Raw genomic sequence first — 72,089 nt, 5'->3', positions numbered from 1 at the left:
AAATTTAAATTTTGAAAGTTATTCAAAATTCAAAATTCAAAAATTTAAAATTTAAAATTTAAATTTTAAAATTTGAAATTTGAAATTCAAAATTCAAAAATTTGAAATTCAAAATTTAAAATTTAAAATTTAAAATTTGATTGAAATTTAAAATTTAAAATTTAAAATTTAAAATTTAAAATTTGAAATTTGAAATTCAAAATTTGAAATTCAAAAATTTGAAATTTAAAATTTGAAATTTGTTTGAAATTTAAAATTTAAAATGTAAAATTTGAAATTTAAAATTTAAAATTTAAATTTTGAAATTGGTATATTTAGATATACTTGATCCAAGTAGCAAGTAATCGAATTGGGTTGGTTGCCATGGCCATCCGGTCATAGGAGAAAAGCAGGGTTTAAAGGCCCTCTCCTCCCATTCGATGGGGTCTCCTATGGCGGTAGGGGTACCGCTGCAATTATATCCCATGCAGATGAAGCAGCGAAAGGAATTAATTGTAAAGGTTCAATTATAAAATTTATCATGAATGTGTTAGATTAGATCTAAAAGAATATTCATGATTTATTTTGATTGAGTTATTTTCTGTTATGTAATTAGCAATAGGATTGCTATTTATGAAATGTGCTGATCTATTTATGAAATGAGTCAACATATTTGGTGAACAGAAAATAAAACCTTTCAAATTTGAAAATTATTTTTGAAATGCCAAACCCTAACCCATCAGCCCAAATACTTAATTAAAAGAATTAAATGTTGTCTAGTAGGTCTAGAATTGTGAATTAAGACCTAAGACAATTGCATAAATTTTTGGGTCAATGGGTTAGATGGATTAGGTCTATAATTGGGTTAGACCTAAAGTTAGCTTAAAGAAATGAACTAAATTAGAGTAATTGATCAAATCTAATCAAAAGTTGAATTAGATTAGGTCAAGGATACTCTAGACTCAACTTCAATAGTTGTAGTTGAATGGGTCCATATCTTTAACTAGACCAAGATGGACTTAATTCATGGCTACACGGTGGAACCCTATTTAATAAGTTGATCAAATTAAAACTAATGAACCGGTTGGTGTCTAAGGTAAGTTTGGCAGTTTGACCAGTGGTTTTTAAGCGGGAGCTACTCGCAGTGATTCAATCTCTGACGACTTAATGGCATATCCCCACCACTGATCTCACTTACCTGGCCAACTTGGTGAATTATATTTTGATTAGATCACTTTGTGATTAGGGCTGACCCATGTCATTAGGTAAATCAGTTTGACTGATTTAGGTGCTCCTAATGCTGGCTTAATTAAATCTTTTTTAATCTAACTTGGTGAAGTCAGTGGGAGGATTGAAATTAGCTAGTAATTTATCTTCTCATCTATCCTTTAATAAAATTCTCAAAAAAAAATTTATTAGGTCCCTAAAAATAATTAAGTTATATTGATAACTAAGTCATAGCCTCTCATTAAGTGAGTGATAATGAATCCATTAGTTTAATAATCATTGGAGGCCCAAAGGCCTGGTGCTTATTGACTAATGAAATTATCATTCATAATATGATAATTTGGTTTGAGTCTTTCTGATGGTGATCAGGTTGGCCGGCCAAAGTCAGGCCTGATCATTTATTGGTCCGATTCACCAAATCAAATCATGTTAATGGTTGGACCTAACCAGATCTTTTCAGTGGAGGCCAAAGCCTACTGATTAGGTTCTGGGGCAAAATCAATTACTAGAAGTTGTTTAGAGAAACAACTGGTTATGAACCTACCCATAGATGCACATGGGTTGACCAACCAAAGTTGGGCTCGTGTGTAGTCTATGTGGATTCTAGTACCCACTAAGGAATTAAAGTAATTCCTCGAATTGGAGATTGAGGCTACCAGTTCGTAAAAATACTGAGAGAAACTTTAGACTAAAGTCCAAGTCTTTAGTATTTATAATTTATGTACTAATTGAGGTTTGATTTTTCTTTATGCAGCTATGGCCACTACCCTATCGCTCTGGTCATTATTAGATAATGACAAGCTCATGGGACCTAATTTCGATAGCTGGTATCGAAAATTAAAAATCATCATTGAGTATGAGCGGATCCTTTATGTAGTAATGGATCCGGCACCTGAGGAGCTAGCTCCGAACGTTAGAGGGACGGTTCGAGATACTTATCAGAAGTGGCTCAACGACCGCACCACCATTCGGTATATTATGCTGGTGACAATGAATGATGAGTTCAGCCGCAGGTTCGAGAACGCCCAGCCACAGGAGATGCTTCAAATGTTGAACAACTCCTTTGGCACGCCTGACGATGTTGAAAGGCACAAAACTAGTTGTGCCATTTTCAATGCTCGGATGAGGGATGGAGCCTCAGTCACTGATCATGTACTATACATGATCAAAATGATTGAGCGCCTAAGTAAACTGGGCTTTTCCTTGCACGAGCAGCTCGGTAAGGATGCGATCCTTAATTCATTGCCCAAGTCCTTCATCCCCTTCCTTACTCATTTTCGGATGACAAAGCCTGCAGTGAACTACCATGACTTGTTAGGGTTGCTACAGAACTTTGAGAAGGATCACCAGCTCCATAAGGAGTTGGTGAATATTGTGGGAGGGTCTTCTTCTGGTCATCGACCCTTTAAGAAAGGGAAGAAGAAGAACAAGAAGAAGAAGAATAAGAAGGTGCAGCTGCATGCTGGGACGTCTGCATAGGGTCAGACTAAGAAGTGCAAGCTCGATCAGAGCCAGACGGAGTGCTTCTTTTGCAAGAAGCAGGGGCACTGGAAGAGGAACTATCCTCTATACATTGCCTCCCTGGACCCGAACAGGCCGAAGAAGAAGCAAGGTACTTATATGATAACACCTTGCAACTTTTTTATTTGTGATACTACTGCCTGGGTATTGGATATCGGAAGCTCTTATCATATTTGCAACTCGATGCAGGGTCTGTAGGTCAGTAGGAGATTTGATGAAGGAGAGAGGTTCCTGAATGTTGGAGATGGAAGCAAAGTTTCAGTTCTAGCATTAGGAATCATGAACCTTGTAATCAATTCTCGAAACGTAATTCTGAGTGAATGTCACTATTGTCCAAGCTTTTTATTAAATATTATTTCTGTAGGTCTTTTGGCCATGAACGGTTATCAATTTTTAATAAAAAAAATGTTTGCAATATCATTTTGAATGGTGTTACAATGTTTGTTGGACAACTTAATAATGGAATTTACTTTCTATCACAACCTGTTAATGTGGTTCAAACCTCTGGTAAACGCCCTAGAATTGATTATGTGTCAGAAGTCTACCTTTGGCACTGTAGGTTAGGTCATATCAATAAAAACAAGATAAACAGGTTGGCTCAAGAAGAAATTCTTGAAGTAGGTGATTGTGAATCACTTCCAATCTGTGAGTCCTGTCTTCTTGGTAAAATGACCAAATCACCTTTTACTGAAAAAGATGAGCGAGCCAGTGAACTCTTGGGTCTGGTACACTCTGATGTATGTGGACCCATGAGCTCAAGTGCAAGAGGTGGATATTTTTACTTCATAACCTTCACAGACGACCTATCGAGGTATGTGTATGTCTATTTAATAAAGCATAAATCAGAGTCATTTGAAATGTTCAAACTATTCCGAAATGAGGTAGAAAAACAAACTGGAAAGTGTATTAAAACTCTTCGATCTGATTGAGGAGGTGAATACCTTTCCAATGAGTTTCTGACATATCTTGGGAAGAATGGGATTCTCTCTCAATGGACACCTCCTGGAACACCACAACATAATGGTGTGTCTGAAAGGAGGAATCGGACCTTGTTGGACATGGTTCGATCCATGATGGAATTTGCTGGTCTGCCGATCTCCCTCTGGGGATATGCACTTGAATCGGCTTGTTACCTTCTAAATAGAGTTTCGAGTAAGTCTGTAACCAAAATACCATATGAGATATGGATAGGACGTAAGCCAGTACTCTCGCACCTTAGGGTTTGGGGGTATCTGGCTTATGTTAAACGTTTAATTATGGACAAGCTTGGACCTAGGTCTGACAAGTATAATTTTATAGGGTACCCAAAAGAGACCAAAGGATATTACTTCTACCTAGTTGATGAGCAAAAAGTGTTTGTCAGCCTTAAGGCAATCTTTTTAGAAAAAAAGTTCCTTAGTGAAGGGACTGTTGCCTCTAAGGTCAAACTTGACGAAATTCAACAGGTGAAAAATCCAACGCAAGTTGCTGAACCTGAACCGGATTTGATTAGATCAGATTCGGAGCCCATTGTTCAAGCACTTTTAAGGCGATCCAGTAGAGTACCACGTCAACCGGATAGATACTATGATTTCTTGATCCGGGACGATGATCCTATCGAACTTGACGAAAACGATGAGGATCCGATCACCTACATGGATGCAATGCAGAGATCCGACTCTGAGAAATGGCTAGAGGCCATGAAATTCGAAATGGAGTCCATGAAGGTCAACGATGTGTGGACATTGATTGATCCACCCGAAGGAGTAAAACCCATAGGGTGTAAGTGGGTCTTCAAGAGGAAGAGGAGCGCAGATGGAAAGGTGGAAACCTATAAAGCCCGTCTGGTTGCCAAGGGATATCGTCAACGTTATGGTATAGACTATGATGAGACATTTTCTCCTATGGCAATGCTCAAATCCATTCAGATTATGCTTGCGATAGCTGCCTATCTGGACTATGAAATCTGGCAGATGGATGTGAAGACAGCTTTCCTAAACGGAGAGCTGGACGAAGAGGTGTATATGATACAATCTGAAGGATTCATATCCACAGATGAGTCTAAGGTGTGCAGACTACAGAGGTCTATTTATGGATTTAAGCAGGCATCCCAGAGTTGGAACATATGTTTTGATAGGACGATCAAGACGTATGGCTTCGTTAAGAATGGAGAAGAGCCCTGCATTTATAAGTGGGCTAATGGTCCAGTAGTAGTATTTCTTGTATTGTATGTGGATGACATTCTCTTAATCGAAAATTATGTCTCTGCATTACAGGGAATAAAGATTTGGCTGTCGTCACAGTTCTCCATGAAGGATCTGGGAGAAGCTTCCTACATCCTAGGGATGAGGATCTATAGGGATAGATCTAAAAGGTTGCTTGGTTTATCACAGTCCACGTACATTGATACTATGCTAAAGAGGTTCAGCATGGAGAATTTCAAGAAAGGCTATCTTCCGATAGGCCATGAAATTTTTCTCTCGAAGAGGGATTGTCCGACAACACCTCAAGAGAGAGAGCGTATGGGTAGGATTCCATATGCTTCGACAGTGAGATCTATCATATACGCCATGACATGTACACGACCAGATGTGGCATACTCACTAGGGGTAGTGAGTAGATACCAATCTGATCCAGGGGAGAATCACTGGAAGGTTGTTAAAACCATCCTGAAGTATTTAAGAAATACTAAGGACCAGTGGCTTGTTTATGGTGAATCGAACTTGAGACTTATAGGATTTACAAACTCTAGTTTTCAGTCTGATCACGATGACAGCAAAAGTGTGTCGGGATTTATTTTTACCCTTAATGGTGGGGCTATCTGCTGGAAAAGTTCCAAGCAGCATACAGTGGCTGATTCAGTTTGCGAGGCGGAGTATGTCGCTGCATCAGATGCTGCTAAAGAAGCAGTGTGGCTGAGGAAATTCATCACCGAGCTTGGAGTAGCACCCTCCCTTGTTGGTCCAGTTCTGCTCTACTGTGACAGCTCTAGAGTCATTACTCAGGCGAAGGAATCAAAGGCACACCAGCGGACGAAGCATATTCTGCACCGCTACCATCTCATCCGAAAAATTATGGATCGAGATGACATCGATCTTCAGAAGATCGATGGGAAGGAGAACCTGGCTGACCCATTCACTAAAGCCATTGCGGTGAAGGAGTTCGACAACTACAAGTCGAAGATGGGTATTAGATACTGCACCGATTGGCTTTAGGCCAAGTGAAAGATTGTTGGGAATAGTGTCCTAAAGTCAATCGTCAGCCTGTTGACGGTTGTGCTTATTTTTTATATTTGTACATGAATTATGAATTAATAAAAATTATTTTAGTATTTTTCATCATAAAATATTTCATCTTCTAATGAACTCCTATGTTGTGGTGAAGTCTTTAGGACTATTTAGACTCGACAAAGGAGGATTTGTCGTTTAGTCCTTAAATCTGTTCGCGACCAAATGATACATTGTTACCAAGGACGATAATGTTTATCAAGCATAGGTCGTTGTGTGCCATATAGGTTGGTTGTCCTCTTAACCAATGAGTGTGGAGACACTGGTATGGCTTACAGGTGAGATGTAAGGGTACATCTGCACTGAACGTGACCGACTCCGGAGCTATTTCTGCTGTCAAGATTTGCTCCGATGGAATATGGGTATAAATATCCCTCCGACCTGAGACCGCCATGGTGACTTGCAAGCAACTCACTGCACTTAGGCACTGGACTATCTAAATTTTTAATTCAGTGACGGAAGGCTGCTGGGTGTAGTCAAGTACTTGACTTGTCGGTGCGTGTGTTAAGATGGGATTGACCACTTCAGTTTAGGAGCTGTGTACAGTCGTATTTCAATTTAGCAAAATCTTGGCCAGGGTAGTCCTTGTGAGGAATCACAAGACTGTTTGAGTTGAGCACGATTCGGATGATCTGATCAGGATTGACAGTTTAACCCTGAGTCGTCCTTAACACAGGGGTCAAAAAGATGAATTATACAGTAACCATATTCATGTAGGTTTTGAGTGTTACGATTGTGACTCTTTGACCTATCCGGATGTCGGGTACTATTGCTAGATGGTCACTTCGATTAGTACAGGAATTGGTTCCTGTGCTACCGGCTTAGGTTCGAACCTGCGGGGTCACACACATTAGAGGTTCCTATCTGATCTTATGGCTGATATAGAATCCTACATGTTTGGAACTCAGTGATCGAGAATCGGGATTCTCTGATCATGAGTTCCACACATTATGGGTACTGGGATCAAGAGTCCCACTGGTTGGGACTTTTCGATCAGGGTTACATATCGATGAATTCTGATGCCCGATTGTCCATCAAATTTAGACTCAGTATTTATGAAAGGTTTAATTAGTGATTTGATCACTAATTAACTCAATTTGATTGAGTAATTATTTTTGAATCAAGTCCAATTGAATTGGATTCAGTTGGGTTTGACCCGATTAGGTTAAGAGTTGACCTAATCGTCAAGATGGTTTGGTCCCTGATTTGATCAGGGGTTGGGCTTAGTCAATTCCTGATTTGATTAGGATTTTATTGAGCCTAATTAAGCCTAATTAAGTTGGGTTTAAATTAGTCTAATTGGACCTAACTTATTTGGTTCAATTAGGTTGGTTTAAATAATTAAACCACCTTGACCCAATCTCCATATGCCACCTCACTTCCATTGCACCCATTTGAATTCATGAGAAGGAACTTCTCATGAATTTTTTCTCATGCCAAGCCCTCTCCATGCCCCACTTTAATGTGCCATATGAATGGATAAGGATGATTAGTTGGCCATTCAAATTCAAAATAAAGTTTGAATTTGAATGGGCAATCAATCTTTGCGCCTTATCACTTTTTTTACGTCCCATTTATTACATGAGAAAAAATTTCTCATGAAATCACTCCATGCACAATTTAAGCCACACCTCACGCCTTTAGTGGATAAGGATGAGTTGGTGTCCATTTGAATTCAAAATTTGATTTGAATTCAAATGTGCAATTACTCATCTTTATCTTTTCTTTTGGATATGACATTTGACGTTGTTATAAAAAGAGGAGAAGAGTGGGTGGGGCGTGCAAGAAGAAGTTTTTTTGGAGAAATATTTTGAGGTGTGAGAAGTTTTGTGCATGAGAAGGAAGTCCATATCCTTCCAAGAGAAAAAGAAAGAAAAGAAAGAAAAGTGGGTGCAAGGTTTCCGTTGAGTTTCCTAGAGTTTTAAGCCTGGGGTTCAGGAAGTGAGAAAGTGAGCTACGAGTGTCGTGAGCCCATAAAATCTCAGAGAGATCTTCAACATCCTCTCAAGCACGTCTGTTGATGATCTGGAGCATCTAAAGAATCGACAGATATCAATCGAAGGAGTTCGATCAATATCGATCGTCAAAAGGGCTCTACAACGAGCTAGCACTCGTAAGGAGTCGATCAGATCGGAAGCTTCGTGTGGACTATCCGCAGAGGTCAGACACGCTGTGTGGCTGTGTTGCGATGATCAGACTCTTCCGACGGTGATCAGATTGCGGCGATCTACTACCCGCACAAAGGTATTGTGTTCTGAACACATTACAATAAAGTATTTATTGTTCAAATTCGAATTTCAAATTTAAATGCATGCATGCTATATATCATATTTAGATCCTAGTGTAGGATAAATTTATGTTAATTAATTAGATTAATTAATATTTTTTTACTGTAAAATCATAATTTTGAAAAAATTTTAAAATTACCATTTTACCCCTGCACTGAATTTTTCCACAATACTTATTCCATATAATTTGCCACCATGGATGTGCATGAAAGACCCTTAATTTATGATGTTTCTATTTGTCCCTGATCCCTAAGGCTCCTAGAAATGATACAAATGTGTTCACTTAGCAACTGAGACTAAAATTGCTTGACCAGTGCAATATCGATGGATATATCTCATTGAAAAGTTAGATTTAAGTTTATCTCTCCATATTATTATTATTTTTTCTCTTTCTTAATCTTGAATACTAGACTAAGCTTATGATCAATAGGTATTTATGAACATTTAAGTCATATATTCAAAACAAAGCACATTCGGAAGGTTTAATAGTCGTAGGCTACATTGCACAATAATTTTTAATTTTTTGTTCGAATTACTTGCATGGTGTGAAGACAAAACTTAATCAAATCAGAAGGAATTATGAAAGTCTACATGAATCATACTCAAGCTTACATATTTTTGTAAAGAATGGTTGTCATTTAAATACACCAATAAAACATGTCTTCCTAAGCCATAAAGAATGGGTGTGAGGTCATATGTATGAACTAAAAAATTATGAAGAAGCTCTACCTTTTATTAATTAAGATCTAATTTATATTTTATAGTTTTAAATGCCATGTGCTCATTTTCTTTTCTTATCTTAAGAACCTTTTAGATTTTACAAATGAGAAAATTTTTCTCCATTGTGAGCATATAGTTGAGATTGAGAAAAAAATACAGTTAATATTACTAGAAGGCATGAAGAATAATGTTCTAAATGGTTTGAAGCACTAGTAAGTATTAGCTATTATTTTGAATAAAAATTAATTTTTTATATCAAAATCTTGTTATCCTATTTGGTTGATGTTGTTTCATAAGTTACAAGATTGTATAATCAAAAAGTGCATGTCTTAGTGATGGACTCTTGCACTTTGCTCAAGGTTCTTAAAAATGGGTCAATTTATACATAGGCTATGTTATCTATGATTTTATCACAAAAAAAGTCATGAAGATCTGTTAAAAACTCAAAATAGTGAAGTATTAGTGAAGGGAGATGAATTTATAGGCTCTAAAGAATTTTGGTGTTTTAAATGACATTATTGAATCATACTATAATAGAGGAAATAAAATTATTTTATTCAAATGTTATTGGTGGGATGTGTATTGTGATAGACGATATAAGGAGGATGAATATGGGTGTATTAATGTTAATACCAAATGTTCCTTAAATGCAAATAAGCCTAATGGACTAGCATGCCAAGCAGAATAAGTATAATATGCAAGAGACAATAAGGATCCTAATTAGTTTATTTTGGTAAAAATAAGGCCTCGTGATTTATACAATATGCCTGAACTATTTGAAAAAGCTATTTATGAAGCTGGTCAAATTGGTGATAAGGAAGCAATCAAAGAGAATGAGATAATTGGCTAGGTGCATCCTATAATGACAATAGGCGATGATGGTGACAATGAAATTATATTGATGAAGAGTGATATTGAACCCGTATATGTTGATTCAAACTTTGTAGATGGTGGTAGAGTGGCTGATGATAGGGATGGTAACATCGATGTCTGAAGCATATTTATCATTCATAATGTTTATGTTAATTAATAATTTAGTAATTTAAATTTTTTATGCTTATTGAAATATGTTATTGATTGTCATGCTAATAACTATTTTTGTGTTTATTTAATCTTGATATTTCTAGCAAAAGTTGTACCTTTCTATTATATCTAATATTTCTAACAAAAATATACTTTTCAAGAAATATGATTAGAGTTGTCAAGGCAATAGATCACATTAGAGGAGAATTTAAGTTAGAGAGGTAAATGCTCCAAGAGAGCTAGATGTACCAACTTGTATTCGAGAGATTGAAACTTCCTCATAAAATGACACAACAACTAATAATGTAGGTAACTAGTGTATATGTTATTTTATCTACATGAAAATCTAGAAAAAAAAATATATGGTACAATATTTGATTTCTTTGTAAAAAAAATAGAATCAATATTTTTATATATTGAAAAATTTTATTAAATATTTAATTATACTTTCTTTTTAGTTATTTCTTTCTTATCCAAAAGAAGAGCTATGCGTGGGCATACTTGTAACCTTCCCCTTGCAAAGAGACTAAAAGAAAATAAAAAATTATATATAACAATTTCTTCAACCCTTAAAGAGCTGTAAAAATAATTGTCAATTTTTTATTATTGATGTAGAGTTATGTGCAGATCACGTGCATCCTTAAAACATCATACTTGGAAGCAAATGCCTCAAATTTTAAGGATGGGATGTGCAACGAGATTAGCATGTGATCTAATAATATATTTGGTTCTTTTTTTATATATTATTTAATTTTAAATAATTTGATAGTAAATTTATCCCAGTATTTAGTTATTATTTTGTATTTTGTAAGTTGATCATTTATGTATGTGTTTTACATTAGAAAAAATTTATTATTCTTGATGAGTGCAAGAAAGAGGTGCTATGCCAATTAATTTTACTTATATGCAATGAAAGTACAACTTATGTAAGGCATACTTAGAGGGTGATGATATTTGTGATGAGAGACTATTAAACAAACTTGATGGCATGATCGAAGATGATCGGCGCATGTTAATGGAATGTTAGGAATCAGATAACTTTAAAGTATAGAAATTACCATATGCTATTGGATCTCTTTTTCTTTTTCATAAACTAATCTTTTTAATTGGTTTTTTCTGTCATTTAATTTTGGTTAGAAGGTCTCCAACAAGAATAAGTAACATAGGGCCAAGCAGAGTGTAGCTTAGGCATAAAATCATTTGTTCGAGTTGAGACTGAAATGGTATGAAATTTACTATGAATAAAAAATTATAATTTCTTATTTTTTCTTATAGCAGTCGTAATGCATTCTACTATTTTATTTTGTAATAATAGATTAAGGATGGGGTGCCACTTGATGCAACAGTTTTTTGGAAGGCAACTCATCAAAAGCCTTATTGGACTTGGCTTGATCTACGGGCTAAAAATGCCATGTAATTACTATTCTTTTAAAATAATTATAAGGAACGTACTAATTTATAAAGAAAATTATTGAATACTAATTTATTTAATTTATTTATCATATAGCATATCATGCAGACCCAATTATAGGAGTTACCAGAAAATCAACAAGAAGAGGGTGGTTCTTCTTTGACTTTGGAGTAGCACTTGGCTCATGCTCTTGGTCCAAAATCTACATACCGGTACGGATGTGTATGGGTCCCAAGCTTATTCACAGTATTTCTAAATAAATTTCATTATACAAAAAATTTTAAATTTTTTTAAATTTTTTAAATTCATCCTAAACTTTCATTTAGTACAATCAGATTATCGAACTTTCTAAGTTCTTCAATTCAGATCCTAGTTGTAATTTACGTTAGCCTACCATGATGGAGCTATGATGTGGTTGTTTATATGGCAAAAAAATGATGAGAAGATAGAATATTGGCTTTTATTTCCCAAATTAGCCCCTCTTCGGGTAAGGTTTTGATCCATTCCAATCCAAAATCCTTCTTACCTTCTTGGTGCCTGAACATCAGTGACAGCTTTAAGAGAGATGGTGTTTGCCTTCGACGATGAGCATTAGTGATTAGTCCTCGATTTTGGTGATAGAGAAAATATTTTTAGCTTACATTAGATTGTGCCCATAAATGTGTTATAATTTTAGATTTTTTTTCTCTATAATCTCTAATCTTTACATCATAAACCCCTTAGTTAATCTGAAAAATGATGTAAGGATTGCTTTAGCATCAAATATTGGTAGTGATTTTGAACAAAAAATGACCCAAACTATTAATGAGAGGTGAATGGAATGATGAAGTTAGGATGAAAAGGGTTAGAAGAGATAGAGTTGCATTACCTTTGATCTCCACCGATACCTAAAAATGAAATCTCTTCTTTCTATTCTAAGGAGGTGGAAAAGATAGAGGATAGAGATCTAGAGGAAGAGGATTTTTTTTTATCTTTCCATTGATAGCAACCCTAGATGGAACAAGATAGGAGAAAGGGGAGAGGACTTCAAGAATTTTTTTTTAGATCAACAAAAGAAGGCTATGTAAATAGGTCACATGTATCATGTGACAATCTAATCATGACAAGCAAATGAAAATTAAAGCCGGGTCCGAATTGAAGAAATTTAAAAGTTCAATGTTCTGATTGCACTGAATAAAAATTTAGGATGAAATTGAAAATCTTTAAAAAGTTTAAGATTTTTTGCATAATTAAGCCTTCTAAATAAGAAAGAAACTTTAGAAAGTGAAGAAACATGCAGTGGAGTTAGAGTGACAAAATTAGAAGTACTAGTAGAGCACAAAAAATTGAGGCATAAAAGAGAGGCACACATTTGGCAACTAATAAATGATGCGTAAATTATCAAGTTAATATTAAGATACCTATCTTTTTCAAGCAATTGCAATTTATAGGCCATTCTTCACTATCCACAACCAATGCATGTTTTGTGCTTATAAGTTTCAAGTAACAAATAAATTTTTTTACTGTTGGGTTTGTGATTCTTTTAAAAACTTTTTGATAGATAATTTTTTTATCTTTTTATTCAATCTTTGATGTAGGATTATGATATGTGATCAAACTACATGGAGTATTCAATGATATTTCTTCTTAATTATATTTATTCTGGAATTTTTTTTAATTTTTGGTCATGGACATATGGAGCATTTCTTGTAGATTTTTTGTTATGGACGGATGTAATATTTTCTTCTTGAAACCTTGACAATTTAATATGGATAATTCTATTTTAATTATATTTTATTTGTTTGTTATGATATTAAGTTGATATTTGTAATTAGTTTTATTATGGATGTGTAGATGAAATTTTTATATTTTATCTTTATATTATAAAGCAGGTTTAAATTTTAGTTATATAAAAAGAAATAAAAAATAATAATGATGAATTATAGTCATCACGAATAGTCTTCTTGTACCCATCTTTAAAAAAGAAAGTAGATTTTTAGTGACCATTAATAGTTTATCAAAAAAAATTAAGTGGCAAAGGTGAATTATCATAAAAAAAATAATTATTAATTTCTTATCAAATCATTCATTAAAGATCATTGGTCGATCATTTGTTAATCTTTTGTCATTAAAAAGGTTGTCATTAAAGTTTGCCTCTAATTACTATTTATCCTTGTTGCTAACTGTATAAGTTTTTTGTGATGAGCAAAAACTCATCACAAAAGAATATTTTTAGTGATAAAAATCAATCCTCATAAAAGTTCATTTTTGCTTACAATACTTTATCACCTTGTCATTTTTGGATTATTTACCAACAAATTGTCACACTTTTGTTATCAAAAAAGTCATCGTAATGTTTTTGATCACTAATTATTAACCTTTTTATGATCAATAAAAATTTATCATAAAAAAAATTTTAGTAATGACTTTTACTCTTCATTAAATTTTATTTTTGATCATTAATTTTTTTTTATATCATCATTTTTGGGCTCTTTAATGATGATTTTTAAATCTTTTACCACAAACAAAATGACTACCAATATTTTTCTGTAATGACCATTTATGTTTTATCACTCAATATAATAGTTTTTTTTGACAAATTCACATTTTGCTCATTAAAATTTTTAGCTACTAAGATTTTAGTGGCCACTTGGTGATGAAATATGATTGGTTACTAAATATGTTTAGTAACGAAAGAAAATATTTTGTGACCAAACTTTTCATCAATGAAAAAACTAGATTCTTGTAGTCTCCTATATTCCTTGGATGAATAAGATTAGTACAGAAATATTCATCTATTATCCATCTTTCATTGTCACCTTTTATAATGTTCGTGTTGCCAGCAGCATAAATAGCAAAATAAATACAATAATATTATGTTAACTGGCTATTTGATTCCCAAAATTTAAACTATTGGAGAAGAATATGTAGCTTGTCTAATAACTTCTCCGTGTTCCAATGCTAATGTCCTTTAACGTTATTCACATAGTATAGGCTGGACTTAAGTAAGCATGTATTTTCATTAAAATAATGATTGGATATATATCCATGGCTTCAAATCTGGTGCACTAGATTGTGTCCAAAATTTGAATCAAGGTCTTGCTTGATTTTTATTTTTATTTTGAGATCTAACATATGGAAGAATTCCTAGCAAAATGGATGAAGGCAGGACTCAAAACGATGTTCCAGATACCAACTCCTAAAGACTTCAGTAAGCACACTAATTGGCACCTGGCCCTCATTGGAACAAGTATTAATAGACCTATATTAGAATTGAGCCAAATAAAAGCCATAAATTTAAAAAAATATATTTTTGATGAGTTCTAAGTAGTACGTTATTGTGTGCACACATGCAAACAAACACAAACATAGAACAAAGATGAAAAAAAGGAAAAAAGATCACTCAAAATATATGTGGGGTTGAAAAGTAATACAAAGATGAGAGATATATCCCTTGGATTGATTGCCATCTTACATGTAGTCCTTGTTGACTGTTTTTTTTAATTTGAGAATTTAATTTCGATGGGTATTTTATGTTCCTCTTTATTAGTGTATCAAAAAAATAAAATTGCTGTACAATCATGTACAAAAACAAATTAACTTTGTGTGAAACCACATACAATTGTGTGAAAAGGACTAAAAATATAAAGCCAAATAAACAACTTAGTGTTACTTATCCAAAGTTTTTTTTTTTTTTTTGCATAGTTGGATTGTAGTTTATCAAGCATTCTTCAAATTTCATTTAACATTTCGTTCTTGCTATACAATTAAAAGCACTTATTAAACATGTAAGATGTCTCGATGCATCTGTTTTGGTGAGATATGTTGTCTTGGAGACGTGAATGTTTTTTTGAAATTTTTTTTTTTCTTGCACTCAGTAATCTCACTATTTAAGATAATGAAAATCTTCATCCTTCTCCACCTATGGTTTTTTTCTTGATTTAAAAATTTTCACGTAAATCCTATGTATTTGCATGGTTTTTTGTCTCTTCAATTTTTTGTTTACTGACGTCTTGGTACAACAAAACACTTTATACCTCGTTTGTTTTGCAGTATCATGCCTATTTTCTATAATTTGTTTTTGTTTTATATGCATTTATACCTTTATTTTGTAGATAGGACAAGGATTAAAAGATAAACCATTATTATCAAAGTAAATTTTTGGTCAACCGTGATTTCAAACTAGTAAAACGAAGGATGAAGTAACTTCCTCATCTCCTCTATGAATAAAGAGAACTTAAGAGCCAAGACATTTTGAAGCTAGACCCTCAGAGATATTGAAGCCTCTAAATATGATATTTAATGCAGAGAACCTTTTTAATGAAGAAAACCCACATGAATGGTTGCCCTATTTTGATTCTTTTTTCGAAGGGGCATATATCACACATATCCAATAATAGTGTACATAATAGTGATGATGATCATAATAATAATAGCTACAATGATTAAAAAAATAATGAAATTTAAACATTAATCTAGCCCATTTAATTTCATCTAGAAAGGACTTAACTGAAGCGCCTACTAGATAATTGAAGTAAAATGTTGCGAGACCAACCACACTTCCAGAAAAACAGATCCATCATTGTTGTTTGATGTCACAAGTGCATCATTATTGCATGTTCCTATGAATTGTACAATCCCGATTCTAAGGCACTGTGACTGACGAATGAATTGTTCAAATCTAAGACCGTATCTTAACCAAATCTCATAGATAAAATTTATCTCATCCAGATCTAGGTGACTAATAAGATTGAGACAATCCCTCTGACTTTTCCTTCCTACATCCAATTACTGTTCTCCATCCCTAATCAAAACCATCTGCTAAGTTGTAGGATTTATAATGTTCCAAACTAAGGAATCACATACTCCTAGGAGATTTTGAGAGCATTTGATCATCAAATCCCAAATTCTGTCCCCCATTTTATTATCTACAATCTTTTAAAGAATTTCTTTATTAGTTACTTGTTCAATTTCACACTGTAAAATTTGCCTCTTGACTCCATGTTCTTATCCCACAAGGTTCCATCATGTCTCCCTATGGACGCACCACAAAGAGAGAACCCAAGCCAGTCCGACCCTCCTTATATGCACCTATGCAAGCAGCCTGTTGAGCCAACCAGCCTCAGAAGGACGAGAGGATGAGCTACCAGCAGGTCCCTCCCAAGGACTCCTACCCTCCACCAGGCAAAAACTGCTCTCTATTTTATCTAATTATCAATGAATTTTGTTATGCTTTCTTGGATTTCACTGTATGGTGGTGAGATGAAGATGGTATGAAGATGATTGGGATCTGTTGGTTGGTTTGGTTGCAGGATACTCACAACCATACCCACCTCCACCTCCACCAGGCAAAGACTACTCTCCTTTTTATCTAATTATCAATGAATCTTATTATGCTTTCTTGAATTTTCTTGGATTTCACCAAAATCGTGGTGAGATGAAGATGGTATGAAGATGATTGGGATCCATTGTTTGGTTTGGTTGTAGGATACTCACAACCATACCCACCTCCACCACCATATGGATCTCAACCTTATCCACGACCTCCACCACCCCAAGGAGTCTACCCTCCCCCACCGCAAGGGCCCTATCCCCCACCGGGGTACCAGGGCTACTTCCATGATGGGTATCCTCCTCCGCCTCCACCTCCGCCTCCTCCATCTCGACCCTACTACCACAGCCATGACGATGATGCTTCCTGCTTCTCCTTCATACGTGGATGGTATGCATCTCATCTTGCGGTTGTCCCCTTGGCCTCTTGTTTTGTTTTCTTTTTGATTTCTAATGATTCAGTCACTGGCTTTTATATGTGGATTTATTTAGTTTATGTTCTTATTCTTATCTGTTATCTTTTGCGTCCTTGGCGCTTTAGTTATTGTGGATCGACGGAGAAGTGGGATCTATTTAGTTGACTCCATCTATGTACTTACTTTGTTATGTTTATAAATGATTTATTTATTTTCCCCCTTTGTTGCTGCTGGTTGTATATAAATTATGATCTTTGATTTGGCATCGTCAGTTAGATCTGGTATGACCACTACTTTTTTTTTTTTTTTTTGAGAAATGGAATATTTGATTATGTTAGTTGATTACTTTTGTTCTAGATGTGGATGATGTTCGTTTTCTTGCCCCTGTGATGCTCTATGCATAAGGTTCTGTTCTTATTCTCTGATAACTGTTAGGTCACAGATGTTGCATAAAAGAATGGCGGAATTGTGTTTGATGATTGTCAAATAAATATTTTCATTGGTTATCATATACTGATTTGAGAAATTTTGATTTCTGTATCTCCCAGACTGGACCATGCCATATTTTGATGCCAAAATTGTGATTTCTCCCTTGAATCAATTGGATTGTTTTGTCATCTATGATCAATTAAATCAGTGTCGAGATAACCAAAACAACATAGTTCATGTTTTAATTTAGGGTGTCCCTCATTGATGATGTGTTCATTCTACTGTCACTTACGGCTTGATAATAAGTAAACTCAGACTGATTGAAAGTTTGAATTTTTTGGTGAAGTTAAAAGGGTGGACTTTAAAGTAAGGACAGAAAACTACCAGTCCATTGTGACCAATTTTCAGAGTTATCTTTCTGATGAGACATGGGCAATCTTCTGCAACACATTGTACTGGATAATCCCATGATTCATTTTTTCCCATCCTTCCTAAGTTAAACTGCTTGAAATAACTCAAAAAGACCATGGAGAAAAAGGTCCCCACCCCCCAACCAAATAAAAAAAAAAGGATATTGCATAGTTTGGAAATTTATTATGCAGAACAGATATCAAGATATAGTTTCAATAGATAACTGAACATGTTCATATTTTCTATGTCTCCTTCAAAGAAGAATCCATGATTCCTTATGGTTGTATGCCTTTACACGTTTTTTGGGGGGTGGGGGAATAACAATTATATGCTCTTTACCATGGCAAAGAACCCTTGTCAACTTTGAGTTGATATTTTTGTTCACAGTAAATGTCATCATTGTTCCATTTTAGCATATTCTATCAGTTGTTATAGTATCATCAAAATCTGCATGGCTAAATGGTTGCTGAGTGCTTTGGATGCCCAAATATGCTAAACAAGGGTACTATTCTGGAACAGCTGATCATACAGTATAGGTTCACTAGGAGTTTGGATCATTTAATTGAAGTGGGAATCATGAACCCTATCTACAAACTTAGTTACCATGATCAATTACAAAATATTAAATTTATGACATACTGATTAATTAAGGGCTAAAAGATATTCCACTTCCTAATCTCTTTAGTTTTACCCATTTTTCAATCCCCAACGATTCACTACTAGTTATTTCCATTTGGTCATATGGTGTTCACCATTGCAAAATGGCATAATGGGGCAGTAAAATAGAACCTAAATTTAGTAAAGTAACATCTGCAGCTCGTAACAGTCAAGACATTTTGCAGAATACTAGAGGACATGAGCAGTACAGGAACTAGCAAGAAATGCAGATATTATAACTTGTCTTAGTAGAAAGATGACTTAGTCTCATCCATTTCCTGTCGAAATGAGCAAAGCAAGAAGCATTTGGTTCTTAAATGATCAAATGTGATATGTATTGCCGCCAAGCACTTCCACAAATTTATCTTGGGGTCTGTTTTCAAGATCGGAATACATTTCTTGCTTGAACCATCCTGTTGAAAGTAACAGTTACTATGATTAACAGTGTTTGACCCTGTGTGAATAGAATCTACTTTAGCCTTCTTCATGTCGAAGAGTACGATCTCCTTTTCTCCATCAATAAGCAGCTGCAGGCCCATTGGGCATTGAGCTAGACTTCCGAGATACTGAATTTCACTTCATACTCTTGTTATCGTCATCCTTCTAGCCCTGTCAAACAAATAAGCTGTGGAGTACCTGGACTTGGGCTCAATATTCAGCTGATCTCGGTTTTCTTGATTAGTTAACAAGTTAAACGAGCTGAACATGAGCTAGGTTCAGCTGGCTCATCTTTAGCTTGATATATGTTGAATTATAAATATATAATATTACTTAAAAATATACAGAAATAGAATATTTTTATGTGTTTATATTTACTTTTCAAGCCACTAATTAGTTTTTATTTAATCTAGAAGTATGCACGCTGTAAGATCTTAAATCTAGAGACTCTTATATCTTCTTCATTCAACATTGTAGCTGTTAAGTCTACTGGAACATGTCATTGGACAAATGGGATGGAACAAGTCTTAAAAAGAAAACTGTAGCCTTTCAAGTCTTTGGTTCTCTCCCATTTGCTGCCCCAGCCAGCAGCCTCTGTTCATTGTCCTCTCAAGGGCTTCACAATGAGCAACATGGCATCCAATTCCATATGTTTAACACTGGATCACATCTCCCAAAGGAGCTTACTACAATTGTCCTATGGCTACTGATGACTGACTACACCAAATTCACCCTCTGTTCTCTCCTTTACCTCCCTACAACCCTGGATACACCATCCCCCTTGGTTGTGGTGGAGCTGAATCTCCTTCTCTAGTGTTTCCTCTATCCCTCCCACCATCAGGCAGCACCTTGTGTCTTCCATCCTCACATGTTTGAAATTGGATCCAGCTACCCCTGAGCTATTTTCTCCTTTCTCCTCTCCTAAACCCCCCTGTTTCATTCTCACTCTCCCAAACCTTGTGTCTGCCAACCAGTGCAAACTACCCCAACCTAAGATTGTCAAAATGCCTTGGCAATCCTAGGTGGTAACTCCTTAGATGCCTAGGCAGAACACCTAGTAGCATGGCTGGTGTTTGGAGTTAAAAAAATTCCCCAAGTTTGATAAAATTAACATAGTAACCTTGTACAGTCAAATGATCACAAATATAATAGCCCTAACCTCTGATGTTCCGCCCTTTCTCTTGTTTGCTCCCCTTGACACTCTTGTCTTGCACCCTCGCAATGGAGAGCAGGATTTATGGTTAAGAGAGGGCCTTTTGTTGAATGGTTATCAGTATGCATACGAGAGGAAACCTAAGTTTTTAAAGTGCTCTTATAAATAAAACTTATTAATATACCCTGATTTACTAGATAATTAGTACACTTCATATCATACATATGGAAGATGATTGAAATTTAAAGTGTTCAATTTTATTAGATACTAGGATGGAGCACATGCTCCACACATGAAGGAAGAAAGTGAATAGGAGAAATTGTTGAGGCTATGTATCCATTTTGTGTCATTTAGGGAGCACTATGAATGCCTTGAAGTCCAACACATTGATGGACTCTATGTAAGGTCTCGAAATCTAGCATGCTTGTTAGACTCGAGGTTCCGATTACATATAATGTATAGAGAGCGAGAAGTATCTACATAGTAACAGAGTGACTAATAAGTGGCCAGGTGCTTGCGTAGGCATCAACCAACAGACTCAGGCAACTATCCCTCCTAACTGCCTGGAATGTATCAGGTCCCTAGGTGGTGGGACTGCTCAAGCGCCTAGACACTCAAGTGGTTGCCAATGACAACCTTGCCTTGACCTTGGCTTTTCCCATCAAAATCCCATTGTCCACCCAAAAACAAAATTTAGCTGGAGCTGGCTCATCATAAAATGATTAGAGCTTGAGCTAGTTCTTCTAAAATTGAGCTGATCTAATTTACTATTGAGCCAGATCAGAGCTTAAGCCCACTTTTTCTGGCTCATTTATACTATTACATGCTTTGAAGTAAAGGATGTGCGACATATTTAAACTGCATTATCAACTCCCATAGTCTGTAGCTTATTGGAGTAGATTCAGAGGGTTGTCAACTCCCAAAGTTTATCACTTGTTCATGTTGATTTAGAGGGTACAAATCGACATCAAATTTTACTTAACAACTCAAGTAGATGTAAATTTTCCTTAGGGTTGCCATGCGATTGGTAAAATGTAATGAAGTATTGGTAGACAGGAGGGGGAATGAATGAAATGTAATTGGTTTAGACTTCATGAAAAAGAAGATGATATTTTGAGTCCAGTAAGCAAATGGTAAATATGTTGCTCCCCACACTATAAGGGAGCATCATCTAAATCTATAGCCAAGCTATACAAACCCTAAAAAGATGTAGATCAATATATACTCTTGATACAATCAAAATGGTTGCTTTCATAACTGAAACTACACGTTAGGTTAACTCCTTGAACAAGAAGTCAACCGTTCGAAGTTAATGGACTATCTAAATTTTAGACCCAAACCATTAAATATGATCTACACTACGAACATGCTGGGAAACAAAATTCGTGTGTTTTGCTAATCTCTAGTCCAATCATCATGTGCCAAAATGGATGGTTTTAATAGTATAATACTATATTTTACGATGATCAAATTATTAGAACTTAGTGAATTTGAATCTATACATGTTTTAAGATGTGTAGATCAAGATTTTAAATCCCGTGGGAGAAAATGCCCCGATTTCTCCATGAAATGGGAGCCTTGCTATCCCGTCTTGTCTCGACAACAGTCTCGATCATGCATCCTGGTAAATATCTTTCATTTTTCTCTATTTTTTTTTTCTTTCTTCTTTCTTTTCCTCTACCTTCTTTCCTTTCTTTTCTTTTCTTTTTCTTCTCCCTTCCCTTCTTTTTTTCATTTTCATTTTTCTTTCCTTTCGTTTTTTTCTTTTCTTCATCTATTCTTCCTTTCCTTCTTTTCTCTTTCTTCTTCTCTCTCCTGATGGATGGGTTTTGGAATCCCGAACCTATTTCGATTTCGTTTTCTCATATGAACGAGATGAGACGATTGGGACGCCCTCTGTCCCATTGGGATGAAAACCTTGGTGTAGATCATGATCCGTGAAATTGATGTTCAACTTATATGCTCAATCATGTATTTTAACCATACTAGTTAAATTGATATTATCATTTTTGTATCGACTTAATGCATATGTTTGAAACTAACAAAATTTGTAAATTTTGACTTCTAGGCATTTTTTGTAATATAGGTCGCAGTGAAAAGGTTTGGATCTTCAATTTGGATGGTCTATCATTGATTTTAAAATTGCTAATCCTTTTTACAAAGAATTAATATAAAGTGTCTTATGAAACCTATACTTCTATATGTATTTATATCCACTTGCTAGTGTCCAATGAACATCTCAAAACTACAAATTCTTGGAACTTGAATTTAGCTTCATAGCAAAAATGAACAAAGACTTGTATATTTCCACATGCATTCATGCTTGCACATAGTTGTGACAATTTAGGACCTCACCCAAAAAGGTCATATTGGAAGGTATTATTTAAGTTCCTTAGTCCTATATGAGTACCCAGGATCTACCCAATGCGTAGCCATGATGCAAGACTAAACACACAGTTGCTCGCATCCTCACATACTTATTGAATCCCTAGTGTCCACGCCATACTAAGGGTCTAAATCTAGTCAAATCCAATCACAAACACCACAATCAGCATGTGATTAGCTTTAATGGACCTGTGCTATAATATCCCCTAATCCATGTAGGCCATGGGCTGGGTCTGTGCTAATATCATTTGTCACAAACTAAGATCTCATCCAAATAGGTTAGTCAAAAGGAATTAGTTAGATTCCTTGGTCTTATATAAATAACCAAGATCTACCTACTGTATAGCCGTGATGTGGGACTAGACATACACTCACATGGGTCCTATATAAGTACCCAGTGCATTGCCATGATGTGGGACTAAACACATGTTTGCATGAGTCCTCACAATAGTCATTCATGTGCACACACAATGCATATATCATTGGAGTCTAGATAATTGCATATTCTTGGTTACCTAAAATACCAAGACTTGGAAATTCTCTGAACATTAGCCAGCCCTGGCTACTCCAAGAGAATTCTCTGATCATGTATCTTCCTCAATCAGCTAGTCAATTAGCTGGTTGCCTCGCTTAGTATAGAGGATGTGACAGAAGCAGTTATAAGCAGCAGTTCCTTGTTGACCCTGTATACTCTGCAGTGATAGTCTCTTTCAACCAACCGACTGTCCTAAGGCCATGAAGCTCCACGTGTTGATTAACTGGACTGTCCTTAGGGTGTCCAGATCCTCAATAGATTGATTACTCGGTGGGCAAAGTGAGCTTGATTAATCAGTGGCTTCAGTGTGAGGACTCATGGCGAAATCGCCTAGCTACAGTATGATGTCAGAGTAATAGCCTTATGGTGAAGTAACTCAGGATTTGTGGCACCAAGCTTACTTTTAGTTGCTTCAAATAGTATCCAGTATGAGCTATTATTATGGTGTACCAAACTTTATTGAAGGGATTGTGGAGTTGGAGTTGGTGTCTTCTAGGCTAAGTTGTCAAGATACAGGAGCCATATTCTTGATTGGGATAAACTAAATATTAGGGCCCATGCCTTGCCCCATGGATAAAACAGGGAGCCTTGATTTGAAATGAGCTTTGAGATAAATTAATGTGCTGGAGAGCAGGCAGGATACTGCTCTTAGGCAAAAAAGTAACTATGGCTGTACTTTTTATCCAACCAAAGCTTTCATTATCCTTCTTTGTGACCCTTGTGAGCATCTCTAGAAGAATACAAAGTCTATGGCAATTCTTAATAGCAGGTGTAATGTGGAACAAAATGCTTTGCACTTGTCAAACTAATGCAGATTTTTCTTGACCAGGAATTAGAGGGATATAGAAAGGAGGAAAATGACTAATTCAGATGAAGGAAAAGAAAGATAAAGAAAGGAGAAAAGCCTAGCTTCCCTATTGGGAAAGTTCACCCAAATTTATTGAATATCCTCAAAAGATCTGATTCTCATATTGGATGGGTCTAGCCAAATTTATTTGATATCCTGTATGAATTCGAACTCCTGTGGAGTTAGATTAAGACTTTATAGTATATCTGTTCATGTTGTAAGAAGGTTCTAAGTCGAGTATTTAGCAAGACTTCAGGATTTTCTTTGGTTCTTTTGTGCTGTAGTAGAATGCCCTCATCAAACAGACTCATTTCTCTCCAAGTGAAAGGCCACCTTAAGTGGCCAAGCTATATGTTCTTTATTTGCATTGTGTTAGGCTATAGGACTACTGACGTGGGAGCAACCAGATTCAAACATAAATAGTGTGACCTATACTGATCACTTCAGTTGTGCTTTTTTGAAGAGGATACACGTGCTTCTTCCTCCTATGGTTATGGTTCTTTCTCTTGCATTGTTGCTGCTAACTTGCAATTTATTTGCAGTTAAATTATTTTTTCCCTTCTAGTTAGAATTAATATTCTTTCATTCGTCTTGGAAAAGGCACCAAAAGACTTTGATAAATTCCTACTCTCCTCTAACTTTCTATATGTTTTACTCGTGTATTTAATCCTTCATCACTTAGTTCAAAACATCCAGCTAAATGTAACAATAAATTATTCCTGAAACTTATATCCCAAAATCCTGTATCATAATTTCTAGCTTCTATCTACTCCTATCCTATGTCATACAATCAATATTTTTTCAAATTTTAATTTTGTTTACATGGCAAATGCCAGTTATGAAATCCTTGGAGAAAAGGACAAGACAGATGTCGCACATTCTATTGTTAAAAGCATTGCATGACACTTGTCTTTGTGTGTATCCTCTACACACACACACACACACATAAGCTGAATACGATTTACCCTTAATTTGGTTTATTTTTTTAGTGTTTCTTCTGCTGCATCCAAGTTCTAGTAAGACACTGAATCCTGTAGAACAGTTGCTCCTCACACTACAAGAAATTTGATTTTTTGCGACGAAATTTTTTCGTCGCTAAAAATCTTATTTTCGTCGCTAATAGTATTTGCGACGAAATATATCGTCGCTAAAAATTTGTAGAGAAAGCCTCATAGCAAAAGACCTTAGCGACGAAAATATTTTATTTCGTCGCAAAAAATAGTAAACCCAGACGACGAAGTTATGTACTGTATTAGCGACGAAAATATTTTGTCGCAAGAGCTTAAATTTTCGTCGCTAAAATTGCAACGAAAAAAAATTTCGTCGCTAAATATTTTGATTAAAAAATTTTTTTTTCTTATTTTTTGCGACGAAAATTAATTTCATTGCAAAACTTAGCGACGGATTTCGTCGCAAAATAATTTGTCGCAAAAATTTCGTCGCAAAAATTGCGACGAAAAAAAATATTCATCGCTATAATTGCGACGAAAGAAAATTTCGTCGCTATAATAGCAACGAAATAAAATTTTCGTCGCTAAAAGGGCGACAAAATAAAAAAATTTCGTCGCTATAATTGCGACGAAATAATAATTTCGTCGCTATAATTGCAACGAAATAAAAATTTCATCGCAAAAAGTTTAAATTTTTAGCGACGAAACTTTTTTTCGTCGCAAAAATAGCAACGAAATAATTTCGTCGCAAAAATTGCGACGAAAAAAAAATTTTGTCGCTATAATGGAGACGAAATAATAATTTCGTCGCTATAAGGACGACGAAATAAAAATATTCGTCGGCATAATTGCGACGAAATAAAAATTTCGTCGCAAAAGTTATATTTTTAGCGACGAAACTAAGAATTTCGTCGCAAAAATAGCAACGAAATAAAAAATTTCGTCGCAATGAATAATAAATGTTTTACTTTTTTGGGTTCACAATTTTTTTTGCGACGAAATTAATATTTCGTCGCTAAAATAAATTTTGGATAAAAAATAAAATTTTTATTAATTTTTCAAAAAAATCTGCTCAAATACAAATTATCTGATCAAACATATTTTAAATAAACAGTATGTTAACACAATAAAAATATTCTAAGTCAAAAGACCAATTTCAAATAACAAAAAGTTTCATAACCATCTTTGTCATATACAAAAATATAAGTCCATACACCATTTTAAATTTAAAATAAGTACAAACTAAGTATGATCTGACTCATTGGCCTCGTTCCCTCCTCCAGACGTCGATCCCTGACCCGGTACGTGTCGCGATGGTGGTGCAGAGGCGGCATCATGTGACTGTAGAGGTGCTAACTCAAAAGCATCAATACCGAGCCGTCCCGCCACCGCAGCTACGATCCTCTCGAGCGTCTGACTACGATTCATCCAGTAACTAATCTGATCTTGCATCATGCTCATGGATGTCCTAACTGCCTCTGGCACCGATGCATCATCAGACCGGCCGGATGACGAACTGCGTGATTTTTTGGACCGCATGCTATGACCAGATCCTAGCTGCCGCCCGAGGACGGTATCCAAAATCGTATCATCTGTCATCAAACAAACCTGCTGCGATCCAGTATCACCATCAGATCCCACCTCCCTCGTCGCCTGCTCTCTCAATTCTAACATTTTTTCCTTCACAATAAACCAAATAAAATCATAAATTTTTTTCAAACTCTTTAAAAGTATTCAAAATGTAGAGTAATGATATTTACATGACGCTGCCTCGCCTCCTCGGTCACGAACTCGCCACTCTTGTTTTGATAGAATTTAGCATAGGCGTCGACTCCGGATAGTCCCTGTTCAAACAAAAAAAAAGAAAAAAAAGATATAAAAATAATATAAATATTTAATAGAATCAATCTTGCGTGTGAAAAAAAATAACGTACCATCCTCTTCATTCCCTGTGCAAAAGAGGCACTTCCTTGCGTGTGAATAGAATCAATCTTGCTCCTATTCACCTTATTCGCCTCCGATCGTCGCTACAAAATACATACAATTATAACCAATAAAGGACATAACATAATTAAAAAAATTTGGAACACTAGACATACCTGAAATGCCTCACTTCCAAAATGCTCACATAACCACCGCCAATCGTTACTAGACCCAGCCCAATTTCTGTATGGCTGGGTCACAGGATCAATCCCCTTCGCCTGCAGCTCATTGCAGTATTTATGAAGCCTACATCGCCGATCTCTGTATCTATTTGCAGCCATTTTGAGAATACATTCCGTCACTTATTCGTCAGTGCAATCCTCGAAGTCAATATTATCCTACACAGTAATCATACCAAAAGGCAAATACATGAAATTATTCATATAATAAAAAATTTATTTATATAACCAAAAATAATATGGATCATGTAATGATATGCAAGACATCCAAATTTAATTCTTACCCTGATGTGAGAGACTAGAGCATCACGGTATCGAGGAGCTACATGCTTGAAACTTTCAGCAGCTCACGGAAAATGATTCCACATATACAAACTGATCTCATTTGCGACGATACTAGCCTCTGTGCCAACCGGATGATCTCGAAATATATGTACCTTCGATTTTTCATTGTGTGTATGCACATATTTTTCCAAAACAAGACCCCTACTAGGACCACGCACTGCACGTCGATGCTGTGTTCCTACATGTAAAAATTGATGAAATGAACATATATCATGTATCACTAAATGCATATAACAAAAAAATATATATGGTTTATAAATTGATAGAGATGTACCTGTAAGGGGATGATGCTGCGGTACCATGGCCTCCGGCTGGGCAAGCTCTGGCTGAGCACTAGGCGGCTCTGTGGATTCGGGCAACTGAGTCTCATCTAAATCCTCTGACTCATCATGCAAAATGCTAAAGTGAGGATGTGTATCATCAAGCGGAGCCTGCTGCCTACCCCGTGAATGTCTATGTCCAGGACCAGTCATGATGCTGCAATGATTAAAATAATTTAAATCAGTAAGTAATCAAAAAAACTCAAGTATTACATGATATAATAAAAAAAAAATAAATTGAATTACTTATATTAATTATTGTTCTCAGATTCTGAACTCGTGTCCATATATTCATCTTCGACGGGAGTCATAGAAGACTTCGACCCTGAAGTACTATCATCATTGTCGTTAACGAAGTCATTATTGGATCGTGCTCGTGTCCGTGCCCTTATGGACGATCCAACAACAGAAACATCCTCAGGTTCATAGTCGTCTCTTTGTAATTGTCCTATGTCAATCGTATCATCTGGCACTAATATGTTATCTGGTGCTTGCATTTGATATGCTTCATTTTCAATAATTGCACAGACTTCATTCTCAAGATGTTCATCGTTCGGGCATGTGAAAAGTGCAGGATCAAACAAATGCCTATGCTGAGCCCTTATTGCAACTCGCCAAGGCTCTTTCATTTTGTTATCATCAATATACCACACTAGTCTTGCTTGCTTTGCAAAAATATAAGGATCACTTTCATACCATACATGACCAGTGTGGACACTGACGAGTTGAGGATCTATAACAATTGGCCTGTGTCGTCCTAAGTCATACCATCGACACTTGAATAACACAATCCGTCGAAGACCACTATATCTCAACTCTATAACCTCATGCAGAACACCAAAAAAAATTATTATTTCACCCTTGTGCTCGCCCTCCACGCTTATTCCACAATTCTGTGTGGTTCGATCACGATCGTGATCTTCCGTTAAGAATCGCACACCATTGACTATGCATGCTGAATATACTGATACACGTCTGTCAGATTTTCGTGCAAGTGCAGCTAAGTCATTACTGATACAGTTAGGATTGTCTATACGTAGCTGAGCTATCTACAATTAAAAGAACAATAAGCAGGTTAAATTTGACAAAATAAATACTATATAAACAAACTTTTAATCATGGATGAACATGAACATAACTTACCCGTTCGTCAAACCATGATGCGAATTGATTCCTATGTCGTGCCGCTGCTAATGTAGGATTACTTCTTCTGAGCTCACTTTCGTGTTCTCTGAAGTGATACAGTAATACCATGTATATTTTAATTTAGAGTCCACGTGCATTCATTGATATATCAACAAATAAAAATTAAATGTATATACTCACATCATGTAGGCTTCTACCTCCTCGCAATTGTTTAGCACATACCAATGCATGTCATCCGTTTCTTGTGGTGTCAACATTCGAAAATCTTTTTTACCATATGGTCGGGCAACATTGGAGAACACGGACAATCCATCGGTCAGAATCTCGTCAACATCAATATTCCGCTGTGGCCTTGTAAATTTGGTCTCCACTCGTCGAAGGTACATAGAGCAGAACGTCAGACATTCATTCATAACATGTGCCTCTGCTATTGAACCTTCAGGCCGTGCTTTGTTAGTGACGGCACTCTTGTATTCACGCATCTCCCTATTCAATAAATTATCAATTGATATCACATATAATAAGAATACAATAATGAATAATAAATATTACAATATCATGCAATTACCTTTCAATTGGGTACATCCATCTTGTATGTACTGGCCCACCCAATCTAGCCTCATGTGGAAGATGAACAGAAAGATGCACCATGATATCAAAGAAGGCGGGAGGAATATCATCTCGAGCTTACAGAGAGTAATGATAATCTTCTTCTCCAATATGTCGATCTGACTTCGTCTCAATGTCTTCGCACATAAGTCTCGAAAATAAGTTCCCAGATCAAGTAACGCATCACACACATTATCCGGCAACAATCCGCGCAAACCAACTGGGAGCACATGCTGTAGAAGTACATGACAATCATGACTTTTCATCCCGACGATCTTCCCATCTTTCGACTTGATGCACCGTTTCAAGTTTGAGGCGTATCCATCAGGAAACCTCACTGATCTCAAATATGAAAGAAATTGATTTCTCTCTCTTCGATTCAGTGTATAACATGCCAATGGCTTCACCAGCCTATCCCCTCGTCGAATCAAATGTAATTCCTTTCTAATCCGCATATCCTCTAAGTCAAGACGAGCCTTCACGGTATCTTTTGTTCTTCCTTCGATATTGAGAATGGTATAAAATACATTATCAAATATATTCTTTTCAATATGCATGACGTCAAGATTATGTCGAAGAAGAAGCGTTTTTCAATATGGAAGATCAAACAACTTGCTCTTTTTTCTCCAATTTCCGATACTTGTTCGCACCCCTGCTTGGCTGGCCAGACCCTTACCAAATATGACATCCTGTGGGTTTGGTAACTGATTTAAAATATTGTCCGTAGATCAGAATCTTGGCTGCGCACGTCGTTCATGCTTGCCATTGAACTTAAGACTTCTCCTCCATCTATGATCATCTGGCAAGAAACGTCGATGGCCGGTAAAACAAATCTTTCCGCGAATACGGTCCGATGTAATATCATCGTTACAAGTTGGGCATGCTTTATACCCTTTTGTACACCATCCAGAAATATCGCCATATGCAGGAAAATCGTTAACTGTCCAAAGCAATGCTGCATGCATACGAAAGATGCCTCCTACAACATGATCATATGTTTCGCATCCTTCTTCCCACAAATATTGTAACTCTTCGATCAATGGCTCTAAAAATATGCCTATGTCTCTTCCAGGGGCACGGGGACCCGGGATCAACAAGGCCAATAGATTAAAAGGTGATTTCATGCACTTCCATGGTGGTAAATTATAAGGAAATACCATAACAGGCCACATACTATAAGCAGTACTAAGATTACCATATGGATTAAATCCGTCTGTTGCCAACCCTAGCCTGAATTTCGTGAATCAGCTGCAAACCATGGATGTTCACGATCAAAATGTTTCCATGCATCTCCATCTGATGGATGTCTCATGACATCATCGTCCATATTATTTACCTCCTTATGCCACCGCATGTTACAAGCAGTATGCCTCGACATGAACAATCGACGCAATCGTGATGTAATCGGAAAGTACCGCAGAATCTTGCATGGTATTTTCTTTTTCTTCTTATCCTTACTACGACTTTCTTTCCATCTGCTTGAATGACAAATTGGACATGCTTGTAGATCTTGTTTATCCTTCCGAAATAGAACACAATCATTCGGACATGCATGTATCTTTTCACAGCGTAGGCCCAAGTCATCGACTCTCAAACCGAGTCCTTTCAATAATTTTTTGGCTTCATAATGACTTGACGGAAGTAACTCTCCCTCTGGCAGTAAGTCCTTCAAAAATTTGAGCAACCAATTAAACGAGTTGTTTGACCACTTACCAAGTGTCTTCATGTGTAATAACTTTATTACGGCGGACAACAGAGAGTACTTCTTACAACCAGGATAAACATCACTTTGTGCATCTCTTAATAGACGCTCGAATCTATGATTTATAGATATATTAATGTCCTCTTCAGCTTCTTGTCTCGGAATGGAATGCTGATGTTCTGCTCTCGCTTCTACATTTACTTCAAATAATTCCGGATGAAGATCCTCTAAAATTTCTCTATCTTCTTCACCAAGTGTTTGTCTTTCACGACTGCATGATCCACCGACTGACGACGGATTTATGGGACTCCTGGACAACATGTTCGAGCTAGTCGGCAAATCTTCACCATGACAAGTCCATCTCTTGTAAGTCACATCTATACTGTGTTCGTATAAATGATTCTGAATGTCCGATAAGGTACACCAAAATAAATTCCTACATCGACGACATGGACAACGAGCTTTCCCATCTTCTCTAGTATGATTGGACGCCACATTCATAAAAGTCGTCACACCCGTAATATACTCGGGACAGAACTTATCACGCAAAGACATCCAACCACGATCCATACCTACATATTTATGATGCAAACTATACAATCAATTTTATGTAATAATAGTTGACTAACGCCTTATATCTCCTACCTATAGGGTGATGGTCCTATTCCATTCAGGAACGTAAGAATTTAATATTGCAATACATGTCTTGTATACCAAAAAAATTTCGGCAGCATTTCGACGCAGTTCTCCAGATACACAAGCATTAAAATTGTGCTATGTATCCAGAGAACATGATCGAAAATACCGACAAAACTCTGCGATATACAAGCACATGTGTTGCAATATTAAATTCATTCACGTGCCCAAACTGTCCACGAGGACAATTCGAGAATAGTGTGTAAAGCACCAATATTTTTTTCATAAAAAAAAATATTGGTTTTTGCACGCTATCCTCGAACGAAAATTCTAAGGCTTATAAATTTTTTATGCTACAATTAATATATTATTATTAAAAAAAAAATTTAAAAATATTTTTAAATCATGATTAAAATTAATTATATCAAACAAATAATTATATCTAACATTATATCTAATTACTAAAATAATAAATAATTATTTTTAATGACTAAAATTTATTAAAAAAAATTAAAAAAATATATAAAGTTTTGGATCACTGAAACATAGATCAGGCAAAATGATGCTAAATGTCTCAAGGCATGCTTTGAGAAAATTTCAAAGCTCTCTAAATTTAGGGTAAATTTTGATAATATTGAAATAATCTCATTTGATTTCTTCTTTTTTGTCATGTATTTCCCCTAATTAATCCCAATCCCACAAGATAAGAAGATAAACTATGAAGGATCAAAATATTTGAACAACAACAACAACAACAATAATAATAATTGAAAAAAAAAACTCAGCATTTACACTCCTAAGATCTTATAGGATTGTGATGACGTAGTGAAAATAGTTGCAAAACAAAATTTTCTTTCCTTTTCTAGAAAAATAGCGGATCTGAAAATCTTTTAATCTGAGAAAATAACAGATCAAAAAATCACATATGTCTAGATAATAAAACCAGTTCATTTAACTGGGAAATTTTAACTAATTACAGATCGATGGCAGTTTTTTTTCCAAGAAAATTTAAAAAAAAAATTGCAGAAAGGATTCTATTAGTCCTTCAAAACCCTAGATCCAGAATCGTGGAAGGGCACAAAACCTCGGAGATGATCTGGCACGATCGGAACCTGGCGGTCCGGTTCGCAGCACCGGAGGCGACGAGGAGGAACCGGAGGAACTCCTCCAGGAAGGCACCAGAGGCGGCCGCGTCCTTGGCGTCGGGAAGGGCGGCGAAGGCGGAGACGAATCGGACGGTGCGCTCGGCGGCGAGAGAGCGGCGGGCGCAGTCGAAGAGAGGGGTCAGGGCTCGGGCGAAGGAAGGGAAGAAGAGGCCGGGAGGGGCGGAGGAGCGGAGGGCGGAGAGCTCTCTCAGCTTCCGGGTGTGCACGGCGTGGGAGAGCCGGCACTCGTCCAGAACCCTCGCGATCTCGCGATCGCGCGGCGGTGGCGGCCCGGCGGCGACGCGGCGGGCGACGCGGCGGCGGCTGCGGCGGCCCTACGAAAACAAAAAAAAAAACACAGACTGAGAAAGGGAGGGAGAGGCCAGAGAAGAGGGATTGGAGGGAGGCGGGAGAGAGGGTGGCGAGGCGGGAGGGAGATGGCCGGCAAGCTGGGAGGTGGGCTCGATCAGCGACGGGGGGCGGGCTCGAGCGGCGACGGTGGCGGGGAGGGAGGGCTCGACGGCGGTGGGGAGGGAGAGAGAGAGACGATGGTGGCGGGGAGGGAGAGGACTTACCGGGAAGACGACCGGCGACCGGGGAACGATGACTGTCGCCGGAGATCGGGGAGGGAGAAAATTTGGATGACCGCGGCGGAGATCGGGCCGGGAGGGAGATCAAACGGTTTTTTCAATTAGGGCAGAATACCTTCGGTTTTATTTTTAATTAAAACATATTTAGCGACGAAATAAATTCGTTGCTAAAAATAAATTTTCTGTCGCCAAAAAATTTGATTTTTTGCAACAAAAATATTTTCGTCGCAAATGATTAATTTTTGGCAACGAAAATTTAATTTCGTCGCAAATGATCGGGAAATCAAGTTTCTCGCAACGAAACAAATATTTCGTCGCTAAAAATTAAATTTTTGGCGACGTAATTATTTTCGTCGCAAAAAAAATTTAGCAACGAAAAATTTTTCCGTCGCCAAAAAAAAAATTTTTTTGCGATGAAAAAACTTTCGTTGCTAAAAATCAATTCTAGCAACGAAATTTAAATTTTCGTCGCAAAATATTCAAAAATTTTTTAATAAAATAAAATTTAGCGACGCAATAGTTTCGTCGCTAAATATAAATAAAATTGGTCGCAAAAGTCTTTTTTTTTTAGCAACGAAAAATCAATTTCGTCGTAAACAATATAATTTTTTGGTGACAAAATTTTTTTTTGTCGCAAAAAATAAATTTTTAACTACGAAAAAAAATATTTCGTCGCCAAAAAAACTATTTTTTGCAACGAAAAAAAATTTCGTCGCTAAAAATGAACTTCTAGCAACAAAAAAAAAAAATTTCGTTGCAAAAGATATAACTTTTTGCAACGCAATTTTTTTCGTCGCAAATACTAATTTTTGAGGACGAAATTTAAATTTCGTTGCAAAAATCTACTTTTTTGCGACGAAAAATATTTCGTCGCTAAAATTTCGTCGCAAAAAATCAAATTTCTTGTAGTGTCAAATTCCAAGGCCTATGCTTATTGCATCCAATGGTTTGTGTATAAATCCTTTTAGGATACAACAAGGATTTGGTTCCCATAAATATGCATCCATGTGGATGCTGAATCTACGAATACAATCTGGTGTAGGTCTTAGTACGCATAGTTCCAGCAGTGGATGCATGACTATTTCTTGTTCGAGTATGGTTTCTTCTCATTCTTTGCTCTCCTTTTTCGCCATCAATCTAGGTCAGTACTCATCCAAATCTTCATGATAGAGTACATCACCTAGCCTTATATGAGTGTGAGATGAGGTAACATCATTGACAATCTTTCAAGGTGATTCTCTCTGGAGATCTACTTGTCTAATTCCAGCAAAATCCAGATTAAATTATTTCCTATAAGGCCAACTTGATTTAGTAACTGGGGGACTTGTGTTTCATGACTATCATTCTGTTTGAACATGCAAGTTAAGGTTTGTTAAATGTTGATCCATATATTGTGATAATGATGGAAAAGGGGCTCTTCAGATACACTAGAAGCACCATTGCATCTTGTTGCCCAACTCTTTAATTATTACACATCTTAGTTGATTAAGAACTCGAACTATGCAGCGACAAGATGAAGACTGTCTACATGGTTGTTGCTGTAATGATTTATATCCACTCTTATGAGTGGCATACACTACATCCAGCAGAACCTATGCCCTCCTAAGCAAGAGGTTTACTAAACTTTTCCATGAATCTAGTATTTCTGAAAGTTGTTAGGACCATCTCAATTCCCAACCTAGAAGGTGAATAGACAAAATTACTATTGGTTTTTGATGATACGGCATCTCGCTATGTCTATTATGTGTTCTTCTTCTTCTTCTTCTTCTTCTTCTTCTTCTTCTTCTTCTTCTTCTTTAAGTTTTGTCATCATTCTAGTTTTTCCTGCTTTTCCTTCATCGAACCTTTTAATTTGCTTGCTCACTTTGCCTTCTGCTTTCCCCGTTGCAGCTTAGCTGCTCTTTGCTGCTGTTGCGTGTTGGAAGAGTGCTGCTTCTAAGAAGCCTTAATGTGTGACATGGAAATAATCTCCTTCTGCGTTGTTCTCTATAATTGCTACTGATGTTGTCTATTGCTGCTTACAGCTTAAGGTCTTTGGAGGTTGTGACACTACTCAACAGTGAATGTTTTCCTCCTATATTTCTCAGCCTTAGTCTTTGGACTCTGTATAATATAAGATCTTTGGAACTTATGTTTGTGTTGATTGTAGCTATTCATCGCATAAAAGCATGCTATGATAAATTTGAAATGCTTATAGACATTATGCTATTGATAATTCACTAGTTACTGGACTTATGTGCAAGCTGTGAATAGGCTATGTAGCAATCACATATCAACACATGGAGGCAGATGAATGCCTCTGAATCATACATCATTAATGATTGTGTTTCCTGCTCTGCTTCAGAGTTCTTAGAGAGCATACTATTAGGTAAAGAGGTCTAATTTGGTTTCCAAGATGGTGAAGCACGGAAGAAATGCTGAGTGAAATGAAAGGGAGACTCACCATTAGAGCTGCAACAAAGGCGGGATGGATTGGGTTGAGGGCAGAAGACAGTGCAATCCCATCTGTGGTCTCCCCAACCTTACCCAACCCAATCCATATTTAGTTTAATTCAGGTGGAGTCAGCTCAGTGCCGAGTAGGAATGGATTGGGCCATGTTAATCTAGTTATATCGGGTTAAGTTCATCAAAAAAACTTGGGATGTTTTTACTGGACTAATATTTGTTAGGTTGAGATCCTAACCATCTATCAGTGATGGTGCATAACTTAAACATTTTATAGGACAAAAATATAGCTACATGAAATATATAAATAATTTATATGAAACATGATTATATATTTATTAGACTGTGTCAAGTTAGGTCAGGTTAGGGTTGGGTTTTAATGGGACTTTAGCTCAATCCTGAGCTCAACGCTTGTTGAGGTCAGCTTGGGAATGTCAACTCCCAGCCTAATACAAATTATAAAATTGTGACTAGATTAAACACTATCTAATGGGTTGGAGTGCAGATTTAAGTTGAGCCCAGACCAAGGTGCACCCTTGAGTATTCTTGGATCGTTGAAATCCAGGTCTTTCGTTACCCTCTTGGCCGCTCGTATGACACGTCTAGTTTGCAAACCAAATTCCCCACACTTAAGTGCCTTCTTTTGGTTAGGTGTCTCTTTGGTTGTCTTTTTCAAGAGCTTTGGTGCTATTATTTTAATAATAAGTATTGAACTCTATCGCTATGTTTGGGCTTCACAATAAGCTTTCAAGACACGTCGTATGTGAAAGTAAAGGATTTCTTTAGTTCGACAAGAAATCATAAAATCCATGACATTATTTTAATGGTATTTCTAAAAATGCTGAAAAATAACACTTTGCCCTTGGCTCTAATATGATATATTTATATATTTTTTAGTTCTAATGTATTTTCTCTTCCTTTTTAAATCTGATATATTTTATTTTAATCTGCTCTGATACGTTCATTGTTAGCTCTTATATGCACTATTTTTATCTTCATTTCCACTTGATACAAAATATTTCAGATCACTTCTTATCTTGATGCCTATCTAATTTAGCTTATCACACTTTGATACGTACTCAAGCTATCTCGATGCATGTACTCTTTACTCTAATATCTATTGATATCTAGTGTATGATTGAATTTTAAAGTACTTGCATCAACTCAAAATTCAGCTATAAAGAAAGTTCACCATGCATGCTTTATGCTCAAATTAAATCATTCTCGTGATAAGACAAAATCTACTTTAATATATCTTCATTAGTCATATTATTTGCTTGCACTCAAAGTTTTGTCATCATCAAAAAGAGAGAAATTATTGATCCAAAGATTGATTTTGATGAATGTAAAATATTTAAACATTTATTTTGATACTAATAAGTTATTGAAGTTTATGTTCAGAATATTTTATGAAGCTAAAGTCACGTTTAGGAAGTATTTTATAAATGCCAAGTATGCAGAGTCAAAGAAAATAGATGGAAGAAGCCACATCATGATAAATCAAGTAAAAGAGATAAAAAAAGCTGACTTTAAACTTCAAAGAATTGACTTTGGCATGCAAATGTGAAGTGCACAATCTGGGAGTCGATTTTTACTTTTGTTGAGTCGATTCTCTCAAATAGATAGTGAGTAGAATTTTTTAGAATTGATCTCGAGTCGATCCCTACTTGATCTTGAGTCAGCTCTTTTAGAAAAGATAGAGAACTATATTCCAAACTTCAAGTTGATATCTACTTCTGTCGAGCTGACTCGTAGTTACCTCAAGTCGACCTCTACTTGATCTCATATCGACTCGACTACGATTGACAGCTTTAAGGGCTAGTTCTGCAAAAATTTTAGAAATATATAGATTGAGTCTAATGGCTAGTGTTTGATCCTAACGACTAAAAATAATTTTTTGAATATTTTAAGAGATTTTCATGGCCACCAAACAACAAAAGAGTCAAGAGAAAGGCAAAAATAAAGAGAAAATCTAAGTGCAATAGGTGAGCATTCAAAAAAGTGTTACAAGCCTCCAACCACCAAATTTTGAAACAATCAAGTGGTTTTCAGTACATTGTTTGTCAAGCTCCCTGAACATGATCTTCAACAGCTTTATTGACTTTTCTATTTGCTCTTTTTAGGAGCTTTTTTATTGTTCCATATATTGTAATCTCATTCTTTATTATAAATAAGTTTTAATTAGGATTGAAATTTAGAAATAGGCCCATTGAATCTTTGAATTGGAGTGTGCTTTTTGTGTGAACCTAGGATTGATTTGTAGGTATGGTTTTGATTGATTTCTACTGAGAAAATCAATTAGTTTGATTGTGAGCTCAAGAAAATAATCAAACTATAATCTAAGAAAAGATTATAGTAAAATTTTTAAGGACGACTTGAGAAATGGATGTAGGTGTTGAGATTGGTACCAAACTACTATAAAATCTTAATGTTTGCATGTGCCTCATTATTTTTTTTCATTGCTCTTTGGTTGCACATTCATATTATTGTTTATTGCTTAGCTCTCATACACCTTGCTTCATTTAGTTTAATTATTGAGCACGATAAGTTTTAAATTTTTCTAAAATCCAATTCATCCCTATCTTGAGTTGTCTATTTAGGCAATAGAGGCCAGATATCGAGTAAAAGGTCTTTAGGCAGAGGAACTCTACAATATGCTGTGAACCTACCAGACAATGCAACACATGCTGATCGGAGAGACACCTTTTAACCTCGTCTTTAGAACTGAAGTTGTCATACCTCTTGAGATTGACCTCCCTTCGCTTCAAACCGAACATTTCAATGAGAAAAATAACTTAGAAAACCTTCGCGCAAACACGAACCTACTGGAGGAAACCTGAAAACATGCCTGACTTCGAAAGGCAGCTTACCAATGGAGGGTAGCTCATTATTATAACTCAAGGGTCAAAAAGAAGCACTACTACAGGACAGGGCTATGGCAATGGTTCCACTACTACAGGATAGGGCTACAGTGGTAGTTCGGAATCACTGTCGTAGTCCAAAAAATCGCTACCATAGCCTACAGCTACAATTTTACAATCGCTGCCACTATTGCCGTTGCCATAGGTCTATGGCAGCGGTTGTTGCAGCGGTTACTGCAACTGCTGCCATACATGGGTATAGCAGTGGTTATTAAATTGCTGCTAAAATCGGATCTATCACAGCAGTATGTAGTAGCGGTTTAGCAGTTGATAAATCACTGTTGTAGCATCTATAGCAGTGGTTCCTAAACCACTGCTATAGAATCTATAGCAGCGGTTTAGGAGCACTACTATAGATGCTCTAGCAGTGGTTTAAAAATTGCTACTATATTTTGTACGGTAGCGGTTTTGTAACTGCTGCCGTAGATTATGGCAATGGTTATTGAACCACAGCCATAGATTATGGCAGTGATTGGCACAAATATATGATAGCGATTGGCACGGATACAGCAACGATTATGCAACTGCTGTCGTAGGCTGTTGGACAGTAAAAAATATATAAATTTATCATTTTTTAATCTTTTTTTAACTTGATAAATGTAGTTCAATATATAATTGCTCAAATTAAAATTTAAAAGAACAAAAAATTTCACATAAAACTCAATAATAATATAAGAATATATCTCAAATACTCAAATTTTATTACTGATAAAATTATATTATAATATTTTTTAAATAAAAATAAAATATATCAAAAATCTACTAAATCTAAATCCTTCTCTCTAAGCATCTCATCATCACCGGAAGGGACTGGAGCAGGAGCTGGAGGGGCTGAAACTGAAATGCTAGCCAACATGTCCTGAATGCTCGAAAAATTAACTCCAAGATGAGTGGAGAGCTGTGTCACCATAGCGAACATGATGCTTTGTAGCTGCGATGTGTGCTCTTAGCCTGAGCTGCCTGCGTCAAAGCCTCGTCAAGCTACTTCCAGCTGACGACCCTGAAAATGTGTGAGGAGATGCTTCCCTTAGATCAGTGGCTCATCGACATATGTTTGGGCCTACAATGAATCCTCTCAGAGTGCTTAGGTCCCAAGACCTGAGACAGATGGTCATGGGGCTAGAGGTGTTTGGGCCCTCGCTCGCAAGCACGTCTAACTGCTCCTATAATTATAAGTTCAAATAAAATCTCATAAAAAATGCTATAATACTAATCATACTCTAGTTATTACTTATAAAAATTCTCTCGATCGCGGCATTCAGTGGCCTGCCCTTTTTGTCTGTACAACTGGATCGAAAGATGATGCTATGGGTGGGCATCACCCCTTCTCTCATTAGCTATAACAATCAATTAGCTTATTAGAAACGTAAAAAAAATAATAGTTCAATATAAACTAAGGATCAGAATTTATTACTTCTCTATGCATACGACTGACCATAAATTCACGATCAAGAGTGTGCGTGTACTCTTAAGCAGCTCGATTGTCTCAGTTCTGATGAAAGCAACCTAAACAGTATTTAAATCACATAAGTTAAAATCAAATATAATTGTCAGTGTAATAAAAAATTCACAAGTTATAAATTAAACCTAAAACTTCTGGCTCCTCCAATGCCTCATCATCCCCTCCTACTGACTCGAGGGACAGTTCTGGATCCAAGAAACAAGCTCCTCCTCAGTGTCCCTACGGTGCTTTAGCCACCCTCTATGGAGCTTGATCTTGTAGTTCCAGTACAACTCCTCAATCTTCTGTAGTCGGACATTTCGAGCCCTCTCATGATCTGGGAAGTCATACCTCCTCTGCACAAAGTTATCAAAAGTTAGTTATGAAATTATTTTAATCAAATATAGTGTAAACGTATTACATGTATATATAATTAAGATATACTTACCCAAATCTCCTCCCATATCTGATCTTTGACACCAGCATCCATCAATCGTCAGTCTACGGGCAGTACGAGAATGATGTCGGACCGCCTCACAAGCACTTCGAAAAAAGAATGCATCTCCCGTGCGGTCTCCCCTACTAGCCTCCCCTCCTAATCGTACTCCACCATGACTTGATGCTAGTGGTTTCACACATGCGGCATACGTGTGGGACTGTGAAATATCCTACTGGATGACATACCTACAATGAAAATATATTACGAATATATAATAGTATATAATAACTATACAAAAAATAAATAAATAAATAATTGATACAATAAAATATACTCTCATTGGGATCGTGCGATGTAGATACCGATGGAGCCTCATCGGTGGATAGAGTATGTGCTGGAGATGTGGCTACTGGTGGAGGCTCAGATGCCGGTGGTTCCTGCGAAGCCGAAGCTGATGCGGAGGTGAATAGAGTATGCTCCGGCAGCGGCTTAGATGCAGAGCTCCGTATAGCCCATCGAGAGGTGGGGGTGAAAGCTAGATGGTGTTTTGGTGCCATCGTGACCTGCAACGTTAATGAACATTAACCAATATAACATGTGGTTGAATAATAATATTAATAGAGCATCAATAAATAAATACTAATATTTATACCAAGATGTTGAACTCATCGTCTAGTGGCATTTACAATATGGACATCACCATTGCTCCTGACAAATATATCTGGGACCTCGACAACATCAGATAAGTTTTATCCTAGAGGAACACTTTGTATGCATGATCCAACATCGTCATCAACCTCGGTATCATCAAAGATATGCCTAGGCGCCATCCTTACAACAACAATCCATTGAGGCTCCAAAGGATCACTAATGTAGAAGATTTGACTAACTTGAGAGGTAAGTATATACGGTTCTTCAATGAAGAGATGGCATTGCATATTGATAAGAGTAAAACTGTACTCATCAGTCTTCATCCCTGACTGAGATGACATGTCAAACCAATCGTATTTCATCAATGCAACCTTCCTTTTAAAATAGTAGTCTAAGATGACTATCTTCTCCACAACCCCATAATAGTTTAGATCCTCCGTACGAGGCTGTGAATCCCTTAAACTAGTATAACACCCAGTAGTGGCGCTCAACATCATGCTACTATTTTGTGTTGCCATGTTTACGAACTGATTGTAAATATTAAACCTGTAGCCATTAATGATGAGCTGTTTGTACTCACACATGATACGATTAGGTCTCATTGAAAGAGCATGCATTTCAGGGCTCACATCACCAAGCGGTAATCTCTACACCTAAGAAGATGACACCTAATTAGTAAACATATTCAAATAAGGTATACAAGATAGAAATATGTACTCACTTACATGATCTTTGAACCACTTAAGAAATTTTTTGCTGTGCATTTTTTTTTTCGCATATTTAGAGAGCTATATTTTACTCTTATGATCTCCTTATGTTTGCTACATGCATAAAGAACAAATTTAAGAGTAATGAGGTATTTTCTTTTAAATAATGATAAATAAATAAGACTGAGTAACTCATCTTATGTACGGCTCAGTGACATCATAATTGAACAACACATAGCGGTGCACCTTATCCCTTTCCTCAAAATTCAAATTAGTTAGGCGGTATGAAGTGGAAAGTCCACCTGGCTGTGGAATGGACTCGAATACAAGCTCAATTGGTTCATACTGATCATTCTGATTCCTCATTGGCCGATTACAGTGTGTCTCGAGCTTGTTTAAGTATATGATATAAAAATTCATATACTCTTAACCCAAATAACCTTCTGCTATGGATCCCTCCAAGCAATTCATATTTCTTACATAAGATTTCAGTGTTTGAATATTCTTCTTGATGGGGTACATCCATCGATAGAACACTGGATCTTCAAGTGCAATTTTCTCCGAAAGGTGCACGATGAGATACATCATAACTGTGAGAAATGATAGTGAAAATATCTTCTCCAGAGCACATAATATGTCACCCCTCTTGCCTTCATTTTCTTTACATCTTTCTTAAGTAACCTCTTCGTACAAATATCTCTATAGAAGTTGCAAAGACGAATAACAGCCATTCTCACATTTTTTGACAATACACGGTGAATAGCTATGAGGATTAACTCCTGCATCAACATATGGTAATCATGAGTCTTCAATCCACCAAGTCTAACATCCTTACTATTCACATACTTTGATATGTTGCTTAAGTATCCATCTGGGACCTTTATATTTTCTAACACACAAAGAAATATAGACTATTCGGAGGTATTCATAACATAGCATGCATGAGGGAGACTCCACTATTCTCTCCCTACCGGCTCTGGGTGGAGTGATCTCCTAATACCCCATTTTTTCAAGTTAAATCAAAATTCAAGTCATCCTTGGTCTTATTTTTGATGTTCAAGATCATTGTCAATAGGAGCTCACACACATTCTTTTCAATGTGCATGACATGTAAGTAGTGACGCAATAAGTTTGTCTTCCAATATGGCAAGTCAAAGAATATACTTTTTTTCTTCAATTAAAGTGTGTGTCATCTGCCTTTGATCGATATTTTTTTTTCTTACCACCAATCGAATCATCTTTTTCAAATTCAATACTGAGACATCCAACTCTCTCAACACCTCACTCTCAAACATCCGACTGGATGCCTCACTTTCTTTAATAGTGCCATCGAAGGAGCATGCATCCCTTCTGTATGGATGGTTTCGACGGAGGAAACGTCGATGTCCTATAAAGTTAAAGCTCCTCCGATGTGTCAACCTTTTAGATCGGATATTTTTTTTCACAAATTAGGCATGCTAGCTCACCTTTCATGCTCCAACCCGATATTAGGGCATAAGTTGAAAAGTCGTTTATTATCCACATAAGCGCTGCGCGCATAGAGAATGACTCATTCATCAACGCATCAAAAGTTGGAACATCTTGAATGCTTCATAACTATTTCAACTCGACAATAAGAGGCTGCAAATAGACATCAATGTCATATCTTATCTCCATCAGTTCAGGGATGAGCACTGTCATGAAAGCGAAGGATTTTTTCATACACATCCATGGTGGGAGATTGTAAACATGAGCAAACGCTGGCCATATACTATAGTTGGTATTCATATGCTTGAATGGCTTGAAACCATCGCATGACAAGTCTAACCTCACATTGCATATCTCTTGTGTGAAGTCGGAATATATTTTATTAAACTTCTGTCATGCCTCTCTATCGGCTGGATGCCTCAATGCATCATCTTTTGTTTGCTTCTCTTCATGCCATCTCATGTCCTTCGATGTCCTCGCTGACATAAACAACTTTTGCAGTCTCAGTATCAAAGGAAAGTGCCACATCAACTTTTAAGGTACATGGGTTGATGTGCCATCTTTATTCTATTTCCATCTTAATACACCGCACCTCCTGCACTCATTTCGGTTGTCATCCTCCTCCCAATAGAGCATGCAATCATTAGGGCATGCATGTATTTTGATGTAAGTAAAGTCCAATTGTTCAATAATCTTTGATACCTTATAATTATTCTTTAGGATTTGTACATTATCAAGAAGAATGTTCTCCAAAAGTTCTAGTATACAGTTCACTCCATTATTATTGAACCCGTTAGAGCATTTTGCATGATACAACTGGATTAAGAACTCAAGCTTCGCTATCTTTTCACATCTGGGATACAACGAAATATTAGCATCCTCCATCAACCCACGGACCTTCTCTACATCCTCACTGTTTGTCATTTCACCAACTACAGGATCAGGCATGGATGTAGATGCACCGTCATTGTGGCCAACAAATGGGAAGATATTATGAACCACTTGTTCCACTCCTCCATCATGTTGATTGCCTCTCTACGGTCTGTACTCTCCGTGTTGATCCCAATAAATTTCATTGCTGGGTTTAAAACTATAAATAGTGAGATAATTATTTACATCTTGACGAGATAGCTAAGGCTCACCCATATACTTCTTACAAGGATATTGAATAAGTTCATGGTCTCTGAATTTCTCTATAGTAAAATCAAAAAATTTTTGAAGTCTAGCTTTATATTCTGATGAGATTCTACTCAACTTCATCCACCTCTTATCCATTATAAAAATGGTGATACTATAATTAAATCTTGTGTGAAAATGAGATACAACACCATCAAGATAATTACCTATAGAATTAATTATAATTCTCAATTTGTTCAAACTAGACAATTACTTAATCAATGTACATAATTCTCTCATTCATACAAAAATATATAAATGTACGGATGCCATAGAATATGTATATTAATCAAAAAATAGATCTATGGTTTTAAGCCTAGAACCCACCATAAAGTAGCATGGCTTATAACCCATCGACACGATCTAGAACTCGATGGTCCAGAACCCGCTGACATGGCCCAGAACCACGAGATCATTACATAGGCAAACAAAAAATATTATTTACATTAAATATTATTTTTAGATACCAATGCATTATAAATAAAAAATATTATTTGTATTAAACATCATTACATACCAATGCATTATAAATAAATATTTGAAGGAACAAGAATACATTAAATATCATTTTTAGATATGCAATAAATGCATCCTATCACCAACTAATAGGTAAAGATAGGTTCTATCTCATTCAAGAATTGTAGTAATTCTATAGGTTCATTACAGTAATCAAACGATATGCAACAGGGATCGAATAAAAATTTGACAGTATTTTTCTTTAGTTCTTCTGTGTAAGAAGAATAAAAAAAAATACTGATCGAAATTTTTTTCGAACCCTCAACATACCATTTAATTATTATAATTATTTATAAAATTATTTATAATTCCTAAACTATCTAAATTAGACAATCAATTGATCATTGTACATAATTCTCTCATCCATATAAAAATATATAAATGTACGGATGTCGTAGATTATGTACACTAATCAATTGACGGGTTTATCATTATGCAATGTAACAAACAAAAGTAATAGGAACTAAATATTAATCCAAAAAATTTTATGCAATAAATTTTACAATAAGAATTACATTAATTCTAAAGTAAAAGGGAGGCTTAGATTCACTATTTAATCATGCATTATAATGTTACTTTCGATATCCGCTACAAGTAAACCAAATCAGCTGCAAACGGTTGTTCGCTAAATAGCTGCAGGCCATCTAAGATCTCCTTGCCATTCGGAATTGTTAAAATATTTGCGGAAGAAGAGAAAAAAAGAGAGAAATATCACTAAAATCATATTAAGAATTAATCATTTTCCATCCAAAATCATCATAGTTTCTTTATAAAAAAAGAAAGAAAAAAAAATATTTTGCATAAAGTAGCACGGTCCAAAACCCGCAAGCACGGCCCAAAATCTGATGGCCCAAAAACTACCGGTACAGCCCAAAACTCGATGGACTAAAAACCGCCGGCACAGTCTAAAATCTGTCAACCTGACCCAGAACCTGATGGCCCAGAACTCACCGACATGGTCCAGAACCCACCGGCATGGCCCAAAACTTGATGGCCAAGAACCCGATGGTACAGCCCACAGCCACCGACAAGCCCAGAATCCGTCGATGGTGATTTTCTTTAAATATTATTATGGCCTAATTATTATAACATAATTATTATTAAATATTATTATGACATAATTATAAATATAATTATAAAAATAATATGTAAAAAAGAGGCTCAGATTCACTATTTAATCATGTATTGCAACGTTACTTTCAGTATCCGCTATAAGTAAATCAAATCGGCTGCGAATGATTGTCCACTAAACAGCCGCAGGCCATCTAAAATTATATTATCGTTCGAAATTGTTAAAATATTTATAGAAGAAGAGAACAAATAAGAGAGAAATATCATTAAAATCATGATAAGAATTAATCATTTTCTGTCCGAAATCATCACAGCCTCTTTATAAAAAAAAACACTTTTCATAAAGTGGCACGGCCCAAAATCCACCGACACGGCCCAGAATCCGATGGCCCAAAATCTGCCGACACAGTCCAGAACCCGACGGCCCAGAACTCACTGGTCCGGCCCAGAACCCACCGGCCCAGTCCAAAATTTGACGATCTGGAACCAGCTGACATGGCCTAAAATCCACCGACATGGCCCAGAACCTACTGGCCCGACTCAGAACCCACTGGCTCGGCCCAGAACTTGATGACTCGGAACCCACTGGCACGATTTAGAACCTGCCGGCATGGCCCAAACCTGATGGTCCAAAACCTGATGGCACGGCCCACAGCTACCGACAAGGCTCAAAACCCACCGATGGTGATTTTTTTAAATATTATTATGACATAATTATTGACATAATTATTATTAAAATTATTATGATATAATTATAAATATAATTATAAAAAATAATATAACATGAAATGAAAAAAAAAATGAAAGTCATACTTGCAGCTACAGGAAGGGGGTCACACGAAGCTACGGGGGTCGCTGGTAGTGGCGCTAGAGGAAGGGAGGCAGCGGTAGGGTGCGGCGTAGGGCCAAAGGGGGCCGGGGTCAAAGGTGGTCGGGGCCGAGGGAGGCAGGGCGCGGGGCCAAAGGAGGCCGACGGTGGAGCTGAGGGAAGAGGGAGGCAGGGCCGGGGAAGAGGGAGGTGGGATCGGGGAAGGTCGGGGCTGAGGGAGGCGAGGCTGAGGGAAGAGGGAGGCGGGGTCGAGGATGGTCGGGGCCGAGGGAGGGGGGCCAGAGAAGAGGGAGGCGGGGCCAAAAAAGGCCAGGGCTGAGGGAGGTGGGGCTAGGAAAGGCTAGGGCTGAGGGAGGCGGGGCCGGGGGAAGAGGGAGGAGGGGCTGAGAGAGGTTGGGGAAGAGGGAGGCAGGGCATGGGGTCGAGGGAGATTGGGGAAGAAGGAGTCGGCAGCGGTGCTAGAGGGAGGGGGCAGTGGCGGAGAGGATAGGACTCGGGTAGAGAGGAAAGAGAGATAGGAGGGAAACCAAAATATCGATGTGAAATGAAGAGGGGGCGGGAGCTGGGAAAAAGACCTAACCTATGGCAGCAATTTTAAATGTCACTGTCATATACCAACTATTGTAGCGGTTATGCATAACCACTGCCATATGTGACCTATGACAGCATATGCATAACTACTGCAATAGATATATGACAACGGTTATGAATAACCACTGCTATAGGTAGAATATAAATTTTATATTTTTCTCTAAATATAGTATAATTTTAAAATTTAAAATTTATCTTTACCATTCATTATCTAAGTAATTATCGTTAGAGTATTGTTACGAAAGATCGTCTCGATCCGATAGCCCTAACTATATCAATCAATAAAATTTGATTTCGACGGTCACGAACGATCGCGTGATGATTTGATAGATAGAGACCACCGATGGATTTAAAAACTTACAACGATGATTTTGATGATGTTTGTAGCATACTATCAAAATTTTACTTCAATCGAACATCATTATCATGATCAATTTAGTATGGAATAATTTCGATCGTTAAATAAAAAATAAGTGATCAAAAGGCCAAACGGCATCCGATTATGAGATAATTTTTTAGATAAATGATCTTTGCTACTACTTTAATCATTTATATAGTGGTGATCATAAAATTCAAACGTACATATATGAACGATCCAAAATTATGTCTCTTGATACTCATTCTTAAAGTCTTTAAGTAATTTTGCTTGTACTTTTGTAAAATCTGCTTAGGATGATTCATATAGATAAGATTTAGATTTTATGATCATCACCATATAAATAATTAAAATAGTAATAAAGATCATTTATTTAAAAAATCATCTTATAATTGGATGTTGTTTCATCTTTTCATTACTCATTTTTTATTTAACGGTCGAAATCATCTCGTGCTAAATTGATTATGATAATGATGTCTGATTGAAGTGAAATTATAATAGTATTTGATAAACATCATCAAGATCATCATTATAACTTTTTGGATCCATCAGTGCTCTCTATCTATCAGATCATTATGCGACCTTTTATGGTCATCAAAATTAAATTTTATTTATCGACATAGCTAGGGCTATCAGATTGGGGTAATCTTTTGTGACCACACTCTAACGATAATTATTTAGATAATGAATGATAAAGATGGGCTTTATATTCTAAAATTATATCATATTCAAAAAAAAATATAAAAAAAAATTATATTCAGTCTATATAGTAGTGGTTGCGCGAAACCGCTGCTATAATCAGTTATAGCAGTAGCTATTATTAACCGCTGCTACAGGTTTGACCTATAGTAGCAGTTACACTTAATCGCTGCTATAGGTCAGAGATATCACAGTGGTTACTATAACCACTGCTATATGTCGAACCTATAGAAGTGGTTACACATAACCACTGCTATAGGTCGAATCTATGGCAGTGGTTATTTGTAACTACTGATATATCTCAAATCTATGTTCGTGGTTAGTCAACCGCTTTAATATCCTAAACCTATTACAGTGGTTATTTATAACCGCTACCATAGGTCGGGACTATGATCGTGATTATATCTAACCGCTGCCATAGGTCAGACCTATGGCATCAGTTACTTATAACTACTGTCATATATCCAACATATAGCAGCGATTATGAATAACCACTATTATACTTGCTATGGTAGTGATTTTTAAACTACTATCGTAGTAAGCACCGTCATAGGCCCGTTCTGTAGTAGTGAAGCTCTTTTAAGCCAGAGACCTCATCCTATGAAGGGCAGAAGTATCTTAGCTTGAGGAATGAGGGAAGCTATTGTCAAATCGAAAGGTCCTTATCAGATTGACAAGATGGTGCAATCCAAAACTTATCGGCTTCAGCATTTAGATGGGACTTCAAGCCCCCAAACTTGGAATTCAAAAAATTTATGTTTACGATCAGTAATATAATCCATGTTTGCTATGAATAAAAATTTATTTGATTTCATGTTTCCTAGAAATACCTTAAACTATAGTAAGCTGAATCTACTAAAGTCAGGCGGAAGCCGAAGCCGAGCCTCTCCTTGTATAAGCACGAGGAAAGCCAAAAGAGCCTCTCCTCATTGAGCATGAGGAGAGTATGATAAGCCTCTGCTCATCTATGTACGAGGAGAGCAAGATGAACATCTCTTCATCTGAATACGAGAAGAGCAAGATGAATCTATTCTCGTCCAAGCACTAGGAGAGCATGACAGGCCTCCCCTCATATGAGCATGGGGGTATAAAGAGCCTTTGCTCATCTAAGTATGAGGAGAGCATGACCGGCCTCTCCTTGTCCGAGCATGAGGGGCAAGATGAGCCTTTTCTTATTTAAACATGAGGAAAGCATGATAAGCCTCTTTTTGTCTAAGTACAAGAAGAGCAAGATAAACCTCTCCTCATTTGAGCATGAGGAAAGCACGATAGGCCTACCCTCATCTGAGCACAGGGAGCAAGAACAGCCTCTCCTCATCTAGGTACGAGGAGAGCATGATGGGCCTCCCCTCGTCCGAGCATAAGGGTTAACAAGAACCTTTCCTCGTTCGAGCATAAGGAGAACATCAAGAGCCTCTCTTCATCTAAGCATAGAGAGCAAGTTAAGGTTTTTCTCATCTGTGTAGAAGGAGAGAAAAAGCCAACCTTGGCCCATTGGATAGGGTGCCCAGAAGGGGACCCCCAAGGCCCTTATGCGAAATGTAAGTTGAGCCAAAGTTGAACCTCTCCTCATCCATGAAGAGAATAGGCCAACCTTGGCCCATTTGATAGGGTGCCCAAAAGGGGACCCCCAAGCTCCTCATGTGAAATGCGAGTTGAGCCAAAGCTGTGTTAGATATATGCCTTAGAAGCTAATTGAACTGACATATTAATTCATTCTAGGACATAATTTTATACTTGACCTAATTATTTAAGATAGTTAATTACCATTCATGTAGTGTATGTATCCATGAATCATCCAATGAATTAACAAGATGAAGAGACATTCTCAAGCATTGAGAATTTGAGGTATATGTCATTAATGGTTAATTTATAAACTGCTCTCGATTGTAGGATCATCATGGGGATGGTGATCGATCTAGATAGATTGATGCACGGATTGCATCCTTATGGATAGATGAGTCTTAAGTCTATAGTGTAGAGATATTGAAATGAGAGTGTAGGTGTTTGTTAGAGAATAAAGGTATCGAGCATGGCCAACATAAGAAGTTACTTGGATGTCTACTCACTCGTTAGTGATATTTTCAATGCTGTAGTAGTATGAATGATTCTTTGACCAATAGTGCCTCGACTATTCACAATAAGATTGCTATAGTTTGACTACATCATAACTCATCTTTTAGCCATACGAAGTCTTAAGATGTATGTTGGCTACAATACGTTCATTGTAAAAATAGGATATGTACCTAGATGGGATCTATCAATTTTAGTAGAAAAAGAAAGTTCTGTGAGATTGAATTCAGAAAATCTTTGGTCAAAGCAAGTGTGAATATTAAAAAAGAGTTTCTATGAAAATTTATAAATAAACTCAAGTTGAGTCAATCTTGCATATGACAGATGATGGAGTTTGATAAGTTTTTCATAACCTTTGTCTTATTGGGACTCACGATAAAATAACTGAATCATACAGTAACTACATCTAGAGGTTCATTACTTTTATTCTACTGGGTTGTCACTACATATTGCTAGATGTCACTGGTAGATCATGAGACTTATCGAGTATCATCTAGATGATTGATGATCCTTGATGGATAAAGTTAGAATTGTTTCAATTCATTGAAAGAAGTTTCAATGATATTTTGATGGAGATCAAAATAAATCTTACTATCAGACAGAATAGAATCTATGAGGTTACATATAAAAGAGGTCCTGACTGATTGGGATATCGAATAATGATTTTGAATCATAAAAAGATCCAATTATCAATTTGATTGATGATTGAACTTATATATAAAAGTTACATAAAGAACTTACTAAAAGTTATTAAGTTATAGGAGGACTAATTTATAAATATTGCTAATTATTTGATTTGATCAAATATGGATCAAATTAAATCAAATCTAACCTGATTGGATTTGATTTAATTTAGATTTTTTTAGTCCAAATAGGATTTGAACTTAATCCCTAATTAGGTTTGACTTAATTTAGATTCGAATCGGATTGAAATTGAGTTAGGAAATCAGAGTCTCGTTGGATTGAAATTTTCTTCCCTTATCCATGCATAATATGGGACACCCAACCATATTTTACCATGGCTTATGCATGGAGAATTAATTGGCACAAAAAAGAGGCGCATAGATAGGATGGGGCGGCAATAGAGAAGAGTCCTCTTCTAGGACTCTATCCAAAACGCTAACAAACTCTAACCCTAACTAACTCCTATTTAAAAGGAGATAAGGGACTGCCTCAAATCAGATCTCATGATGAAAAGGAGAGATTTTAGGCATGAAGAAAAGAGGCAAAAAAATGGGGAGGGCGTGGGGGTTGTTAGGCACCTCCTCCTTTCTTTCTAACAACCAAAAGTTGGTTGTTAAAGGATCTCTTTCTCTCTCTTTCTTTGTCCAAGAGTTGGACATGCCTTGTCTCTCTCCCTCTTCACCACAGATATCCAAGAGTTGGATAAAAGAAAAGAGATTTGATCTCTTGATTCTTTCTCCTCCATGATTAGTCCAAGAGTTAGATGGGAAGAAAAGAAAAGAGACTGGATCTCTTATTCTTCTTCTTTAGATCTTCTTCTTTCTCTTGAGAAGAAAAAAAAAATTAAATTAGATCTGATTTCTTGATCCTCCTATAGATCTCTTTGATTTTTTTGAAAAGAAAATCAAAAGAGATGAAAAATTCAACAATCCAAAGAGTGATTTATGTAAGGGAGCTAATATCCTAGTGAGATCGGGATCTCCTAATCAGATCAGTCTCGTGTGGATATCTGTGGAGGCTGGATACTTGTGCGACTTCAAAAAAATCTTAAAGACATCCATAGATCATCAGATTATGACTTTAACGGATCATGAAGATATCCATGGATCATCGGATTGCGATGAAGATCTATCCGTACAAAGATATAAATCAAATTTTTATTTTTGCTTGTATCTTAATCTTGTACATATAATGATGCCTGGCTTTATATTGAGATATGATCTTTATATGCATACTTGATTAGATTAGATCTAGTTAAAGATTTATTTTAATATTGTTCTAACATAAGATTGTCCTGGTATAATGTTGATACATTATATTGCATAGTTGTCCTAGAATGATGCTGAAATAATTTTGAAATTTTCTTCCACTGCATATTAAAAAAATTTAAAATCTTTACATGCATACCAGATCGTCATGCAATGGTATTTCCTAATAGTGGTATCAGAGTTATCTCATTATTGCAAGATTAAGATTAGATTTCAGATTTGAAAATTATTTTCAAATCTGAAATTATGAATGATTATGGAAAGGACATAGAGTTCAAGATCTGAAAATCTATTTTTAGATCTGAGAAACTGAATGATTGAAATTCATGTGATGGATTTTTTGATCTGAAAATCTATTTTTAAATCTGAAATTCAAATTATTTTATGTTCATGCATTGATGTCAAGATCTGAAAATTATTTTAAGATCTGAAAATCTAATTTCTTATGTTCATGCATCCATAAATTTGGTATCTAATTTTTATGTGATGTGAATCCTATTAGATCTGAATTTTTTTTATTATATGTTCATGCATAAGATGATGTTCATAGATAGAGATTCATCTTGATGTGATCTTTGATGATATGGATGTTTTTCAAATTAGAGTAATTTGATTGAACATAGGTTTTATAAATCAATCTTAGATCATTCGAATATAAGATTGCTCTCGCATAACGAAGATCGTTGTGTAGTATGGTTATCCTAGGATGAAAAGAGATTGATACATAAAACATCTTAAGAAATTACCATAAACATAAGGACTGTGTGATAGTCACGTATGTATTTTTCATGAATACATGTGGTGATCTTCTTGAATCACTACAAACCTAGGAGTAGAATTGTATCATGAATACGCTTTAGATGGATGCAATTTCAATTTGTGGTAAAAAATCAAAAGCCAAGCCCAATTTGGAATAGGTTGACCTATTGGTATTTAAGGCAAGTGATTTTATTGCTCAGCTATGCAACCCAATAGGGGAGTGAATTAGATTTTTAAAATTTTAAAATTAATTTAAAACCACAAGGATTAAATAATAATGAGCAAGTTATATGTAGAAAGTGATTTAAACAAGATGTAGAAATAAAATGCAAGAATGCAAGAAAATAAAGAAACTTAGAAAGAGAGCAAGTAAGCACAATACAAACAATCAAGATTTATAATGATTCGGTGCCAACCTTGCACCTACATCCACTCCCCAAGCTCCTACTTGGAAATTTAAATCCACTAAAATGTATTTAATAAGAATACAACATCGGTACCTCTGACTCTAGCTATCTCAAGCTAGAATACTTATTTTTTGGATACAAGCCAACCTAAATATAATCTGATTCAAGGTTCGGACCAACCTTTTCAAGTTTTGAAATCCTTTCAAAACTAAGGATCAAGACAAAAATAGAGTATAAGAGTTAATCACATGAAAATACAAGTTTAGCTCCTTTAATGAGTAAATTAAAATTTTAAATACACTTTACATAATAAGAAAGAAGCTTTTCTAATTTTTCTCAAGGTTGTTGAAGACTTGAATGAGCTCTTGAGGGGTTGGTGAACTTGAAATGAAATCTTCTTTTGCTTGAAGAGAGCTTTTTCTTTAGGATTGAAATGAATGCTTGAAAAATCTTGCTTTTTTCCTCCTTTAAGTACCTTTATATCTTCAATAGATGGTAGAGAGTAATCTGGACAGGATTAGAGCTGTTGGAGTACATTAAATGAACATTAAAATACTGTTAAAATGAACTAAAAAACTAGCCATTATGAAGATTTTTCATCGCAGAGGTCGACTCATAGGGTCGACCTCTACACAAGGATCGACTCATAGGTTCGACCTCTGTGGTGCAGAATAAAAAATAACTGTTCTATATCTCTGACTTATACAGCAATAAAGGTCGACTCATAAGATCGTCCCCTTTGGGTGTGCCAGCTAAAAATAGCGTGTCGTTCAGCCCTTTTGACAGGATCGATCTTAGGAGTCGATCCTTTTCTTTAAATTTAATTTTCTCTCAAAATATATATCCAAAAAATATGAAATTACCTTCAATAGATCACAAATCTTCTGTTCTTGCTCTTGAGGCTTTCGAATTAGAACTTGATAAAATTATGATTTTATTCCTGAAATACAATAATTCTTTTTTCAAGTCAAAATCATTAGTAATTCTCTCAAATATTTTATAATCATCAAAATTAATTCATGGAGCAATAATCTCTCCCTTTTGATGATGACAAAATACTTGAGCAAAAGCAAAATATAACATATATAAAGCATCGATTAAGAATTTTTAAATATATGAAGATGCATCACTTAAACATTATAGCCAATTATTTGAATAATCATGAGTAGTTTGAACATTAGTTTGAAAATTGCTTATAAGATTATTTTCTTTGACAAATTTGCTTATTGCTCAATTTTTTTATTTCTCTACTCTCCCTTTTTGACAACATCAATTAAGATCACTACTCTCTCTTTTTAAAGAAAAATAAAAAAGACTCCCCCTCACTATAGCAATCATAAAAGGATATTTCAATTTGCTCACATAGAAAATATTATCATTCATAATATTTCACAGCACATATATGAGGTATTTTTTAAATCACAAAATTAAGATATTTCAATTGATGCCATTCATAAAAATTAATCCAAATGACATTCATATAAGATAAAAGCATATATATATATATATCCAAAATATGACATATGTGTCACAATACATATGAGTCAAGTCAAAATACATAGACTATATAAAAGTCATGGATAACAAAAAAAAATGTAACTTTCCATGAGTCAATCAGCCAATAATTGCAAAGGCCATAAGCTAGAATCTAGACATAAAAGACTAACTATACTAGATCTAATAAATATCATGGCTAGAGGCATCAGAAGAGTCAGAGATATGATGAGGAGACTCAGGATCAAAGCCACGGGCACATCCTCGATCACGTCTACCACAGTCATGGGTAGAAGTACCAGCACGAGCAGAAGGGTGAGAAGATCCTGGAGCCTGGGAAGCTATGGACTATGCTAGGAGAGAAAGTCTGATGGTGTCTAATTATTCCAAAGCTCTCGACAAAGACTGCATTAGGGTACCAATCTGAGTAGAGACAGTCTTACTGGAGCCCCTGATCTCTCTCCTCAAAAAATCAAAGCCACTCTCCAAAACACCTCAAAGCCTAGCCACCTTTACAGACAGGTTGGAGACCTCCATGATGTTCTCTTGCGGTTAGAGATGGGCTAAGGCTAATACCTACCTCTGTAAATTCAAAACTCTGTCCGTCAGTCTCAGAATATATCCCTCAAGCTTCTCAATATGTGCGGACTGAGCTGTAAGCATATGAAAGATAGTAGACATATGAGGGATCAAGATCTGATCTGAAATAGCCTGAGATGTCGTCCTCTGAGCAAAACCTAAGGTGGCAAACTGCTGGGATAAAATGGAAGCAACCCGCTGGGACATCAACTCAATCTGATCGTCTGCAAGTCTGATTTCTGAAAGATCTACTCTGCTCCCAGACTATGGTACAGAAGCCTCCTTCCTCACTGACTCTAAGAGATCAGTCTCGTGATCAGACATGAACTGAATATCAGGAGATGCTCTGTGATCACGAGGAGGTGAAGACAATCCCTCCTCCTCTGCTCTCTCCTCAACACCCTTCGACCAACTACCATTAATCTTTGAAAAACCCATGCGATGCAGTGTGTGACGGTTGATGGTATCAGAATGTGATAATTTGATGACTGCCTCTCCCTCAAAATAAACTTTGAACCTCCTAAAGATCAGGGTGAGTGCCATACCATAAGGCAGGTGAGCCTTAGACCTATTTAGGATCTCTCTCATGGCCTCAAAGATCAAAGAAGGAAGGTTCAAGGGGGTCTCGATGATCACATGGTACATAATGCAAATATCTCTACTAGATAAGAGATCATGCCTGCCACTTCTAGGGATAAAAAGTTTGGTAACCATGTGATGCAAAAGTCTCATCTCTACTGAAAGAATCCTTGCTTCTAATTTATTTAAATTTTTAGTAAATATTCTCTCTAAAATAACACTTATTTCTTCTTCTTTGATTAGGAGCTCCATATGAGTATAACCTTCACAAGACAAGTGCAAGATTTATCCCAAATGCAATGGATCAAGAACAATATTAACACCTTTTACTGAAAACTTTACTATTCCACTGCAGTAACTTAAATTCAAATAGAATTCTCTGACCAAATCAACATAAGTATTTTTCTTCAAAAGACAGTAAAACTTCCATCCTTGACTTTTAATTTTTGATCCAATAGAGAATCCTTCTTTTTCAAAAAATCTAAAATCTATGTTCTTTCCGGATTCTACTTTTCGATTGGAGAGAGGTACCTTGCTTGGACTGAGTGGGGACTGTGTAGAAGTTGGAGCAGGAGAGAGCTCGGCTGCCATTCTTTTTTTATGCATATCCTCTTCTAACCCACAAATAGACTTTCTTCTCTGCGGTAGCTTTAATTTGGGAGCCATTGCGGACAAGAGAGACTTGCAAACAGCTTAGGAGACCTAATGAGAGGTGAGTGGAAAGGATTTTAGAAGAAAAATAAGAATTTTGGGGAGATAGACAGTCAGTTTGGAGAAGAAGTTTTGAAGCTAGGGTTAGCTTAATCTGCCCAAATGAAGAAGAAAAGGAAGAGGGATTTAGTTCTTAAAAGGATGATTTGAAGGGAAAAACCTGATGGGAAGAGAGATTTTAAGAGATTTTTGTGATTGAGAGAATGGAGAGGGAGGAGGTGTTGTTCGGTGGGATGAGAAAGATGAAAGACAAAAAGAATGATGAAAAAAATTGAAAAAATTTAAAACTTGAGGGAAGGGTGTCTATTTGAGAGATTGATCATATGAATGATAGTTTTGAGTTTTTAAGAAAGGAGATATGAGAATTGAGCTCAAAATTTGGTTCAATAAATTTTTGGCAAAAAAAAACTTAGAATCAGAAAGATATTTAAGTTGATGGATCAAAGATTTCTAGTTCTCTCCTAATTTCACAAAATCTATCTTCACTTAAGGCCTTGATAAAGATATCAGCAAATTATTTTTTGGTACAAACATAATCAAGAATTATATTATTATTTTGGATATGTTCTCTTATGAAATGATGTCTAATTTCAATATATTTTGATCTAGAATGCTGAATTGAATTTTTAGTTAGATTAATAGCACTAGTGTTATGATATCTTATGGGAGTTTCAATGAGTTTGATGCCAAAGTCCTCAAGTTGTTGCTTAATCCACAAGATTTGAGCACAGCAACTTTCGACTGTAATGTATTCGGCTTCGGTCATAGACAGTACCACCAAATTTTACTTCTAGCTAAATCAAGAGATTAAGTTAACTCCTAAAAATTGACAAGTTTCACTAGTACTTTTTTTATCTAATCTACATCCAGCAAAATCGATATCTGAATATCCTATTAAGTCAATTGATGAGTTCTTAGAATATCATAATCTTAGAGTTTATGTACCTTTTAAATATTTAAAAATTTTTTTAACTATATTTAAATATGATTTTTTTGGATTTGATTGAAAGTATGTACATAGTTAAATACTAAACATAATATCTGATCTACTAGCAGTTAAATATAATAAAGAATCAATCATGCCTCTATAAAATTTTGAGTCTACATTTTTATCTCCTTCATCCTTGTCAAGCTTACATGATGGGCTCATGGGGGTACCAATTGCTTTGGAGCTTTCCATTCCAAATCTTTTGAGTAGTTCTCTTGTATACTTACTTTGGGTGATGGAGATCCCTTCTTTTGTTTGTTTGATTTGGAATCCGAGAAAGAATGTAAGTTCTTCCATCATGCTTATCTCGAACTCCCCTTGTATGAGCTTAGCAAAATCCTGACAAAGAGTTTCATTAGTAGATCCAAATATAATATCATCAATGTATATTTGTATAACTAAGATATCATCATGATCTCTTTTAATGAAAATGGTTGTATCTACATTTCCTCTTGAAAAATCATTATTAAGCAAGAATTTACTTAACCTTTCATACCAAGCCCTAGGTATTTGTTTTAAATCATATAATGCTTTGTTTAATTTAAAAACATGATTAGGAAGAGCATGATTTTTAAAATCGGAAGGTTGTTCTACATATACTTCTTCAGCAATATAACCATTTAGAAAAATATTTTTGACATCCATTGGAATAACTTAAAATTCATAAAGCATGCATATGCAAGTAAAAGCCTAATTACTTCTAATCTAGCAACAAATGCAAAGATCTCATCAAAATCAATTTTTTCTTCTTGATTATAACCCTTTACAACTAATCTTGCTTTATTCGTAATTATATTTTTATGTTCATCCAATTTATTCCTATATACCTATTTTGTTTCAATTACTGGATAGTTTTGAGGTCTTGATACTAAAATCCATACGTTATTTCTTTCGAATTGATTAAGTTTCTTTTGTATTGTATTTATCTAATTATAATCTTTTTCAGCTTCATCTATGTTTTTAGGTTCGAAATGAGAAACAAATGCAAAATGATTGTATGCATCTCTAAGTGAAGAACGAGTTCTTACTCTATGTGTAGGATCACCAATGATTAATTCTTTGGGGTGATTATGATCATACCTTCATTCTTTGGGTAGATCATTTGTACCTTGAGGTTGTTCTTGTTGTTCTTCACCATCATCCTCTTGTTTGTTTTCAGGTTCTTCATTTTGAATTGTTGAATCTTTTAGGGTGAGCTCCTTCATCCCTTCTATAAGAGGATCTACATCATCAATACCTTCATTCTTCTTTGAAGAAAGATCATTAGTCTCATAAAAAATAATATGTATTGACTCCTCTACTACTAAAATTCTTTTGTTGAAAACTCTAAAAGCTTTGCTAGAAGAGGAGTAACAAAAAAAAATAGCTTCATCGGATTTTGTATCAAATTTTTCTAATCTCTCTTTTACCATTGTTCAAAATAAAATATCGACAACCAAAAATATGAAAGAATGCAATGTTTGATTTTTTTTCTTTCCAAAGCTCATAGGGTGTTTTCTTTAGGATTGGTCTAACTAAAATATAGTTTAAAATATAATATGCCGTGTTAATTGCTTCCGTCCAAAAGTATCTTGAGAGGTTGCTTTACATTGCATGGTATGGGTCATTTCTTCAAGAGTTCTATTTTCTCTTTCTACTACCCCATTTTGTTGAGATGTCTTAGGTGCTGAAAGGTTATAGTCAATATCTTTTTCATCACAAACTTTTTAAAATCTTAATTTTCAAATTCGGTTCCATGATCACTTCGAATATTTTGAATTACAAAATCTTTTTCATTAGTAACTCTTCGATAAAATTTTGAGAACACATAAAAAGTTTCATCCTTATGTACCAAAAAAAATTTATGTAAAATGAGAAAAATCATCAATAATTTCAAGGCCATAACGTTTTTCACCTAAACTAGTAGTTCTAGTGGGTCCAAATAAATTCATGTGCAATAATTCTAATGGCCTAGTAGTTGAAATAATATTTTTAGATTTGAATGAGATTTTTGTTTGTTTATCTAGTTGGCATGCATCACAAATTCTATCCTTTTCAAAATTTAATTTAGATAAATCGGTAACCAATTCTTTTTTAATAAGTTTTGAAAGTGAATGCATGCTAATATGTGCAAGTCTACAGTGCCAAAGCCAACTAGTCTCATTAATTTTGATATTCAAGGCTACTAGACATTGCATGTTTATCTTGAAAAGATCATTCAAATCTACTATATAAATATTACCATATCTATGCCCAACAAATTTAGTGCCTTCATCATTGGGGATAGTTACTATGCATAATGAAGATTCAAAAATAACTTTGTATTTTTTTTTACTAAATTGACTAATGCTTAATAGATTAGGTTTCAAACCATCTACTAATAAAATATTTTCAATATACTTGGAGGGAGTGATATCAATGTTACCTATACCGACGATCTTTTCTTTACTATTATCTCTAAAGGTGACCATCTCTCCATCTTTTGCATCAAGTGTGATAAATTAGGATTCATCACCGATCATGTGTCTTAAGCACCCGCTATCAAGATACCATTTCGATTTGTTCCTTGGGATGCAAGATACACCTGCATATAAAAATCAAATTTTGACTTTAGGTATCCAAGTTTTCTTGGATCTTTTTTGGTTAGTCATAATGGTTTCTTTTGAAACCCATATTCTCTTTACATTAGAATTTTCAGATTTGCTAAGAAAATATGTATAAGATTTGTATCTTACTTTACCATATTTAAAGTAAGTAATATTTAAAAATTTATTGCTTGATGAGTTCACATAGATATTTTTTAAAAATTTTTATTTCTTAAAAAGATTATAGCCAAGTCCGGCTTTATCATAAACGACCTTTTGATTATCAAGTATCATTTGAAGTTTATTTGAACTTAGAGTGAATTTTTCTATCATAGGTTTTAACTTAGCAATTTTATTTTTTAAGTTCAGATTTTTTTGTGTCAAAATCAATTTTTTATTTGAAATAATCTTATTTTTTTTAGTAAAGATTGATTCTTTGGTTTCAATTCTTTGTTCTTTACCCCTAACTTCTTTAAATTATCAAGTAGATCATAAAATACTTCTTGAAGTTCTTCAAAAGTAAAGTCATCAGGAGTTTCAGCGTTTACTTCATTTTCATATGCCATAAGGCACAAGTTGGCTTGCTCATGTGAATCTTCTTCTTCGGAGCTTGACTCATCACTGTCACTCCACGTAGCTATCATAGCCTTTTTTTTGTACTTTTTGGGACCCTTCTTAAGTTATGGATATTCGGACCTAAAGTGTCCCGACTTCTTACATTCATAACAAATAAGGGACTACTCCTTATCCTTCTCCTTGCCATGCTCCCCTTTTGTAGGTGGCCTCTTCTTCATCTCTTATTTTTTTTTCTTCAAAAATCTTTTAAACTTTCTAGTAATGAGGGCTATTTCTTTATTTTGCTCTTCATTTTATGTTTCATCGAATTTCTTATTAAGTTGAACAATGGATTTGAGGGTGATTGTCCTCTTCTTCTTGATATTGTTTCATGCTTAGCTCGTGTGTCATTAGCGATCCTAAAAGCTCCTCCAAGGATAAAATATTCAGATCTTTGGCTTCTTAGATTGCGGTCACTTTAGCTTCTCAAGTCCTTGATAAAGATCTAAGAATCTTTCTCACAAGATCGCTGTTAATATAAAACTTACTAAGACTTTTTAGACTATTAATAATATCTGTAAAATGAATAAATATTTTAGTTATTGATTTATCATGCTCTATTTTAAAGAGTTCATATTTGTGCACAAATATATTAATTTTTGATTCTTTAACTTGATTAGTGCCTTCATGTGTTATTTCTAACCTATCTCATATTTTTTTAGCCGACATGCATGTTGAAATACGATTAAACTCATTAGCATCTAAAGCACAATATAAAATATTTATGGCTTTGACATTGAGTTGAGCCATTCTCTTGTCAACCGCATCCCATTCTCTTTCGAATTTGGTTGATTCTACACCATCAATTATCTTAGTGGGTATGTGTGGTCCATTAACTATGATACTCCACATATCATAGTCATATCATAGTCAAGTGCTTGGATAAAGATTTTCATCCGAGCTTTCTAATAGGTATAGTTTGACCCATTAAAAAGTAAAGATCGATTTGTGGACTGCCCCTCGGCTAGTGAAGCATCAACTTAAGTTGCCATAGATCTTTGGCTCTTTGATGATTAAATCAAAATAGAGCTAGAGCACCGAGCTTTGATACCACTTGTTGCCCAGTTATGCAACCCAAGAGGAGAGGGTAAATTGGGTTTTTGAAATTTTAAAGTTAATTTAGAACCATAAGGATTAAATAACAATGAGCAAGTTATATATAGAAAGTGATTTAAGTAAGGTGTAGAAATGAGATGCAAGAATGTAAGAAAATAAAGAAACTTAGAAAGAGAGCAAGTAAGCACAATACAAACAATCAAGATTTATAGTGGTTCGGTGCCAACCTTACACCTACATCTACTCTTTACGCTCCTACTTAAAAATTTAAATTCACTAAAATGTATTCAACAAGAATACAATGTCGGTACCTCCAACTCTAGCTATCTCAAGCTAGAACACTTATTTTTTGGGTACAAGCCAACCCAAATACAATCCGATTCAAGGTTTGGACCAACCTTTCCAAATTTTGGAATCCCTCCAAAACTAAGGATCAAGACAAAAATAGAGTATAAGAGTTAATCACACAGAAATACAAGTTTAGCTCCTTTAATGAGCAAATTAAAATTTTAAATACACTTTACACAATAAGGAAGAAGTTTTTCTGATTTTTCTTAAGGTTATTGAAGACTTGAATGAGCTCTTGAGGGGTTGGTGAATTTGAAATGAAAGTTTCTTTTGCTTGAAGAGAGTTTTTTCTTTAGGACTGAAATGAATGCTTGAAAAACCTTGCTTTTTTTCTTCTTTAAGTGCCTTTATATCTTCAATAGATGGTGGAGAGTAACCTGAACAGGATTAGAGCTGTTGAAGTGTATTAAATAAATATTAAATACAGTCAAAATGTGCTGAAAAATTAGTCGTTATGAAGATTTTCCATCACAGAGATCGACTCATAGGGTCGACCTCTACACAGGGATCGACTCATAGGATCGACCTCTGTGGCGTAAAATAGAAAGTCACTGTTCTGTATCTCTGACTTGCACAGCAACAGAGGTCGACTCATAGGATCATCTCCTTTGGGTGTGCTAGCCAAAAATAGCATGCCGTTCAATCTTTTTGACAAAGATCGATCCTAAAGATCGATCCTTTTCTTTAAACTTGATTTTCTCTCAAAATATATATCCAAAAAATATGAAATTACCTTCAATAGATCACAAATCTTCTGTTCTTACTCTTGAGACTTTCGAATCAGAACTTGATAAAATTAGATTTTATCCCTGAAATACAATAAATTTTTTTCAAACCAAAATTATTAGTAACCCTCTCAAATATTTTGTAATCATCAAAATTAATTCAAGGAGAAATAGATTTAAAAGGTGGTTACTTAATTAGGATCGTTGCATCAACAGTGGAGAGCCTCCCATGGATCATCGCTTATCTAGCCAATTTGATTGATCAAATTTTGATTTGGGATGCTTAGTGTTGAGTTCACCATAATTGTGTTGCACCATGAGTCTAATTTTGATGAGTGAAGATGCGATCTCACTAGTAGATCCGATTTAATTATAGATTTATATGCAATGTAAATAAATAATTAAAATCTAAAAAAATTCTAAATTAAATCTCTTCATATAAAATATTAAGTCTAGTGATCTTCCATCATTATAGATGTGCGGATCCTTCTAGGTATTGATTGTTCTTGACTGGATACAGTGATTCAATTACATCAGAAAAGATGTAACTATTTTATAGCATGAGATACTCTAGGATAGAGATAGAGTTGGACCCAATAACTATTAGATGGGACCCAATGACTGCTTTACACTCGATGGTGAACGGTGTGTCTGACTTAACTAAGGAATGAGTCTAATAACTGTTAGGTGAAGCTTCAAAAATTAGAGACCAATGACCACTACAATTTACTTGAAAAGCATTAGACAAGAGTTGTCCACTCATTGATTGACATATTGTCAATAACTATTAGATGAGATGATATGTTAATTAATGGAACCGCAGTATCCACTTCAAATCCTAATCACGAGGAGTTTCTGTTTCTCTACCTGAGGAGTGTAAGAGACTCAAGAAAATAGTGAGAGGTATATTTATTTTAAGAGATTCTAAAATAAATACTAAAATCAAGTATGAAAATCTAACTAGAATCTCTACTCTTTAATAGAATAAAACATCAGCTTCAAATCTTTTTACTCACATATTAGAAACCAATTGACTAACCTAACAAATTATAAAGACTGATTGAGAAATCTAAAATAGTTTTAAGTTTTGAAGGGTTGAGCTTATATTATGTCCAGGATATCCTTATGTTACCAAATCGTCTGATAATTAACCATAAGGCAATCAGTTCATGATCATTGTTTGACAATGATTAAGAACTTGGATGGGCTTGAGAAGCTTGACCATGCACAAAAAATTATGAATGAATTTGATCCTGCAATCTCTTACTAGTTTATATTGATAGTTTATAGTAAACTACCATATGAATCCAATCGATTGTACTTAGTTAAAATGTTGAACATATTGGTGACTACCGATGGGACCTTGAAGAGTTCAAGGGTAGATTTCTCGCTGTGGAGCAAATTTTTACTTCCAAAAGAAGGTCTACTTGGAAGAAGTCTGTGAAGAAATATAAAGTCTGAGAGTAAGCCAAAGAAGGAACTGTATTGTATATCTAGAAAGTCCAAAAAAAGAAAGAGGACATGCCTTTAGAAGGTATGTTGGGTCTACTCGATATTGGTATCTAAGCATATATAGTGAGTGTTGTAGGGTTTGAGAGATCCAAAAATGAGATGAACTCAAAGTATATGTGGAACCTCAGATTTGATCATATTGGAGAGGATAGAATAAACAAATTAGAATGGCATGAGCTTTTAGGCTCATCAACTTAGGCATTGTTTTCAATTTATAAATTTTGTCTTCAAGGATAAATAGCCAAACTATCCTTTGTGGGATACAGGGTGAGGATCACTGAGATACTTGACCTAATACACACTGATGTACGTAGCCCATTTGATGTGCAAGCCAAGGATGGTTATCTTTACTTCATTACTTTTATCGATGATTTTTTATGGTATAGGTACATGTGTGAGACATAAATCTGAAGCTTTTAAAAAGTTTTTAAAATTTAGATATGAGGTAAAGAAGCAAACTAGAAAATCTTTAAGGTTCTTCGATGAGATTGAGGAGATGTATATCTTAGTAGGAGTTTCTAACCCATCTCAAAACAAATGACATAGTTTCACAATAGACTCTTCCTGGTGCATCTCAACTCATGGGGTGCTTAGAAAGGAAGAATGAGACCCTATTTGATATGGTCTAATCCATGATGAACAATCACTAATCTTCTCTTATATCTTTAGGGATAAGCTTTACTGTTGAATAGTTCCAAGTCTAGTCCTATCACGCCGTATGAGATATAGCATGATGAGGATGTCCGACCTATGTCAAGCGACAATAGATAGATAAGTTAGAGGTTAGGTCTATGAGAGCTTGTTTCTTAGGTATCCTAAAGAGTTTAGGTATACTACTTTTACTTTCCAAAGAATCACAATATGATTTTGACCCAACACGCTATATACTTAGAGAAATAATTTATCCAAGATGCAGATAGTGGGAGAAAAATTGAGCTTAAAGAAAAAATTTCTGAAGAGCAACGAGTCATAGAATCTATAGAATCTATTCATATTAAGCTAGTATATGTAATACCTCTACCTCGTAGGTCAAGTAGAATCTCTCATCCTGTTAAAAGATGCTTAGGTATTCTAATAGAGGATATAGAAGAAAAGTTCTTTATGAGAGATAGAAAACATGGAGATGATCCCAAAACTACTATGAGTCAATGTTAGACATCAATTCTGAGAAGTGGTTGAATGCAATGAAATCAAAAGTTGACTGGATGCATTCTAACCAAGTCTGATTCTTAGTAGATCCACCAGCAGATATAGTATTTATTGGATATAAATGGATCTACAAAAGGAAGAAATATAAAGGTAGAGATCTTAAAAGCAAGCATCTCGAAATAAGGATACTCGATGTGATCAAATGGTTTGATCTCATCAAAAATAGGACGAAATGTATGTTTATAAGAAGGATCAGTGGGAGTATTGTCATATGCCTCATATTGTATGTGAATTTCATTCTCCTGATTGAAAATATTATTTCTATACTGACTATGGTTAGAATATGATTGTCTAAAAAAATTCTCCATAAGAGATCTTTAGAAAACATCCTAGATAAGTCTATGAGATAGATATAAATCTATGAGATAGATCTATTAGGATGCTAGTTTCACAAAAGATGTACATAGAAGAGATGTTGAAGGGATTTAGCATGAAAAATCCGAAAAAGATTTCTACCCTTTGCGCATAGCATTAATTTCTCTGAGAAGATGTGCGGGACATATCTGTGGAGATATAGCACATGAGCTAAATCCTTTATGCTTTTGCTAGTGGGAGCCTCATATATACTATGTACATGACCTAATACATCTTTGCTGTGAGTGTCATGAGCAAATATTAGTTAAATTCAGACTAAGAGTACTAGATAGATGTGAAAATATTTTTAAGTATTTGAGAAGCACTTAGTATATGATCTTTGAGAGAAATCAAAGTTAAGGGTAAAAGGATATAATGAATCAGACTTTATGTCTGATATTGATGGTAGAGAGTCTATATCAAAAAAGATATTTTCTTATGTAATGTAAATTTGATAAATTGAAAGAGTTTCAAACAATCGATCATTGTAAATTTCAAAAGTCGTGTATATCACTGCTTATGAGGAGACTAGAGAAGCTTTCTGGTTAAAAAGGATTTGTTACAGAACTGATGTAATGTCATCAGATGGCATAACACTATACTATGACAACAGAGGTGCCATTACTTTAGCTAAGGAGGCTAGGTCTCACCAGAATTTCTAGCACATAAAAGTAATTATTTGTGACTATTTCTAGAAATAAGACATCGAGAATTAGAGCATACCCTATAGAAATATGATGGATCCACATACTAAACCATCTTACCAGTAAAGTGCCAAATCACATCTTGAGAAGATGGGCTTAAGTCTATGGCAGATTGGCTTTAGTGTAAGTAGAAGATTGTTAGATGTATGCCTTAGAAGTCAATCAGATTGACACATTAATTTTTTCTGAGATATAATTTTATATTTGATCTAATTATTTAGAATAATTAATTATCATTTATGTAGTGTATGCATTCATGAATTATCCAATAAATTAACAAGATGATGATATATATTCTCAAGAGTTAAAAATTTGAGGGATATGGCATTGGTAGTTAATTCATCAACTACTCTTGATCGTAGGATCATCATGGAGACAGTGATCGATCCAGATAGATTAGTGCACGGATCACTTTCTTATTGATAGATGAATCTCGAGTCTATAGTATGAGCACACTGAAGCAAGAGTACAGGAGTTTGTTAGAGAATAAAAATACCAAACATGATCAACATAGAAAATTATTTGAATGTCTACTCACTCATTAGTGACATTCTTGATGCTGTAGTAGTGTGAATGATCCTTTAACATACGGTGTCTTGACTATTCATAATGAGGTTGCTATAGTTTGACTACATCATAACTCGATCTTCTAGTCATATGGAGTATTGAGGTGTATGTTGGCTGCAGTAGGTTCATCATAGGAATAGAGTATGCACCTGATGGGATCTATCAATCTTAATAGAAAAGAAAAAATTCTATGTGATTTGCGAGATTGAGTTCAGAAGTCTTTGACCAAAGCAAGTGTGAATATTGAAAAAAAAAATTTATAAAAATTTATAAATGATAGACGATGGATTTTGATGAGTTTTTTATAACCTCTGTCTTGTCAGGACTTACGATAGAAAAATTGAATCATACGATAACTATATCTAGAGGTTTATTACTTCAATTCTATTAAATTTTCACTACATACTTCTAGATATCATTGATGGATCGTGAGAATCATCGAGCATCATTTTGATGATCGATAATTCTTGATGGACAGAGTTGAAATTATTTTAATCTATTGAAAAGAGTTTTAATGATATTTTGATAGAGATCAAAATATATCTCACTATCAAGACCTATGGAATCACACATAAAAGAAGTCCTGAGTGATCGAAATGTCGAATAGCGATTTTGAATCACAAAAGGATCCAATTATCAATTTGATTGATGATTGAACTTATATGTAAAAGTTAGTAAGTTATAGGAGACTAATTTATAAATATTTCTAATTATTTAATTTGATCAAATATGAATCAAATTAAATTAGATTTAATCTGATTGGATTTGATTTAATTTGAGTTTTCTAGTTCAAATAGGATTTGAACTTAATCCCTAATTGGATTTGACTCAATTTAGATTCGAATCATATTCGAATCGGATTGAAATTGAGTTAAAAAATCAGAGTTCCATTGGATTGAGATTCTCTTCCCTTATACATGCATAATATGGGATGCCCAACCATGTTTTACTATGGCTTGTGCATGGAGAATTAATTGACACAAAAAGGAGGCACACAAATAGGATGGGGCGGCAATAGAGAAGAGTCCTCTTTTAGGACTCTATCCAAAACCCTAACAAACCCTAGCCCTAACTAACTCCTATTTAAAATGAGATAAGGGGGCACCTCAAATTAGATCTCACGATGAAAAGGAGAGGTTTTAGGTGTGAAGAAAAGAGAAAAAAAAAGGGGGAGGGCGTGGGGGTTGTTAGGTGCCTCCTCCTTTCTTTCTAACAACCAAGAGTTGGTTGTTAAAGGATCTCTTCCTCTCTCTTTTTTTATCCAAGAGTTAGACATGTCTTGTCTCTCTCTCTCTTCTCCATAGATGTTCAAGAGTTAGATAAAAGAAAAGAGATTTGATCTCTTGATTTCTTCTCCTCCATGATCAGTCCAAGAGTTGGATAGGAAGAAAAGAAAAGAGATTAGATCTCTTGTTTTTCTTCTTCAAATCTTCTTTCTCTTGAGAAGAGAAAGAAAAAAAAATTAGATTAGATCTAATTTTTTGATCCTCTTATAGATCTCTTTGATTGTCTTGAGAAGAGAATCAAAGAGATAAAAAATTCGACAATCCAAGGAGCGATCTCTACAATGAAGCTAGCATCTCGATGAGATCGGGATCTCCTGATTAGATCAGTCTCGTATGAATACTTGTAGAGGTTGGTCACTTGTGCGGCTTCAAAAAGATCTTGAAGACATCCATAGATCATCGGATCGTAGCTTCAATGGACCATGAAGATATTCATAGATCATCGAATTGCGGTGAAGATCTATCTGTGCAAAGTTAAAAATTAGATTTTTATTTTTACTTGTATCTTAATCTTGTACATATGATGATGCCTTGTTTTATGTTTAGATATGATCTCTATATGCATCCTTGATTAGATTAGATCTAATTAAAAATTTATTTTAATATCATTCTGATATAAGATTGTCCTAGTATAATGTTAATACGTTATGTTGCATGATTATTCTAGAACGATGTTGAAATAGTTTTGAAATTTTTTTTCACTGTGTATTAAAAAATTTTGAAATCTCTGCATGCATACCAGATCACCATGTGATGGCATTTCCTAACAAGCTGAACCTCTTCTCGTCTGAGTACGAGGAGAGAATCAACTGACAAAAAGAACAAGTTAGGTATGAACGATGATAGCAACAAGAATAAATCATGGAAAAACATCATTGAAAGGAAGCAAAAGAAGACTTTTCATTAAAGCCCAATTACAAAAGATGGTTCACCTGACCCCCCCCCCAAATCTGCTCGAACAGGCCCCGAGCAAGATTTACAAAAGCATACCAAAAATAAGGCCTTGAGAGGCCTAAGCATTAGTTACTAGGGCTGCCTCATCATGAGTGTCAAAGCTCGAGACTGGAGCAAGATCCTGATCAGCAGTTGCTATGATGGGGTCCTAAGTGGTGACCTCGATGATCTCCCCAGCCTTGGCTTCCTCCACACCTTCTTCCTCCTTGGCCGTTGGGGCTTCTTCATTGGCATCCAAGCACCCTAGATTGAGTTCGAGGAAAAGGCTTTGGACCATGGCTCGGCAATCCACTATCCTCTCCAAATAAAATTCAGGGACAAACTCAGCTAAAGCCTTCTGATGATCGACCGAGGCATGATACTATTCGACCACGTTACATCGAGACTCAGTAGTACGAGGAGCCTCGGTCCCCCTAGTCTCAGCTTGGGTAGCTATCTCTTTTATTGCCTTCACATTGGACTTCAGGGTGTTAATCTCCTGACTGGCCTCAAGCATAGCGTTCCGAGCTTTCCCCTCGGCTTCCAACACCTCGACCGCCTTCTCCTCGGTGGCCTGAGCCCTCTCCTCAGCCTTGCGCCAACCTGCCCAAACATCTTTAGCACCTCGACAAAATATTCAAGGTGGTGAATTTGTTGAAATAAGAAGTGTTAAAATGCGAAATAGTGAGTTTAGATGAGAGAGGTTGAGACTAACTTACATGGAGGATCGAGTCGTAAGAGTCTTAGATATAGAACCTAGGGTGCTCGGCCTTCACGAGCTCCATATCGGTCGAAAGAATCACTACCCAAAGCAGATCTTGGATGCCTTTATAATCCTTAAGGCCCCACCTTAGGCCTTGGGACCTCTACCCGACCTCACCACAGGTTGGCTGAGAGAATGGTGTTGACAAACCGGCTCAGTGGGGAGAGCGATGCAAAGAACTCCAAGGCTCAGCCTCACCTCAAGGAGTGGAAGATGAAGCTGCATGCATTTGGAGCTACATCCCCAATGCCACCACCTGAAGAAGGTGGACAATCTAGACCTTGGATGAAGAGGTCCCCTTGGCATCGTGCTTCGACCTAAAGTATGGGAGGAGTTTATGTTCGACTGCACTAGAATAGCCTCAAATTGGCCATGCTTGGGTGTTGGAAGCCCAGCCAATGCCTTCTTTCTCTTCTCGGCTGCATGCTCAATTGCCTCCAGTTGCTCGGACCTTATCTCTGAAATAAAAAATCGAGGTGGAAATGTTAGAGCATTGAGAATGTGGCAAAGCTAAAATAAACCACAACCCGAGCTTACCATGGGGATCGATAGGGCTCAAGCCGACATTGAAGAGCATCTGATTGGAAGGAGCTCCCAAATATCTAAAGCAGCATGCCTAAGGACAAGCTCCAAGCCTTTCTCTTCAGCATTGGACATTCCTGGACCTTGATTCAATGACCTTAGGGACCAACCCCATGAGGTGTCGAACCTCCACAGTGTTGGGTTTCATTGTGTCATACATGTAGATTTTTCAAAATGATCTTAAAATATACAATAAAAGTTAGATTAAAACTATTTTTAATCTATACATGCATAGATCTAATCTTATACCTATGGATCTAGTTCATATGATGAAAAACAAGAAAAGTATGCATCTGATTTCATAAATAAAAATAAAAACTTGGTGACCTGTGTTGTGATATCACCTTGCTCTAATATCAATTGTTGTAGCTCTGTTATA

The 72,089-nt window shown here is 35.7% G+C and overlaps 2 protein-coding genes across 2 annotated transcripts; one reads left to right on the top strand and one right to left on the bottom strand.

Moving 5' to 3' along the window:
• Window positions 1-16,463: 16,463 nt before the first annotated feature.
• LOC105061400 (uncharacterized) lies at window positions 16,464-35,852 on the top strand. Its single transcript, XM_010945425.4, has 4 exons — window positions 16,464-16,598; window positions 16,727-16,762; window positions 16,902-17,136; window positions 35,512-35,852. Exons 1-4 carry the CDS (start codon window positions 16,553-16,555, stop codon window positions 35,558-35,560), a joined length of 366 nt encoding a protein of 121 aa, XP_010943727.2. The 5' UTR covers window positions 16,464-16,552; the 3' UTR covers window positions 35,561-35,852.
• On the bottom strand, window positions 26,121-27,268 carry LOC140859744 (uncharacterized). The gene is made up of 4 exons (XM_073262201.1): window positions 27,066-27,268; window positions 26,901-26,993; window positions 26,727-26,810; window positions 26,121-26,646 (listed from the first exon to the last, which is right to left on the bottom strand). The coding sequence occupies exons 1-4, from the start codon at window positions 27,228-27,230 to the stop codon at window positions 26,209-26,211; spliced, it is 780 nt and encodes a 259-aa protein (XP_073118302.1). The 5' UTR covers window positions 27,231-27,268; the 3' UTR covers window positions 26,121-26,208.
• Window positions 35,853-72,089: the final 36,237 nt, after the last annotated feature.

The sequence above is a fragment of the Elaeis guineensis genome, chromosome 8 (genome assembly GCF_000442705.2).
Source record: "Elaeis guineensis isolate ETL-2024a chromosome 8, EG11, whole genome shotgun sequence".
NCBI classification, from domain to species: Eukaryota; Viridiplantae; Streptophyta; class Magnoliopsida; order Arecales; family Arecaceae; genus Elaeis; species Elaeis guineensis.
This window is presented reverse-complemented; position numbering and strand designations above follow the sequence as displayed.

Excerpts from the sequence above, each read along its gene's own strand:
- LOC140859744 (XM_073262201.1), bottom strand. The coding sequence starts at position 27,230 with ATGGCTGCAAATAGATACAGAGATCGGCGATGTAGGCTTCATAAATAC. Across the intron at positions 26,994-27,065 it reads TTGGAAGTGAGGCATTTCAG|CGACGATCGGAGGCGAATAA; the intron begins GTATGTCTAGTG and ends TGTATTTTGTAG. Across the intron at positions 26,647-26,726 it reads AGGAGGCGAGGCAGCGTCAT|GAAAAAATGTTAGAATTGAG; the intron begins GTAAATATCATT and ends TTTATTGTGAAG.
- LOC105061400 (XM_010945425.4), top strand. The coding sequence starts at position 16,553 with ATGAGCTACCAGCAGGTCCCTCCCAAGGACTCCTACCCTCCACCAG. Across the intron at positions 16,763-16,901 it reads CCCACCTCCACCTCCACCAG|GATACTCACAACCATACCCA; the intron begins GCAAAGACTACT and ends GTTTGGTTGTAG. Across the intron at positions 17,137-35,511 it reads TTCTCCTTCATACGTGGATG|CTTAGCTGCTCTTTGCTGCT; the intron begins GTATGCATCTCA and ends TCCCCGTTGCAG.